We start from the raw sequence: 72,089 nt of genomic DNA, 5'->3' as shown, positions 1-72,089 counted from the left end.
TGTGACAGCTCGATTGGAAGTGGGAATAACCTTGTCAATAATGCCATTTGGATTCAGGATGGAACACAAATGCTAATACTAAATTGACACTGTTCACCCATGCCAAGGCCCTGATCCCCAAGCATATGACACATACTGTAAAGGAGTACCTAAATATTTATTTAACAGTAAAAAAACAGATACTAAAACTAGGGGAAACACCTTAACTAACCTAACCTATCCTAACTACACGTTACCCACAACTAGTCCTAACTACCCTAATCTAAACTTACTTATCACATTTAACTAAACACTCTAAATATCAACCCCGCCCCCTTATATGACGGGACACATGTAGGACAACATATACTAAGCTAAACATATTGGTGGTCATTATAACATTGGCGGTAAAAGGCGCTTACCGCCGTGCAGAAGACCGCCAATACACCGCTGCGACCGCGGAATCCCGCCACAGCTATTATGACCCACATCTCAGAATCCGCCGAAATTCAGACAACCACACAAGTCCGCGACAACAAAGGTCAGTGTTAAACTGGCGAAAACAAAACCTCCACCTCCACGCCAACAGAAACACGCCCATGCTATTACGACCCACGAATCCACGCGGCGGTCTTTCAGCCGTGGTATTCCATTGGCGGTACACACCGCCGCGCTCAAAATACACACACATCTCCAAAACACCGCCACATTGGACAATTCCAAATACACACACCTGATACACATACAAACAACACTCCCACACACCCAACACAATATAAAACACACACCCATATCACCCACAAACCCCTACGACCAAAAAATATAGACGAAGGCCAGAGAGAGAGCACAGAATAGACAACCCCACCACAGAGAGGCACACAACACCATCACCCACACAACATCCACGCACAAAACACCACACACCACTACACATCACCACACTCATCAACACATACACCACCCCACACATCACCTACACCACCCCATGTCACGCCAAAGACACCCCCGGTTTTCTGAGCAGGAGCTCAGGGTCATGGCGGAGGAAATCATTAGGCCACGAGGCCCTATCCTCCATCATGGGAGCATACCACCACTCCCAGGAGACGATGGCGACGGTCCTGGCCAAGTTTCAGGACACCCAGCACCTGCAGGAGGAAAAAATATTTGGGGTTCAGGGAGGAGCTCAGGACCATCAGCTCCGCCCTGGGCACCATCGTAGGGGTGCTGAAGGACATACAGCAGACCGTGAGGGACACCGTGGCACTCCAAGGGGCCCCTGACACTAGCATGGACGATGAACTGCACACCACCTCCGCTGGCTCTAGTGGACAGGATGCCCCACCACAGGACCACCACACCAGCACCCCACCCCCTGCAGACGGACAGCCATCACGCAAGCGGTCCCTGAGATCCAGGAACAGGACAGAGCAAAATGGCAAGACCCCCACCAGGAAATGAGACCACCCTGATTGTCCTCCCACTGTCCCACTTTGTTACCCTGTCCATACTTTAACTGCCCCAGCTCCACTTCCTTTGCCCATATGGCCAGTGCACCTGTGTGACCAATGGACTGGACTCTGCCATGGACATTCATCCACCGTCCCCCATCACCATAGTACAACCCCCCTCCATTTTTGAGCACTTCAATAAACACCCTTGAACCACAAAAAAATCTGGAGTCAGTCTGTGATTTGGTAAAATGTATTATCAATGACAGTGTCAAAATGCGTTTCTAGTTGTAAAGCCAACATACCTATGTCACACATCACAAGTCCTTGAAGGATGCAAGCACATAACACACGTTGGTAACCACACCTGTGAAACCGTAATGGAAAGGTACAACTCAGTTACCAAATAATGCTATAAAATTACACACAGGATAGAGGAAGACGTGTGACAGTGAATGTAATGGTAAAAATGAAAATGTTCTCACCTGTGTGTCACTGGAAATATTGCTGTATGACTGACTCCCTGTTGTCGTTGTCTTCTTCCTCAGCTTCCTCCTCATCACTGTCTACAGTCTCCACAGGCTCCACAGCTGCCACAACTCCGTCATCAGGACCATCATCCTGCAGAAAAGGCACCTGGCGTCGCAAAGCAAGATTATGAAGCATCGAGCAGGCGATGATGATCTGGCACACCTTCTTCGGTGAGTAGAATAGGGAACCACCTGTCATATGGAGGCACCTGAACCTGGCCTTCAGGAGGTTGAAGGTGCGTTTAATCACCCTCCTAGTCCGCCCATGCACCTCATTGTAGCGTTCCTCTGCCCTGGTCCTGGGATTCCTCACTGGGGTCAGTAGCCAGGACAGGTTGGGGTAACCAGAGTCCCCTAGTAGCCACACATGGTGCCTCTGGAGTTGACCCATCATATAAGGGATGCTGCTATTCCGCAGGATGTAGGCGTCATGCACTGAGCCAGGGAACATAGCATTTACCTGGGAGATGTACTGGTCTGCCAAACATACCATCTGTACATTCATGGAATGATAACTCTTCCGGTTCCTGTACACCTGTTCACTCCTGTGGGGGGGGACCAGAGCTACATGGGTCCCATTAATAGCACCTATGATGTTAGGGATATGTCCAAGGGCATAGAAGTCACCTTTCACTATAGCCAAATCCTCCACCTCAGGGAAAATGATGTATCTCCTTACGTGTTTCAGCAGGGCAGCTAACACTCTGCACAACACGTTGGAAAACATAGGCTGGGACATCCCTGATGCCATGGCCACTGTTGTCTGAAAAGACCCACTTGCAAGGAAATGGAGGACTGACAGCACCTGAACATCAGGGGGGATTCCAGTGGGATGGTGGATTGGTGACATCAGGTCTGGCTCCAACTGGGTACATAGTTCCTGGATAGTGGCACGGTCAAACCTGTAGGTGATGATTAAATGTTGCTCCTCCATTGTCAACAGGTCCACCAGCGGTCGGTACACCGGAGGATTCCGCCATCTTCTCAATTGTCCCAGCTGACGGTGCCTAGGAAGGACAACAGCGACCACAGAGTCAACAAATTTCCAGGTATGTACCCACAGATACACAGAACACAACACCAAACACAAAACCATTCCTGTATGTGTGTTGAGTGTAGGCCTAGCTATGTGTGAGGCAGAAGTAAATGAAGCCATGTGGGCCCCTGAAATGGCGGCTGCCTGACCTCTAAACTGGGACAATGGTATTGTGAGGTAACTGCGCTGGCGTTGCACACCATCGTGGTAGGCGGTGGTAGACCGCAGCGCAATGCAGCATTGGTTAACATTGGACCCTATGGGTCCCAGGAGCCAATGAACAAGTGCACCTGCGTTGATGATACGCACCGCTGCGGACGTCACCGCCGCGGACGTCACCGCCATTTTCTATGTATTCAATCATTCGATACCTGACCTTCGACAGGAAAGGACCTACACTGCAAGTGCTGCTGTGACCTCGGTCTGGAAGCGACGATGGCTGCTGCGTCTGGGGAAAGGGCCCCTGCCTTCACTGCTCAGGAGTTGGGGAAACTAGTAGACGGGGTCCTCCCCCAGTACACGCTACTCTACATTCCTCCAGACCAACAGGTAATTACACAGGGAGCACATTGTATGGGCTAGGCCTGGGTGGAGAGGGCTGGTTGTAAGAGGGAAGGGGGCAGAGTTCAGGGAACATAAATGCATGTGAATGCATGTGCCACATGGCAAGGGTAGGGAGGGGGGACACTTACATTGACGGTGCAGATGGTAATGACTTCTCTTCTTCCCTTGTGCATGTCATGTAGGTCAGCGCCCACCAGAAGAAGGACATTTGGCGTGCCATCGCCAAGGAAGTCCGGACCCTGTGGGCCCTCCAGAGACGGGGCACTCACTGCCGGAAAAGATGGGAGGACATTTGCCGATGTAGCAAGAAGACGGCGGAGACTCAGCTGGGGATGGCCTCCCAACGTGGGAGGGGTGCCCGTCGCACCATGACCCCCCTGATGTTCCGGATCCTGGCGGTGGCCTACCCAGAGTTGGATGGGCGCTTGAGGGCATCACAGCAGACACAAGGGGGTGATCACACTATCATTCTGGGGACTTTGCGCGCAGTTGAGGGGTTTAGATGTGGGAGGAGGACTGTTGGGTTTCCCTAGGCCATGGCGACTTCCATAGGCTAGGCCCCTCCGTAATGCAGGCCATGTGGCACTCCACCCCACCGCAGTAGAGTGCCAAGTACAGGTATACATGCCCCTGTGGCATCCATGTGTGCAGATGTCCACCATAGCCATGTAGTCCAGATCCCAGGAATTACATCTGTAGAGGCCAGGAGCACAGCGTAGTGCAGGAGGCTGCTGTGTCTGTATTGTCTGCCAACCGTAGCGGTATGCCATGCACTCAACCTGTCTTTCTTCTGTTGTCCCCCCCTTTTTGTGCTCTCCCTGTTCTTTTGTGCATCAGCATCATCAGGTGGAGGTACAGTGGCACTGGAGCACGAGGGAGCTGCATCCCACATGGCCATGGAGGGCCACACCACGGACTCAGAATGAACCAGTGGGACGGAGGGCAGGGGAGCTTCACGTCGGCCACCGGATCACCAACCAGCGACACGGACTCGTCCGCCGATGGGAGCTCCCTTCTCCCTACCATCTGTGCCCCCCACTTCTACAGGTACAGCTGCAACCTCCCCTACCAGCACCGCCCTCCCAGCAGCCCCTCAGCGTTCGCCCCGTGCCCGCTCACCCAGGAGGGTGGGCATCACCTTCGCCCCAGGCACCTCAGGCCCTGCCCCAGTCACCCCTGCTGCCCTCAGTGAGGAGGCCATTGACCTCCTCAGGTCACTCACTGTTGGGCAGTCTACCATTGTGAATGCCATCCAGGGTGTAGAAAGGGAGTTGCAACACGGTAATGCATTCCTGGAGGGCATTCATTCTGGTCAGGCTGCCCTTCAGCAAACCCTGCAATCTCTGGCCTTAGCACTGATGGCAGCCATTGTCCCTGTGTCTAGCCTCCCCCCTCCAACTTCCTCCACCCAGACCCAATCCCCTATACCCCAGCCCATCCCAAGCACACCATCAGACCAGCATGCACACACCTCAACACACAAAAGTAGCTCAGGCAAACATAGGCACCACGCATCCCACAGGCACTCACACAAGCATCACACACATACAGACACAGCAACATCCACTGCCTCCACTGTGTCCCCCTCCTCATCGTCTCCCTCCTCCCTCCCAGTGTCGTCTACACTCTCACCTGCATGCACTACATCTACAGGCACTAGGACTCGCACCAGAACACCCAGCACCACACCCTGCTCACCTGCACTCACCACCCCCACTCCCATTTACACGTCCCCTGTGTCCTCTTCTAGTGTGTCTGTGACGCCCCCTCCCTAAGTACACAAACGCGGGCACCCACACACCCAACATCCATCCACCTCACAACAGCCTCCAGTACCTGCACCTGCACCCAAAACACCTAAAGTGACACCTCCTACAACCACCTCCTCTTCCTCCACTCCCAGACCCCCTCCAGCTACCCATCCCAGTGTTCGTCAGAAACTGTCCCACTGCAAAGTTGACATTTTTGCCCCCACCCCCACCCCTCCAATTCATCAGTCCTGTCGTAGCGCCTCAGCCAAAAAGCCTCCAGTACCAGTGGTGCGTGTTCAAGGTGTGTGGAGTGCACCGGCCACCAGGGCAGGCAGTGTGACACGGAGCCAAGGCACTGCCAGTCCACCCCCTGTAAAGGCTCTGAAGTTGGAAAGTGGCCGACGGGACTGGCTGAACACTCCTGGAGGCAAAATAACTCACAGGGGTCCCAGGGGGATTGCAGAGTCAGCTATGACTCCTCCAAAGGTGGGGAAGGGCCAGAAGAAGTCTGCACAGCCTGGTGAGAGCATCACGGCGGAGAAGGGCGGCATCCTTCCTGGCGGCCGGGACGCCACCGCCAGCACCGTCGTCACTGGTCAGGAGACCACCGCCATAGGCATTGCCCAGGAGGGCCCAAGTATCATCACTGGTCAGGAGACCACCGCCATAGGCATTTCCCAGGAGGGCCCAAGTATCGTCACTGGTCATGAGACCACCGCCAGAGTCATTGCCCAGGAGGGCCCAAGTATCGTCATTGGTCATGAGACCACTGCCATAGGCATTGCCCAGGAGGGCATAAGTATTGTCACTGGTCAGGAGACCACCACCATAGGCATTGCCCAGGATGGTACAAGTATCGTCACTGGTCATGAGACCACCGCCAGAGTCATTGCCCAGGAGGGCATAAGTATCGTCACTGGTCATGAGACCACTGCCAGAGTCATTGCCCAGGAGGGCGCAAGTATCGTCACTGGTCATGAGACCACCGCCATAGGCATTGCCCAGGAGGGCCCCGGCAGCCTCAGCCCCGCTGGGCAATGAGGGACCGTCATGCCACACACCAATGCCCAGTCCAGAGCCCGCCATGGCAGAGCACCGCTGAACAGTCCAGAGACCGCTGAACAGGGCAAGCACCGCTGAACAGTCCAGAGCCCGCCATGGCAAAGCACCGCTGAACAGTCCAGAGACCGCCATGGCAAAGCACCACTGAACAGTCCAGAGTCCGCCATGGCAAAGCACCGCTGAACAGTCCAGAGACCGCTGAACAGGGCAAGCACAGCTGAACTGTTCAGAGCCCGCCATGGCAAAGCACCGCTGAACAGGGCATGCACCGCTGAACAGGGCAAGCACCGCTGAACAGTCCAGAGACCGCCATGGCGAATCACCGCTGAACAGGGCATGCACCACTGAACAGGGCAAGCACCGCTGAACAGTCCAGAGACCACCATGGCAAAGCACTGCTGAACAGTCCAGAGACCGCCATGGCAAAGCACTGCTGAACAGTCCAGAGTCCGCCATGGCAAAGCACCGCTGAACAGGGCATGCACCGCTGAACAGGGAAAGCACCTCTGAACAGGGCATGCACCGCAGAAGGAAAAGACCGCCACATCAAGCATCGTTATCCCATGTGCAGCTGTGACTGTGACGGGACATGAACTGTCACGAGGAGACTAATCAAGTCTGGGCACCATTCCCCCTCCAGAACCAGTGGAGAAATCCATCCACTACCTCTGTCCTTCACAGGATGAAACACTCTGGGCACCAGTCCCCCTCCAGAACCAGTGGAGAGATCCTTCCACTACCTCTGTCCTTCACAGGATGAAACACTCTGGGCACCAGTCCCCCTCCTGAACCAGTGGAGACATGCATCCACTACCTCAGTCCTTCACAGGATGAAGCACTCTGGGCACCAGTCCCCCTCCAGAACCAGTGGAGGCTGTTATGTACTTGTGAGACTGTGGCTTTGCACTCCCCAGGATGGAACAGTGGGCAAACGACCCACTGTAGAGACTTGTGAGACTGTGGCTTTGCACTCCCCAGGATGGGACAGTGGGCAAACCACACACTGTAGAGACTTGTGAGACTGTGGCTTTGCACTCCCCAGGATGGAACAGTGGGCATGGAGCCCCGTCGTGGATGTGGCGTGGTGCTGTAATCCGGCTGAGGTGCCCCCCCCCTTCCCTTCCCCCTGAGGTGCCTGTTGTTTTTTTCTCTGATGCCCCGGCAGTGTTCTCTCCGTTTGTGGACAGGTATCTTGTGTGGGCCTCGCCCATGCATTTTTGGCCTAGTGGTGCACGGACATTGAGATGTGCATATCTGCACTACTTCTTGTACTGTATATACCTTTGTATGAGTTTATATATATCTGTATATAATTGACACATGTATATTGATATATTACAATGTTTGAACTGATTTTGTTTTGTCTTTGCATTCTTCCGGGGGGGGGTTGGGGGTTGTTACTGTGATGTTTGTAAATGCATTGGTGTGTGTGTTGTAATATGCGAGGGTGGGGGTGGGAGTGGGGGTGTTGCATGTGTGTCCCCCTGACTTTTGCCTCCCCCCTCCCCTATGTCGTAGGTGCAGTACTCACCGTTGTCTTCGCCGCCGCCGGCGCTGGTCTTCGTAGATGAGTAGGAAGAGAAGGGCAGGTAGGATTTGTAATTCCAGCTCCATGGTGTCCTCCTTCCTCGTGGGATGTGTTAAGGTGAGCGTTTTCCCATTGCAGAAACTGTTTCTGCCGTGTTTTTATCCACTGTGAATCCGCCCCGGAAAAGGTGGCGGATTGGTGGGTTGTGATACTATGGGCGGTACATTGTCTTCCACCTGTCTGTTGGCGGTGACCACCGCGCTGCTTGTCTGTACCGCCGTGGCGGTCGGAGTGTTAAAGTGGCTGTCTTTGTTGGTGGTTTCCGCCACGGTCATAATTCTTTTTTTTTGTCCGCCGGCCTGTTTGCGGTATTACAGCACCTTTAACACCGTCGGCCAGGGTTGTAATGACCCCCATACTATCTTATCCTGAACAAATATATTTTTTTGGGGATTTTTTTTAAAATATTTTTTTTGCTTTTTGTATTTTTATACACAGAAACCCCAACATCATCCAACAAACAAAACACATGTAAAAATATAATCCCCTCCACCCCTCAACCCACTTATACTAACTAATCTAACAGCCTATTCTAACCTAACACTAAGCCCACTAAACCCACTAAATATAAGAACAAGGAAAGAGGAGGGAGCGGAGGGAATCATGTCTGAGGGTCCAGCAGTTACAAGTTTTCCCTCCGCAGGATCTTTTTTATCCCACGCAGTCTCCTTCTGTTTCGGGACAGGTGCAGGAGCTGATGTAAGTGGTCCCGGAGTGGATGATGTTGAGGGACTTGCAATGGTGGCTGTCATCCTTGGTGCCACTTGGGTCAGAGTGGTGGTGGTGGCGGCCGTTGTGGAAACGGATGGGCCCCCTTGGCCAAATGCCCTCCATACCCCTGTGGCTCTCTCATAGCGATAACGCCAGGCCATGTTGCGGAACCCAGTCTCCACATCCAGAATGAGGCATTAACGCATCGCCCTCCTCTGGAAATCTCGGATCTGATTAGCATCCATATTGGCAGCTGTGAAAAATAGGATAGCAAAACATTAGTTACATCTTTGTGTGATACATCTACTGATGATACTCAAACACTTCCTCAAAATTACCTTAAACAGCCCAAATCACAGTACAGATGATAGATTGTCCCTGAGGAAGTACATGTCAATGCAGCCTACACATCTCCTATCTAACAGCACAGCAATGCTCAAAAATGTGTATACCTACTTGAATGCTCTATGCATCATTATTATGCCATTAGTCACATAACAAATGCTGCAAGTAGTCCACATGTGGCAGGCCAACTAATGACTATCTTCTGGATGACAATCAAGGCCCACAAGATCTAGGATTTGGAAATGGAATTCCCAGGATGGTATGCAGTTGCTAATCATGAGGGTTTATCCCATGTCGGAACAAAGGAATGTTGGAATTACATGTCTGTCTTCTACACTGGGATCCTCACACATAGGTACACATATTTAAGAACACTAACACTGTGCCTCAAAGGGGATGGACATGCAACACATACCTTCAAACATCAAGGACAGCCAGGAAGTTGTGGACAGCTGTCCATGGGTTTAGTCAGTCCACCACAGGTAAGGAGGGCTTCCAACTAGGATAGACACAAACAAATTACAATCACATTCACATCTATGTTCCTAATTGCGGACATGTGTTCACACCATTTTCTACAAATAATAACCTTCCCATAAAAAAGCACATAGACGCAAGCACCCATCTGGCCTTGAGCTGCATGCACACCTATTATATTCTACTCAAGTGCCACATAAATGTAACACAACATGTGGAGCTAGATGCTGCTAGGAAGTCAAACATACAGTCCTACATGTTCATTAGTGAAAAGGGATGCTCAAGTCTGTGGGTACGACTTTGGCATCCTTGCTCTGTGTGAATCAGGGTATGACTTGCTGACTAAATAATGAAAATGGCTACCACCAAAATTTGCATTGGCATCAATGTAGCAACTAATATCACCCTGTTTACCTGCCCATGCCTACAGCGCAGCACTAGATTCCCAAAATAAGACTCTATGCCACTGATTGTCCAACTCAAATAAGGAAAAACAAGGCACATGCCAGTCAAGTCCCATATCAGATCATGTGCCAGCACATCATACCTTGCTATGTATCCAACACACAGGAGACAATCACACAACAGCTGCAAACACAACACATAACTAACATATCAACACTTACTGGATATGTCTGGGTCTGCAAATCAAGCCACTTCTCCAATTGTATAAGGGGCTGGTCCACCTGTAAAACATGGAAGGGTGAAATGTGCTTAATGTCTGCGCACTGTACAACACTTGGAACCAAAATTTACTGTGTGTGACATTATAGACCAACACCTCAGGCATGTAGACACCCTAACAAACATACCAGTGTAAACATGTATTGACCCTGTCACTCCAGTTAGTGATAGACACACATATGCACACATGCAGTGGCCCTAACAATCATGTGGTGACAAAGCTGATCACTCAATTGGTGGCAGATTCATTTATAGAGGGTACTCCATTTCTTCATTTGTTGTTCTGAGAGACTTGCGAAGCCACGTTCCTGGTGCACTGCAATACCAGTCACTCAGGTATTGCGGCTTGTGCATCAAGGGACAATCAGTTACTGTGTGATTCTCATGTGGGTTGAGTTTAGCTCATGAATTATTATGGTTTCTACGGTCCATTACATGTGGGCCTGTGTTGTCTGTAGGTTACATATGCCACATTGCCAGTGTACCCAGATCGGGATATGTCCCCTATGACACCATGATGGGAGGGATCCTGTGTGCTACTTGATGACAATCTTACACTAAACATGGATTGCCCATTTTTCAAAATCTAAACAACAAAGATATATATGCTGACAGTGTCTATTTTGATCATCCATGACAGAATGCATGGGCACAGGTGAAGTATTTGCAGCTGAAATGTGTCACTCATTGCCCTGTGTACCTATACCGGGTATTTTAAATCACAGTTATCCACATTCATCATCTTACATTTGCCAAGTTGGGTGATCTGCAGGTATACAACAAACTTACACTGTCCATGGTTAGCAAATGTTCGACTGTGGCACTCTTGATGAGGTAGGTCTCAATTTGTATGCACCTTGGGAATGGCAGCAGTTATAGGAATGCTGGTCTGCTGATCTTAGCATACGTCCATGTCTGTGATAGCCTTCATACTGGGAAGTTAGCTATTGTACATATGCTGCACTAGATCAGCAGGGGTGTACCTAATGTAAACTAGCAAACTATTTTTCAATTTATATGTATGATGGAAGCGGTCAGGGGTCCCTTGCCGAACATCATGCAAGTAATGATTCAGGTATCCCATGATGATCATTATCTTATGAGAATTGCATCGCTATAAAGTGACACAGATGGCAAATGCATCAGCTCTGTTCCAGCAATTGTGCCCAAGGCAAATTAAAATACACATTTCTTCAATTTGTAGCATTTGCTTCATGTTTTACGCTACAGCTACGGAAAGTAGCACCAAACATTACGATATTATTCAGTGTTCATTACTTAGGCATCCATTTCTAATTTAAATGCTGCACAAACCAAGTCAAAGTATCAGCCAAAGATATGACCAGAAGTTAGGATGAACATATGGCCATGAATACAGTTCAGACATGTATTCCAAATAATTGGGGACTACATTCATTCCTTGCTTTAGCATGTGAAATACATCTCATTCCTGGTACACTCACAGACCATGAATAAAACATAAGTTTGAGCAGCATTACCATCATCTATTGACATCAAAGCAGCACTAATTGACAAAATCAAGTTGTGTTCTGTAAGTTGGTGCAGCTTTTGCGTCAACAAATGACGGTAATGTGTAGCAAATATTGTATAATTCAGGGCCACTGTATATTTAATTTGCATTCCACATGTCCACAAACAGTGCATGCAGCATCTCAACAAATCTGCTACTGTCACTACAGAGCATTTAAATGTGCACATTAGTCTGAATTGTACTCACCAACAGGGCCACCAATCACCACACCCAGGTGGTCCAGCAGGTCTTGCTCTCAGGCAACAAGGTCAGCCAAGCGATGCTTGGTGGTCGTTGCGCTGTGTGTTGTATATTCGCTTCAGATGATACAGAACCTTGGACCAACTGAGCCTCCTCTCCTCCGTGTGATACCCCTGTATCACCCTGCCACCAGCCACTAGCATCAGGGGTAGGAAGTGGCACACCAGCCAAATGAATGCCCCCAGCTCCTCCTCACCCGTTCTCCCCAGACGTGGACTACCCAACATGACTGAAATGATAGGGATAGGAAAGGGTAAAGAGGAAAGAGGAAAATACAGGGAAAGGAGGGAGGAACATGAAATTTAAATAACCCACAAACAGCCCAGCAATACCCCAACTAACAATACCCACTACACACTCCCAACAGTGCAAAGACAAATTTATAACCCCAAAAAAGACAAAAACACACTTACGCTGAATAACTGAGACAATTACAAAAACAACAGATGACAAATAGAAAGGCACACAGGAGACAAAAGCACAATTTGAACAGACAAAGCTCTCAGCACAGCCACATAGTCTAGAAGAATCACAGACTGCAAAGTGAAAGTGAAAGTACACCCACTGTACCATTTCTGTAAACAGGATATCCTATTACATCACTTCCTGTCTGAAATGCGGTGCGTTTTTATTATGATAAGTGAACATTTTATGATGCTTACGAGCTTTGGGTAAAAAAAAATTGACGCAAATGCTTAAAAATTCTCCTGCATTCAAAGTTCAATATATTTTTAATTCATAACCAATTTTATGGGATGCAGTGTAGGAATTACCGCTAGGGACCAATGGATGTGTAATGGCTGTGAGCAAAATTTGACGCATATGCATGTATTTTTTACGAGTATGCATAAAAATATCTGTCTTTAACTGTGTTTGTGTCATTTTTCACATTTTGAACATACATGAAAGCTGTAACTATACAGAGATAGGCTGTTTGGGCCTGCATTGTGTGTTTCAGTGTTTGGGTACATGTGGCAGACCACACTACTGCGGACCATAGTACTCATGTTGTTGTGCCGGATTAGCACTCTTAACTGATGCAACAGCAACCTAAACATTTGGAATATAAATTGGTGTTCCCTAGTTTGAGCAGCTGGTGCGTCAACAGAGAATAGCAAGACTACGCAACTTACTACATTCACTCATTGCCTGTGTGTTTATGGCTGTGAATTGGCTATTTCAATTGTTGTTGTGCCTCTGTGTGAATCTCACAAGACGTCTTTTGAATAATGTGCTTGTATGCATTTGTTGTAAATGTGGATAACCATCAGATACCATTCAGTGTGGTACATCAGTCAGGATATGTGTTTGTCATACAAGTAGCATCTAATGCTGTGTGAATTTCCCTGATTTTTGGGACAAAACATCTCCCATGACAAACTATGCACAGGATAGATAGATAACGCTTGATAATGGCAATTTTACAAGAGTAAGCCATCACATGTACTGGAATGCTGGATACCACTTCCTGGTCACTTGTTTGTACACTACCCATGAATCAGGCATTTGAAAATGCTAGGTAGGTACAGTGTTTGTGACACAGAGTCCCAAAACCAATCTAAAAATGTAATGTCACTCCACAGTTTGAGTCATATAAATGACCTATGTTTCTCTTGTGGCAGTGGAGGACCAGCAGATCAAGCTGCATGTGTTCACATATTTCCAGTGGTTAATTGCACAAATGTGTCCAGTTCAAGTGTGTGGCCATGTGTACCCTGTATCAGTATTGGCTTCCATTTTGTCACAGTTACGTGCAGGTCTAGTCATGAGTCTGTGGAGTCATTCCCTGCATTAACAGAGTATCCTTCAAAGCAGAATTGACCGAAAGCCATGGAGGAATTCACAACACACATGGGGATAGTCCAGCTATGGGACTGCAGACGTTTTATGAGGCTGACAACAGGGCAACCTTGGTGTGCTCACAAACTTAATGGATCAATAATTAGAAACCGGCAGGTTTCATCACAACATTTGTACACAGGGTGGCCTCTAAATTCCCACTGCAACAGGAAACATCACTGCCTCTGTGCTGATAAATCTCACAGCTAGTCACCACGCAAGCACCATCATTGGGTTGCGGCCAATGTGAATCTGAGTGTGAACCATCAGGGCACAAACATGTTTTGCCCTTTCATGCAGATTAGCAAAAGCTGTTTGTTGTGCTGGAGACACTATATCAAATCCATGCATACAGCCATAGTACACTGTCACTGTTTGTCACTCATGCATACATGAAACCCAGACAAGGGATGGGGCCGGGATTAGGCTATTGGAATACATGTCCCAGACCATGATACGATAAGTAAACTGATTACACTGTACAATCTATTTGAGGATTCATCGTAGACCTACCAGACACAATACCCCAGGAGGAAAGAGATGGCATGGAAAGCAACTATGACAAAAATGTAGCCACAGGGAACCTCTATGGTAACACAAAGACAGAAACCAGTTAGGCTAACAGGATGCAGGCTCTGTCCGGAACAAACATGAACAAGGCAAATGCACAGTGAGCAGACTCTGACTGTGAAAAGCTGGAACAACACTGTGGAAAATAAAAACTGTATTTGTGCTGTGGGCTGCAGTATTACACAATAATCCAAGGCCTGTGTTACACAAGTGATTTATAAAGCAATGCACAACAAGGATATACATAGAATGGCAGCTTCTAAGCCATTCCAGGTAGCAGCAGTGGCAGTGCAGGTTCAAATGGCTGGTCTGCATCTAAGTGCTCACAGGTGTGTGCAGCTTCAGTCTCTCACAAGTCATGTAGGTGAGAATCAAGTTCAAAGGGCCAGCAGTACCTTTCAGAGAAAAGAAGTCAGGGCACTCATGAATCCATGGTATTGTGTATAATCTTCATTTGAACAATGCCAGTTGTTACATATGAAAAACAAGTCCGTTCAATAGTCCTTCTTGTATTTACAGTTTATATGGCAATCAAAGCCTATATACTTGAAGCAGCAAATCTTGAAAATATTGAAAATACATAATATGTAGAAGTACAGCAACTGTTCATGCAGCAAACACAGCCAACACGTGTTTCATCCTGCGAGAAAATTTGTTCTCATAAGGACTTCGTCAGGGCTCTTTACTTCTTCCCTCACTGCTGCACCCTGATGTTGTCTAGCAGCCTCATTTTCATCCCCGTCCCTAGGCTCTCTGCTATGAGTTTTCGTACCACCATAGAGCCAATCATCCTCCTCATCTCCGTCACCTCCATGGGTCGCAGGTGCTGCAGCTTGAGCGGTCTCAGTTGGAGCAGGATCGGGGGTCTTTCACATGGGAAGCAATGGACAGGTGATTACAGGTCCTACAGACTACCAGGCAGTGCATTATCGGACCTGAAGTCCATGCAGACAGATGAACTATGACTATGGCATGCCATACTGAAGAGGGAAGCACACATGAGTCAGAACGGGAGTCTGGGTGTGGGCAGAAGAAGGTTATCAGGGTACAAATAGTCCACTTACATGGCCCCCTAGAGAAGGGTGGGGAGAGACTGAAAACATGCCTGTGGCAGGACTTATAACCTGGGATGGACTGCGCAGGGCATGTCTTGTGAGCAATGATTGGAATACCTGGGGAACTCATGCTATCCTTTTCCAGCTTAGATGGACTTCTTCTCACACATGCTCCTTGCACAGATAGCTGATGTCACACTTTCTGCTGTCAAGGGTCTTGTCATACATTCCAGTTACCAATGCAATAGCACATCCACTGCTTCATGTATGAGGCCTTTTTTTTTAACTTAGGATTGATGGTGTCTTAGTTGTATGCTGCAATGAACCATGTTGGCAACATGGATGTGTGCCTTTGCTGTGGTACTTTGATATTGCCATTCAAATGTGAAATAAACAGGATATATGTCATCAACACTGTGTGTGTGAAGTTGGGTGTACATTCATAGCCATCAAATGTGATGTGGCTTTTTCAGTATTCTAATCTGTATTTCTGTAATGCTACATGAGGCTAAACTCTGATTATGATTCCTAGGGATCATGTGATGCATAACTAATTGCCCAGACCATGATTGAGTGATGAAGTGAGGTGTTAAATGACATATGGTAAGAAAGTGGTGATGGTGACTAGAGTTAAAAGAAGTTTTGTACAGTGTGTTGTCTCCCACGCAATCCTGCTTCAGTATTTGGATGGTCCCCCTCATGCTGATGGACAGCAACCTCCTCTACCTCCTCTTCAGGCATTTGTGGGTCTGGTTCATAGAGGGGAATGTTCCTCCTTACACATATGTTGTGCAGGATGGCACAGGTCAAAATGATCTTGCAGACCATTTCAAGTGAATATAAGAGGCTGCCTCCGGTGATGTCGAGGCACCTGAATCGTGACTTCAGGATGCCAAAAGTCCGCTCTACTATGGTGCGTGTCCTTCGATGTACCTCATTATAGGCACGCTCTGATGCTGTGCTTGGTTTGGCAAATGGGGTCATGATCCATGGCTGGATCCCATACCCCTGATCAGCTGAAAGAGAAAATGAGTGTTAAAATATTGATGTTGCTTGCACCATGATTACCACTTTGCATGGCAGTTGTTATCTTGTGTCGTCTGTGACTCATCTGTGTTTGTGTTATTGTGTGGAATCCTAGGCTTCTGGGATGTTCTATCAGCATTGGGTTGTTTATTTATCTAAACTGCTGTTTGGCTGATTGACCGGTTATCAGCGGTATTTTTGAAAACTTGCAGTACATTGTTTATCTCCCATGCATTATGTCATGTGAAAGAAGTGTCCATGTGTCTACACTGGAGGTGACATGATACTTGCACACACAGAATCGATTCCACAGTGGTGGTAACACGGTTGCACTATGTGGCCTGAACATCCCATCCAATTCAACATATGTAATAGCATGTGAAAAACAACAGTGAGGCCCTTTAATTTGGCTACATGACAATGTACAACACATCTCCATAAGTTTGCAGCACTGAAGTGTTGACAATTGACAATGCACAAATATCCCATGTGTGACAAGTTCTATGCAAACCTATTTTTGTGCCCTCACCGAGTTGGCTCATGTGCAAACATGTACCTACACTACTGAACCTGGTCCAGGTAAGGTGGCTAACTTGGTTATGGGGGTGAAGGTTTAATTGTCAGAAGGTCCATATGCCTGTACATCTGTTGTGTATATGTGTAATTGCCTCAATCCATATGTGTAGCAATGTGCACTTTGCAATATTGTCACATCAATATTTGTTTTTACCACAGTCCACTTCCTTATTGGTAGCGGCCAATGTCAGCCCAGGAGTGATGTGAGATGTTGGTACAGCCTCAATGATTCCATGTCCCATTCATTAGAGTTATCATCATCATCATATGTGTCTCATGGTGTTTGACCTGCAGCGAAACACATTGTACACCCCTTATACAGTACGACGTATTGCTTGGAAGGGTGTGTGATTGAGTGTTATTGATGTGATGTTGGAAGGTTTATCTTCCAAGTTGTACTGCCAGTCAAGGCCATGTCATTGTCATTGTGTGGTTTTAAATTGGTCTCTTGTGTCTCTGGAGTAGCATCTGTTGTTATTTGCATCTGTCATTGTTCATAGGTGTGTATCCCATTGGGTCAGGATATCAAACATGACTAGCAGTGTCACAACCTCAGTGTCTTCCTGGCCACGTGTCAATGTAGTGGTGTATGTGTTCTGTGTCCTACAGGGTTGCTGTGCCTTGTGTATATAACTAGGTTTCTGTGCTTACCAACAACTAGGCCATTTCCATATCGTCCATCCTGGAAGTGTTGATTGATGATGCAGTGGCGGAAGATGAATGAATCATGTACACTCCCAGGATACTTTGCCACGATGTTGGTGATCAATCCCCAGTGATCCACAATGGCCTGCACATTGATGGAGTGTGTGTGCTTCCTGTTGCGGTATAGATGCTCGGTTGCAGCAGGTGGCACAATCCGTACATGTGTGCAGTCAACAGCACCAAGCACGTGTGGGAAGCCGTTGATTTGGCAACAGCCCTGTTTGGTCTCCTGCTGCTTCAGCTGTGTGTTGGGGAGGCTGATGTGCCAGGGTGTGAGGGAGATGATGGCATCCAGTACCTTGGATAGGAAGGCAGAGAACTTGCCAACATGTGGAGGACAGCTAGCAGCTTGGTCTCTGGTGGAATGATGTGAGGTGTCTGCAAGATGGGTGCCAACCGTGGCTCAATGTTGCGCAGCAGCTGATGTATGGCTTGCCAGTTTAGTCTGTACTTCTGGAAGATGTCATGTTCCCTGAGGCCCAGAAGTGTTGCCCCAGTCCGGAATATCCTCTCCTGCCTTCTGCGCTGCCTTAGGGTCCCTGTTGGTGTGGTGGAAGCTGCTGCTGTTGGTCCTGTGCTCTGTGTCCTTGTGCATGCTGGATGACTAGCACCTCCATGTTTTCCTTTTGGAGCTCTGATGTTCCTTCTGTGTGTTTTCCTTAAATACTGGTGTGTTTTCCCTATTTTAATGCCTGGCTTGACCCAGGAGTTAATTTTTGATGCAAATCAGGCGGTGCGCCATTTTCTGGATGCGTGAAATCGCCTTGCGTTAATGACATGCAAGGTAGGCATTCCCATCCCAAAAATTTTTTAAACACCGGTGCTTCATATTTATCCAACCACGCAGAAATCCTGCACGGCTGGAAGGCGGAGTCAGAAAATGGTGCACAGCCCGATTTGCATCAAAAATTAACTCCTGGGTCAGGGCAGGAATTAAAATTGGGCAAACACACCAGTACTTGGGGTGCATGTTGGGCTGGACTCTACCTCGAGACCATAGACTTTCTCTCTTCCATATGGTCACTTTATCTAATAGGATCTTGGCTTCTTAGAGACTGTGGCCCTCATTACAACCCTGGCGGTCGGTGTTAAAGCGGCGGTAATTCCGCAAACAGGCCGGCAGAAAAATAAATGGGATTACGACTGTGGCGGAAACTGGCAACATAGACAGCCACTTTAACACTCTGACCGCCACAGCGGTAGAAACAAACAGCGCGGCGGTCATTGCCAACAGACAGGCGGGAGACAATGTACCGCCCACCCTATTACAAGAGGCCTATCCGCCACCTTTTCCGGGGCGGAACCAAAGCTATCCAAAGCACGGCGGAAACAGTATACAGAAGGGAAAACACTAACCTCTCGACACCCAACGAGGAACCAGGACGCCATGGAGCCCGAACTACACGTACTGCCCATGTTGGTTTGCCTCCTCTTCTACCAGGAGTACGAACGGCGCCGGCAGCGACCACGGTGAGTACTGCACCTACAACACAGGGGAGGGGGAGAAGAGAGAGTGACACAGAAACACCCTCACCCTCACACACAACAACTTACACACAAATACATGCAGCAACATTACATATCCAGCCCCCACCCCTGGAAGAACAGAAGGACTAAAAGAAATGGTTGTAACCATTGTAATCATGAAAAATCCATTAGTCAAAAGTCAAAATTCAGTATATACAAATATGTACACCAACTAAACAAGTCCGGATAGTGTTCAAAGCATTGTCCGTGGACCACTGGGCCCAAAATGCATGGGCGAGGCCCACACATGATACCTGACTGGAAACGGAGAGAACACTGCAGGGGCATCAGATCGAAAATATACAGGCGCCTCAGGGGGAGGGGGGGAACCTCAGCCTGATGAATGCACAACTCCACTGCTGCACGAGGGGGCTCCATGCCCATTGATATATCCTGGGGAGTGCAAAGCCACAGTTTCTCAAGTCTATCCAGTGGGTGGTTTGCCCACTGCTTTATCCTGGGGAGTGCAAAGCCACAGTCTCTCAAGTCTCTCCAGTGGGTGGTTTGCCCACAGCTTTATCCTGGGGAGTGCAAAGCCACAGTCTCTCAAGTGTATAACAGTCTCCACTGGTTCTGGAGGGGGCATGTTGCCCAGAGTGCTTCATCCTGCAGAGGACTGGGGTAGTGGATGCTTTTCTCCACTGGTTCTGGAGGGGGCTTGGTCCCCAGAGTGCTTCATCCTGCCAAGGACTGAGGTAGTGGATGCTTTTCTCCACTGGTTCTGGATGGGGCTTGGTGCGCAGAGTGCTCCATCCTGCCAAGGACTAAGGTAGTGGATGTATCTCTCCACTGGTTCTGGAGGGGGCATGGTGCCCAGAGTGCTCCACGTGCAGTGTGAGCAGTACAATTCCCTCACCTGGGTGTGGTGCCACGAGATTTGCGAGGTTCAGGTAGCATGATACGCCATGGAGGCAGCGACATACCCCACACTGCTGTGGCTGCGCCTTCCACCTGCAGGAGTAAACAATGATGCCTCATGGAAGCTGCCCAGGGTCCAAGAACTCTCCTCCAGCCTAAGACGACTGGCCACTGGGGATGGTAGCCATGTCAGCGGTGGTGCCAGTATCCGAGGACGCCACGGGGCGTGTGGCGGTGCTTGCGGCAGAGTCTGTTGCGGCGGTGCTGGCGGCGGTGCATGGGTCAGCACCTGCAGAGGGACACAGCAGGACGTTTGTTGCAGCCTCGGATGGCTGCCCACTGGGGAAGAGGCTGGGGACTGTCGCTGAGGCTGTAGACGTGCCGGGGGCGGTGCAGGTGGCGGTGCAGGTGGCAGTTTTGGTGGTGGGGCAGCTAGCAGTGTTCGCCACCGTAGAGGTTGGTGTGATCGTGGACAGAAAGTGTGACACTGGTCCCTCAGTAAGTGCCACCATGCCCTCTCCTGACCTGCTCTTCAGCTTTTGGCCCTTCCCCAGATTTTATGGTGCTGTAGTTGTCTGGCCACTATCCCGTTTGGTTTTTACTGAGCCCTTGGTGGCAGGTACTTTCAGCTTCTCCCTCCGGGATGTGGGCACCTTTTTCACCTTGGCAGGTGGCGGATTGTCCTTGCCCTCACTATGTGGCGCACTCGATGACCCCGCAGTTGCTGGCACCACTGTTGCTGGGGATTTGGTGGTTGAGGTGTTGGGCTGGGACCTGGAAACCCTGGCCGTAGGGGAAGGTAGGGGGGGAGGTGTAGGGAAGAGGTCAATGTTAGCCAGGAAGAGCTTTTTAGACACACTGGGACGGGAAGATGGAGGTAGAGATAGTGGTTGTAGGAGGTGTACCTCTGCTGAATTTGGGTGAAGGTGCATGGGCTGGAGGCTGTTGTGAGGTGGATGGCTGCTGGATGGGTGTGTGCCTGTGTTTGTGTACTTTGGGAGGAGGGCTCACTGACACACTGGGAGAGGACACTGTGGATATGTGAATGGTAGTGGGGGTGGTGAGTGCACGTGAGCAGTGTGTGGTGATGGGCATGCTGGTGTTGGAGGTAGTGGCTGAGGATGTATTGCATGCAGGTGTGAGTGGAGACGAGACAGGGAGGGAGGGGGAGGACGTGGAGGAGGGGGGACACAGTGGAGGCAGTGGATGTTGCTGTTTCTGCATGGGGATGGTGCCTTTGTGAGTGCCTGTGGGATGTGTGGTGCTTATGTTTGCCTTAGCCACCCTTGTGTGTTGATGAGTGTGCATGCTGGTCTGATGGTGTGCTTGTGATAGGCTGGGGTACAGGGAATTGGGTCTGGGTGGAGGAAGTTGGAGGGGGGAGGCTGGACGCAGAGACAATGGCTGCCATCAGTGCTGAGGCCAGAGCCTGCAATGCTCTCTGTTGGGCTGCCTGCCCAGAATGAATGCCCTCCAGGTATGTATTTGTTTGTTGCAATGCCTCTCAATACCTTGGATGGCATTCACAATGGTAGATTGCCCAACAGTGACGGATCTCAGGAGGTCAATAGCCTCCTCACTGGGGGCAGCAGGGCTGACTGGGGCAGGGCATGAGGTGCCTGGGGCGAAGGAGATGCCCACCCTCCTGGGTGAGCGGGCACGGGCACACGCTGAGGGGCTTCTGGGAGGGCGGTGCTGGTGGGGGGGGGGTGGTGGCTGTACCTGTTGATGCGGTGGGCACAGAGGTGCCCGCCACCGCAAGGGAGCTCCCATTAGAGGAGTCACTGTTACTGTTGTCTGCTCCTGTCCCCGCCATGGAGCTCCCCTCGCCCTCTGTCCCACTTGTGGATTCAGACCATCCAGGGCCAAGTGGGTTGCTGCCCCCTCCTGCTCTGGTGCCAATGCTCCTCCGGCTGATGATGCTATTGCACACAAGAACAGGGAGACCAGAAAAAGGGGGAGGGAGACAGAAGAAAGACATGTTCAGTGCATGCAATACCACTACCATTGGCGGACAGAGTACACAGGGAGCCGCCCTCGCCACTACGCCATGCACTACCAGTTCCTAGAAATTTCAGCTGACCATGGGGTCTGCTGCACACCTAGAAGTCACAGGAGCCTGACTAGGTGTAGAGGGCTTGTACCACCGGTGGGTTTTGGGTGCCACATGGCCTGCCTCACAAGGGACTAGGTGAACCCACTGCCCACCTCCCCCAACCAGACACCTCATTATGCGCGCAGAGTCAGCTGAATGAGAGTGTACTCACCCCCTTGTGGCTGCTGTGATGCCCTCAAGCACCCATTCAACTCCGGATAGGCCACTGCCAGAATCTGAAATATCAGGGGGGTCCTGGTGCGACGGTCACCCCTCCCACGTTGGGAGGCCATCCCCAGCTGGGCCTCCGCCATCTTCTTGCTACCGTGGCGCAGGTCCTCCCATCTTTTACGGCAGTGGGTGCTCCGTCTGGACGTCCTTGGCGATGGCACGCCAAATACCCTTCTTCTGGTGGGCGCTGACCTAGAGGAATGGTACAGGGGGAAAGGAAATTACTTACCCGTCCGGACCTTCATACTCATTGCCCCCCAGTTCCCACCCTTGCCCTGACGCACCTACATTCACCATCCGCACATGCAGGCCTCTGCCCCCGCCATGTATCTTCCATCCACACCACTCAAAACAGGCGTTGCTCATGAAGCATGCTCACAGTGTACTCACCTGTTTGTCTGGAGGCCCGTACAGTTGCGTGTACTGGGGGAGTACCCCATCCACTAGTTTCTCCAACTCCTCCAAAGTGAAGGCAGGGGCCCTTTCCCTAGACACATGAGCCATCGTCACTTCCAGACTGAGGTCACAGCAGCATTTGCAGTGTAGGTCCTCTCCTGTTGAAGGTCAGGTATCAAGTGAGTGAACAGACAGAAAATGGCGGTCAGGTCCGCTGCAGTGCGTACCATCACCGCCGGCGTACATCGTCATTGGCTCCTGGCACCCATAGGGCCCAATGTTAACCAATGCAGAATTACTCCGCGGTCTTCGAACGCCCACCGCAATGGTGTACAATGCCAGCGCAGTTACCTCATATCCTCTTGTCCCACCTTACATGTCAGACAGCCGCCATTTCAGGAGGCCACATGGGATGGATGTTAACTGCATCACGCCTATCTAGGCCGGGAATATAGACAGTTACCAGCACAGTGCGGATCAATAATGTTTCTGAAAATAAGACATTGTGATACCTCAGTGTTGGATGACTCTCTGCTCGCTGTTCTCCTCCATAGAGCACGTCCGCTGCGGCAGATGATGTGATGGTGGCATCCTCCGGTGTACAGACCCCTGGTGGACCTGTCGACAGTGGAAGAGAGACACATCCTAGTCACATACAGACTTGATCTTACAACAATCCAGGAACTGTGTGCCCAGTTGGAGCCGGACCTGATGTCAGCTATCCGTCATCCCACAGGAATCCCCCCTCTAGTGCAGGTCCTGTCTGTACTCCATTTCCTGACCAGTGGGTCTTTTCAAACAACAGTGGCCATGGCATCAGGGATGTCCCAGGCAATTTTCTCTAACGTGTTGTCCAGAGTGTTGTCTGCCCTGCTGAAACACATGCACAGCTACATCGTTTTCCCTCAGGTGGAGGATTTGCCCACAGGGAAAGGTGACTTCTATGCCCTGGGACATATCCCCAACATCATTGGTGCCATTGATGGTGCACATGTGGCATTTGTGCCCCCCGCAGAAATTAACAGGTGTACAAAACCCGGAAGAGCTACCATTCTATGAATGTGCAGATGGTTTGTTTGGCAGACCAGTACATCTCCCATGTGAATGCTAAGTATCCTGGCTCTGTGCATGACGCTTACATTTTGAGGAAAAGCAGCATCCCTTATGTAATGGGTCAACTCTAGAGGCACCGTGTGTGGCTAGTAGGTGAGGCCAAGGTCCCAATACAGTTGACATAGGTGTCTGGGTATGGGGCTGTCCCTAAGGGTTAGTGTGTGTCTAACAGTTGTCCCTCCACATTTGCAGGTGACTCTGGTTACCCCAACCATCATGGCTACTGACCCCAGTGAGGAATCCCAGGAAAAGGGCAGAGGAACGCTACAATGAGGCACATGGACGAACTAGGAGGGTGATCGAATGCACCTTCGACCTCCTGAAGGCCATATTCCGGTGCCTCCATCTGACAGGTGGTTCCCTATACTACTCACCGAAGAAGGTGTGCCAGATAATCGTGGCCTGCTGTATGCTGCACAACCTACCTTTGCGAGGCCAGGTGCCTTTTCTGGAGGAGGATGGGCCAGATGGTGGTCTTGTGGCCACTGTGGAGCCTGTGGACAGTGAAGAAGAGGAGGCAGAAGAAGAGGATATCGACAACCGAAACAACATCATCATGCAATTCTTCCAGTGAGACACAGGTAAGAAGATGCCACTGCTTCCCACATCTCATTCCATTGTTGGAACTAGCATAAGTGTGTCATTTTCATTTAGTGTATGGACCCTGACTTGTCACTTTGAATTTCCATTTCACAGATTTGGGTCCCACTTTGTGCCCTGCTACATTTACTGCTGGCCTACAGCTGTGTTACATTGGTATGTGAACAAGTAAATTGGCATTGCTATATTCTATAGTTATTGCAATTACACATTTGTGAAAGCACAGACTGACTCCAGATTGTTTTGTGATTGAAGTGTGTTTATTCCTGTGCTAATAAGTGGAGGGGGTTGTAAAATGGGCTGGGGTGATGGTGGTGGAATGTCCATAGCAGAGTCCAGTCTATTTGATTCACAAGTGCATTGTCCAAAGGGGCATAGGAAGTGGAGCAATGGCAGTTTAAGGATGGACAGGGCGACATAGTGGGACAGAAGGGTGACATTCAGGGGGGTCTCATTTCCTGGCCGGGGTCTTGGCATTGTTCTCTGTCTTGTTCCTGGATCTCAGGGACTGTTTGCGGGGTGGTTCTCCATCTGCAGGGGGTGGGGTGCTGGTGTCCTGTTGTTCCTGTGGCGGTGCCTCCTGTCCATTAGCGCCGGCGGAGGTGACGGGCTGTTCATTGTCCAGGCTAGTGTCAGGGGCCCCTTGTTGTGCCACTGTGTCCCTCCTGGTGTTGAGAAGGTCTGCCAGCACCCCTGCAATGGTGACCAGGGTGGTGTTAATGGACTTTAAGCCCTCCCTGATCCCAAGGTAGTGTTCCTCCTGTAGCCGCTGGGTCTCCTGAAACTTGGCCAGTACCGTTGCCATCGTCTCCTGGGAATGATGGTAAGCTCCCATGATGTTTGAGAGTGCCTCATGAAGAGTGGGTTCCCTGGGCCTGTCCTCTCCCTGTCGCACAGCAGTCCTCTCAGTTTCCCTGTTATCCTGTGCCTCTGTCCCCTGAACTGTGTGCCCACTGCCACTGCCCCCAGTTCCCTGATTTTCTTGGGTTGGTGGGTTTGCCTGGGTTCCCTGTAGTGGTGGGCACACTGCTGATCGACGTGTCCTGGGGACAGAGGGATGGGCCCGCTGGGTGGGTGCTGTGCTGGTGTTTCCTGAGTGGGGACGCTCTGTGGTGGCTTGTGACAGTGGCAGGGGAACAGACTGTCCCGAGGTCCCAGATGGGCCGGGCTTGTCATCTTGATCCAGTTGTGCAGAGCTGGTGTCATCAATGTGGGCCTCTTCTGTGGGGGGACTGGATATGTCTAGCACCTCCTGTCCGATGACGTTGGGTAGGGGTCCTGTTGGGGTGTAAATTCATAATTATTGTATCTGTGTGTGCCATTGTGTGCAATGGGTGGTTGACCCTCTACTCCAGTGCTTGCATTATTGGCCTGGTCATTGTGTGATTGGTGATTTTGGGGCATGAGTGAGTCTCTCTAGTGGACATGCTTTGGTGATGGGTTTCCATGCATTGGTGTTACATGCATGGCTTGGTTTTGGGATATGTGGGTTGTGTTAGAAGGTTATCTGTGGGTTGTTGGGGTGATGGCTCTGAGGGTAAGGGTGGGAGTATGTGATGGCATGCAGGTGGGGGGGATAAGGTAGTAAATATTTGCCTTACCAGAGTCCAGTCCTCCTGCTACTCCTGCGAGGCCCTCAGGATGCAGTGTTGCCAAGACTTGCTCCTCCCATGTCGTTAGTTGTGGGGGAGGAGGTGGGGTCCACCGACATTCCTCTGTACAGCAATGTGGTGTCTTGAGACCACGGAACTCACCTTCCCCCGTAGGTCGTTCCACCTCTTCCTGATGTCATCCCTAGTTCTTGGATGCTGTCCCACTGCGTTGACCCTGTCGACAATTCTGCGTCATAGCTCCATCTTCCTTGCAATGGAGGTCTGCTACACCTGTGATCCAAATAGCTGTGGCTCTACCTGGACGATTTCCTCCACCATGACCCTGAGCTCCTCCTCAGAAAAGCTGGGGTGTCGTTGAGGTGCCATGATGTGGTGTGGGTGATGTGTGAGGAGGTGTCTGTTGTGATGTGTGAGGGTGTGTGTTGGTGTGTGTTGTTTGAGGTGCGTAGATGTTGTGTGAGTGATGGTGTTGTGTGTCTGTGGATAAGGGTGTTGTTTTAGGTGGTGTCTCTCTCTGGCGTGCTTTCAAAATTCTGGTAGTAAGGGTTTGTGGGTGATGTGGGTATGTTCTTTATATTGGATTGGGTGTGTGCGTGTGGTGTGTGTATGTGTATCAGGTGTGTGTATTTCAAATTGTCCAATGTGGTTGTGTTTTGTAAGTGTGTGTGTATTTTGAGCACAGCGATGTGTCCCGCCAATGGATTACCACAGTTGAAAGACCACCACGTTGATTTGTGGGTCGTGATACTGTGGGCGTATTCCTGTTGGCGTGACGGTGTCGGTTTTGTTATTGCCAGTTTATCACTGACCTTTGGTGTGGCAGACTTGTGTGGGTGCCTGTTTTGTGGCGGATTCCGGCCTGTGGGTCATCATACCTGTAGCAGAATTCCGTGGCAGCAGCTTTATGTTGGCGGTCTTCTGCACGGCGGTGAGTGGGATTTACTGCCAGGGTTGCAATGAGGGCCCGTATGCCGGTATGTCATCACGCTCAGTTATACAGGGTGTGAGAACATGTCAGAGCTGTAAGTGGTCCAGATTGTATTCTCTCTGTAAGCCTGAAAAGGATTTCATCATATTGCCTAAAATGTTACTGCCCAACTTTGAGAAGCCAATTGTGTCCCATTGTTTAAAGCCTTTAGATTTCACACCTGCAGCAGTAGGGTCCAGCACCACAGTGTGTTTTTTTTTGTTACACATACGCTCCATACAAGTGCCTTATTTGTGTTACTCCAAATTTGGCTTGTGGCAGAAGCTTCAGGGCGTGCTCCCCTTTACAATAAATGCACTAGAGAAATGCCATGAATCACCCACTTTTTGGTCTCAAAGGCCGGGTCTGCATCCGTGTCAAACCATCACTCATTTAAGATGTTGAGGGTTTGATGCTCTGCAATATGAAATCATGTCTGGTGTTGCAATGCCCCCTTCATATGGAGATTTATTGAACTTAGAAAGAGCTATCCTTGGAGTATGGTCTCTCCCAAAAGTCTTGCAGATGCAAATCAAGCATCTTGGTTAAGGTGTGTGGTAGAGGAAAGGAGTAATTCTGTAATTGATAAAGCAGCCGGGGGGGGCATTTTGTAGATGGCAGAGTGCTCCATTACTGATAGAGGTAGTATTGTGTAAGATCCCATATTCTGATGCAAGAAATACAATTAAGGTTCAATATTAAGTGCCCAGGAGTGGTGGGGGTCCTTTCTAACATACAACCCTAAATATTGGAAACCATCTAGCAGGACCTGTATGTCAGCCACCCAGTGAACAGAAGTGGGAGGGTAGGCAAGGGAGTATAGCAAAGATTCACCTTTATTGATAGTGAGTGACACCCTTCCAAAGATGCTGAGAATTGGAGGACTCAGGACAGGATTCCATCACAGGCAAAGAAGGGCATCCCATCTGAGATGCCAGGGACCCATTCTAGGCCCTTGACCAAGGCGTTCATGCTCAACCACCCTGCTACAGGTTCAATCAAAATAGCCAATAGTGAGGGTGATAGTGGACATCCTTGTCTCATTCTCCTATATACTGGGAACAACTCTGACACCAAACTTACCACTCTCACTCTAGCCCTCAGGTCTGTATCTCACATTCAGACCCAGGAAAGATATAAGGGCTCAAAGTTCACTTTGTGTAGTACTTATAACAAGTAGTGCCATCAGACTGAGTAAAAGGCCTCATGAACATATGTCCAGAGAAGCACGTGCTCCTGGTATTCGAACCACCAATGACAAAGCATTGTAGAAGCTTGGAATATTGTGTCTCATGACCCAGAGGGGCAGAAAGCCATACTGATCTGGGTGGACCAGAGAAGCAAGCATTGGCATCAGTCTGTTGGCTAAGGCTTTAGCCCAGATTTTAATCTCTATTTTTAAGAGGGATAGGGGTGGTAAGTGGTCATGTCAGAGACCAGGTTTGTGTATGACTACAATTTCTGCTAAGTGTGGGAACATTCACAAAGGGGATGTCCACAGTCTGTGGTATGCTGCCACTGCCCCTTCAACATGCTTGCCCTCATTGTAGCTTTCTAGAGCATTAGGGATAATTTCTATGTCAAAAAGAACGACCTCATTTTGTTAATTTCTATAATTTCTAAAAGGAAATGCTTTAGGTCTTATAGCTTTCATTCCATTAAGATGGCTTCATGTTGCTCTAGGTATTTAGTACAGCCCTGTGGGAAGGTGCAATTGCAAACTGAAGAGTTAACTGACAGGTTGTTTCTGATGTTGAAAGAACATGTTTGAGCCTGCATGTCAGAATTATTTACTAAGTAAGATGAGAAATACCCTTGAGTAATTATAGAAAATGTGTCCTCATCTTAGATTGCTAGAGCACTAACCATAATTTCTATGACAAAACAGGCCCCCTTTTTGGTTAATTTCTAAAGCCAATGCTTTTAGCTTTACAGCTTTTAATCCATTGAGATTTGAGTGGTACGCTATTCTGTCATAAATATAAAATGTTAGCGCTTTAGTTGTTCATTGGAAAATGGTGGAAGCTGCAATAAAACACAGGGGAATTAACTGATAGACTGTTGCTGTTGTTGAACGTACATTTTGTTGTGCATGTCACACTGACATGAATGATAAATACATTTGAGGTGCCATACAAAACATGTCCTCATTTTAGCTTTCTAGAGCATCAATCATGGTTTCTATGATAAATCAAACCCCTTAATTGTGTTAATTTTCCACAAGAAATGCTCTGAGTTTTACAGCTTCCAATCCATCAAGATGGTTTCAGGTGTCCCACACTTTTATCATCAATATAGAATGTTAGTGCCCTAGCTGGTAGTTAGAACAGCAGTGGTTTCTTCACGAGGGCAGGGGAGCATTGCCTCCATGCCCGCTGTGAGCTGCAGATGCAAAAATAAAATGGCAATGAAAAGCTTTCTTTCCCATTTCATTTGTATGGCTCAATGCACACCTGTGTCATGCTGGGCGTGTCCTCTGCTGTCGATTGGCAGCGGAGGACTGAAGCACTGACTTGACCGGATGCTCCAAAGTATGCATTGTCACTTTAGCTGGATGGTTTGTGCTGGCCAAAATGACAAGCGCAATTCGAAGCTCTCCGTCCAGCTGTCTTAAGACCTGCTGTCCATCCAATCCAGGCACTGCTCTCATGCTGGTTAACAGCATGAGAACAGCATCTGGATTGGTTAGGGCAGCTCTTCCGGCATCAGCGAAGGAGAAGGGCACTGAGGAGGATGCACTGCCTGTGGGTAAGTGCCGTTTTTTATTTTAAATGTGTAGCGTGTATTTAATGCATATATTTGTTTAGTGCCTGTATTTGTGTTATGTATGTGAGCCTAGTGGTTTTATTTATTTTGTACTTTGAGGAAGGGGGTGTTTTATTTTTTTGGGGAAGTGGTGAAACACTTTACTTGCCCCACCACTTTCAAAGTGTACCAGACACTTCTGAATTAGAACAATGTGGGAGCTGCAGTAGAACTCTAGGGCATTAATTGTAAATATTCCTAGTTATTGGGAAGGAAGGTTTCAATTCTATTAAGGACAGGGGTGAGTATTATGCATTTCCTTCCTCACATTGTTGACCGTAGCCATGATTCTAAAATCCATAAACCTAATAAACACAAATTAAACTTCACAGAAACTTATGGGAAAGTAGCCAAACAGATAGCAGATCTATCTATATCTTCCCATGATGTTTCATGTTGCTTTTCTTCAAATGAGGATGTGAGACCCATGTTCCTTTCATTGGTAATTCTGTTTGCTAACTCTGCGGATCAAGTTATATGGGTCATCTAATTCTTTAATTGATATTCCTAGTCATTCTAAATGTTCTTTAATAGCAACTTCCATAGTACAATACATTTTCTGCATTCCTGTACTAAATGGAAATTTTGTTGTGACCAGCAGATAGTAAAATCATCGAAGTCAGTTTATGTCAAAGTGTCTTATGAATGTAATATTGATGCAAACGAGATCACATTTCTGTACATAGAAAACTTCTTTACTTACTTAATCCTTGGTCTTCTCGGGTCAGGTAACAAATCTTCTCCGTTCAAAAGTCTAGGGTGACATAGACCTCACCTCCATGTCCTTAACAGAATTTAAACTTTCCTTCTCAATAGCTAGGAAATATTACGTTCTATGTAAGGACTGGAGACAAGAATTGTGCATTCCCAAAGGTTACTTACCTCCAATGCTGCTTGTAAAGAAATGGGCCATTAGTTGTGTGGCCTGCACAAGTTATGGGCCCACATTTACCCTGCACTGGGAATAAAGCACCCCATTTTAGAGCTTGACTCTCTCAGGGTAGTGGAGCAGAGCAGTCCAAGGCCTACTCAAGGGAGGTGGTGTGAGCTCCTAATCACTGTCCACTGGCACGTAATAATAACACACAGTAACTATTGTCCAGCCAGTACTTTTTCTTTAGAAAAAGAAGTATATTTATTACACACGCACATGCACTACTAAATACTACACAGTTCTTTTACAAATATACATATTGGTAGATGGAGACTACCACTGATGACATTACATAATCACCTGTGACTCCCTAAAGGGGTCACACAACCATATGAAGTAGGTCTACTGACTTTGTCCAAGGTTCAAGAGCAGCAATACATCATTCTGTGTGTAAATGCAGTCATCAATAATCATGAACATGTGTAAATGCACTTATTACTGTAAATAAAATATATTTACTTTGATCAATATACACTGTCAGTATTATTATGTCAACACAGAAAAATGTGTGTCTGTGTATTTTTTTAAGATGTTCAAACCATGAGGCAGCTCACCCCTTGCTGCCCCGCCAGCTCTTGCATGGTCCATACCTCTGTGTGAAGCTGTGTGAACCTGCAGATTTGCTTCCCCTGTCTGCTTCTGCAAGCATGGTTTTCTTTTCTTGCAGTGGCCGCACACTCCCCCATACAAAGGCAGAGAGACTGGGGCAGGCTCACAGCTACTAGGAGGGCATGACTGAACTCCCCCTTCACTCCAATGGGTATTTGGGGTTAAGGAATGGGGACCCAGACCCCTTTTTAACAAATATGGCTCAGTGGATGGGGTCCCTGAGCCAAGCAAAAGTCTGTGAGAGGTCCCCATACACACTCCCTACCTGGAAACCATGTGCTGAGCCCCGGGTCCTAACCCTCCCCGAGGGCAAGGCAAGAGACGGTGGTCAATGGTCGTCAAACATTAAAATGTCATAAATCAGGCACAAGTGGGCCAATTGTGATGATCTTGGGCTCATTTTACTCCTGGTAGTGAACTGTAGCCACCAAAAGCAATTGCAGTAGACCTCCTCACCTCCAAAGCAGTGTAATCCTCAGGGGGATGTTTCTCCTGACTCCCTGCACCAGCCTTCCTCCTGGTCTCTGTCTCTGGGCACAGAAGTCCGGGGCTCTCCCCCATCTAGACCTCCAGGTGGTGTAAGGGATGACAGCCTCACTGACCCTTGGGGAGACCCACTGGTGCTAGAGTCAACTTAGTTGTTTCAGGACATCAAGGGGTTCCTTCTTCCAGCTTTATGTAGTGGTCCCAGGGTCCAGCATCAAAGTGCAAAGAAATTGCCGGGCAAGATAGAGCTGTCCCCTATGCGCAAGACCTTTCAAGTGGAGCTATACGGTTCCAGAAGCGAGACACCTTTGGCCTATCAAGGAATGCCGCATACCTCTCTGCCTCTGCCCCTGCCTTATTCCACATGCATAGCCTGCTGGGACATTTCAAAATGACACCACCCAGGAGTCACTGGTCACATCTCCTCTGGGGGGCCCAGCTCCACCTCTCACTGACATCACTGCCATGACCTTTCCCACTAAATCTTCAATAGAGTCCATCCGGTGTTGGCTCTAGATGTCTCGGCTCTCTCCCTTGTTCAGTGAGCTTTGGCTGGCCCATCCCTGGTACAGTGTGACAGATGATTGATTGATGCAGATGCTTTCTCCTCGGCCCTTTCCTCCTCAGTCCTAAGCAGCTGAGTGAAGCATTATTAATTGCTCCCTTTCTATGGGAAGGTTTTTCTTCGTGCTGTTGGAGAGAAATATAGTCATTTTGGAACAGCAGGGTGGCAAAGGGCCTGGGTTCTTATTTTGAGCTGAACCATGGAAATATGACAATCCTGGACAACCCATAAGCTGTGCAGATACCGTATTGGAACTCTTATATATGTGACAAACAGATTCCACCTTAGTTCAATACGTCATTGGTCTCTGTAGGCCAAAGGGAAGTGAAGCTGCACACTGAGGCAGTCTTTCCTCTAGGTGTATTATGGACTGTCACTGCAGACAAGAGAGTAAACAGAACTTACTTAACCTATGAGTGCACACTAACATTATGAGGCCTACCCAAGGTCAATATCCAATCCTGCAGAAGTTTTCCTGTGTCAGAATGTCTGTGCTCAGTTGTCAGACTGCACAAAACAGGAGTCTCCCAAGCACAGATCTCATTGTTTACACATCTGTGTCCACAAATGTTCATGTGTAACCAGCCAAGTGTCCCTTACCCCTTGCTACATCACAGCTGCAATATCTTAAAAGACATACACTGGCGATAAACGTGAGCAGTCTGTTTACCGTCAGTTTATCATAGGTGGGTCACCGGATATGAGGCTTACCTACAGTAAAAGACCAGATGATCAAAAAGCAAAAAATCAGGGTGGATTTGATGGGCAGAACCTATCTCCTTATGCTGGTGAATCAGAAATCGGTTTCAAATAGAATTTCTCGATGGTCAATTCACATGACGGAACACAGCATTCCTAATATCCTACAGTCTGCCCCTGAGTGCAATTGCCTTACATGCTATTGCCCAACTCATTAAATAGACTCCAATCTTTGTGACATCTATTGCAGCTTCCAACATGATTGATTTCACCCACCTGTCAATAGATAGTGAGGATGCCTCCTTGAAGGATTTTCTAACCAAAATGAATAGTTGTCTTTCACCTGCTGGTCTTTCCTCTGCCATCATGTTTTCATAGGCCTTAATGCTTCTGAATACAAGTAGTTTAGGTTTATAATTGAACGCTAGATATAATACAAACCTGGTATTTGTTCTTGTCCTCCAAGACATTGGGAAAATCATGCCCGGTGTTGTGATCATATGCCCTGAGATATCCAAATGCTGATGTTAGTTACTATTTACATGAGATCAAAAACAGCACCATTGCCAGTTTGGCCAATATTTCCTTTCTGTTGAGATATTTGTTATCCTGTCAGATCATAAGTAGCCTAAAAAGCCAGATTGATGTCCTACAGTGTGGAGTATCTGGGTTCTTGAGGCTTCATCAGTCACATGCCTTTCATTTGTTGTGGACGCAAGGGTGTTCCTCCACTGCTGTCTCATTAACAGCATTGTGACCTGCAGAAAGTGTTAGTCACTGTTCATTAGGCAAGTCACGCTTGAGCTTTCTTTGTCAGAAAAGACGTGGACAGCTCCGGCAATCATAGTATCAGGATGTCCATCCTGATATTAACCAGACTATTGTCTCTATGGAGCAATATCTTTTGATGGTGTCTGTAGTCCATATTTGTTTAATGAAATTTGCAGCAACCTCTGAAAGTTGTTTGTTGTCCCAATGTAGTCTGAAATCCCCCAGGCCATGAGATTGAGATGTCCCTCCAGAACCAGAGGATGCAGATGCCCTTGACAATCCTGTAAGATGTCTGGAAATGTTGGTAATAGAATCATGAGATCCTTTGATAATACCATCAGTGCCGGGAACCAGGCTTGTGGACTCCACACAGGCAGTGCCAGAACAACAGACACTTACTAACATCTGACTTGAGCAGATATTCTGCTTATCTTGGCAAAGGGGGGGAAGGCAAATTTCTGCCTGCTCAATCAATCTTAAATGAAGGTGTCCGTCTTGCTTGCTCCGGAATCCAGTCTCCAAATTACATATATTGGTAGTTGATTGTTGTAGGAATGTATGATCTTTCTTGGCATGTTACCCCCATTTTTACCTGCATGTCAGTATGTTATTGCCTGTCTCACTGGGATCCTGCTGGTCAGGACCCCAGTGCTCATAGTTTGTGGCCTAATGTGTGTTTTGTCAGTAGTGCTCAACTGTGTCACTGTGGCTCTGCTAACCAGAACATCAGGGCTTATGCTCTCTCTGCTTTTATAATTGTCACTATAGGCTAGTGACTTCACTTACCAATTTCAATTGGCACACTGGACCCCCCTTATAAGTCCCTAGTACATGGTACCTAGGTACACAGGGCATTGGGGTTCCAGGAGATCCTTATGGGCTGCAGCATTTCTTTTGCCACCCATAAGGAGCTCAGACAAACCCTTCCACAGGCATGCCATTGCAGCCTGTGTGAACTAGTGCACACACTATTTCACAGACATTTTCACTGCACTTAAGTAACTTATAAGTCACCTATATGTCCAAACTTCACTTGCTGAAGGTTAGGTGCAAAGTTACTGAGTGTGAGGGCACACTTACACTAGCAGAGGTGCCCCCACATAGTTCACGGCCAATTCCCGGGACTTTGTGAGTGCAGGGACGCCATTACACATGTGCACTACATATAGTAGTCAATACCTTTATGTAGCTTCACAATGGTAACTCCGAATATGGCCATGTAACATGTCTAAGATCATCGTATTTTCCCCCATTCCAAACCTGGTATTGTGGAGCCAATTCCATTCATCCTGGGGGCTCCACCATGGACCCCCCAGTACTGCCAAACCAGCTCTCTGAGGCCTGCAATGCAGCTACAGCTGCTGCCACCTCACAGATAGGGTTCTGATCTCCTGGGGTCTGAGCAGCTCTGTCACAGGAAGGCAGAACAAAGCATTTCCTTTGGGAGGGGGGTGTTACACCCTCTCCCTTTGGAAATAGGTGTAACAGGCTGGGGAGGGGTAGCCTCCACCACCCTCTGGAAATGATTTGAAGGGCACAGATGGTGTCCTCCTTGCATAAGCCAGTCTACACTGGTTCAGGGACCCATAGTCCCTGCTCTGGCACTAAACAGGACAAAGGAAAGGGCAGTGACGATTCCCCTGTCCATCACCACCCTAGGGGTGGTGCCCAGAGCTCCTCCAGGGTGTCCCAGACTTCAGCCATCTTGCTTTGCAAGGTGTGGGGGCGCTCTGGAGGCCTCTGAGAAGCCAGTGCCAGTAGGTGACATCAGAGATCCCTCCTGGTAAGTCCATACATGATAAGGTAGCTAATCCCCCTTTCAGAGCTATTTAGGGTCTCTCCTGTGGGTTCTCTTCAGATTCTACTTGCAAGTTTCCAGCTGGAATCCTCTGCAACTACTACTTCATTGTCTGACCTCGGATCAACCACAGCCTGCTCCAGGAACCGCTGTAACAAAAACAAAGTATCCAGAAGGAATACTTTTCCTCTGCAACTTTAGCATTAGCCAGCAACAGTTTCCACGGTGTGCATGCTCTGAGGACTCCCTGTCTTCGCCCTTCACCAGAAGGACCGAAAAAATCTCCTGTGGGGTAAGGGAGTCACTCCCCTGCTGAGGCAGGCACCTTCTAAGTCGACGACCGGTTCTCTTGGACTGCTCTCCTGGCGATGAGCGTGCCCCTACAAACACAGAGGGGGTACCCCATCGACAAAGATGGTCCTGAGGTCCTGCTGTCCCAATTTGGAGGAGGTAAGACCTTGCCTTCCCCCAGAACAAAAGTACCCCTGTGCACTGCATCTTCTTCAGCTCCTGAGGCCTCTGTGCACTATTTGCAAAATTCCTTAGTGCACAGCCTGGCCCAGGTCCCCAGCACTCTATCTTGTGACTCTCAACTTGCTGAGTTGTTCTCCGGTGGTGTGGAACCTTCCTTTGTAGTGCTGCACCAACTGCATTTTGCACCTCCTTTTTCCCCATGTCCTGGGACTCCCGTGGGTGCTATCTGGTGCTCTGAAGGCTCTCTGAAATGCTGAGAGCCCCCTCTTCCCCCTCAGACAGAGTTGTGGCCCCCAGGTCCCTCCTGGGTCAGATAGCGCCTACTTGATGCAAAACACGACTTTGCCGGAACTAAGGCTTGTTAGAGGAATCCAGCACAAAAACTTGCCTGCAACCAACTTCACGACGTGGGACATCCTTTGCATCATGCAGGAACCCGGTGACATCTTCCTTGGGTGCATTTCTGCAGTCTTTGTTCAACCGGGGACTCTTCTTAGGCACCCTCTTCTGGCAGGGGCTACTTTCCTTCCTGGAACTTCTTTAGACTTCTGGACTTGGTCTCCTTCCTTTGCAGGCCTTTAGGCCCAGGAATCCAACATTTGTTGTTTGCAGTCTTGGTTGGTTCTTGCAATAACTCTAATCATGACTTGTAGTGTGTCCTAAGGAAACTTGCAGTACTTTACTCCTGCTTTTCTGGGGTGGGGTAATTTATTTACCTTTACTCTCCCAGTGATTCTGCACACACTACACTTGTCTAGGGGGAATTTGTGATTCACATTCCACTTTCTTAGTATATGGTTTTTGTTGCCCCATACCTATTTTCTCCCATTGCATTCTATGGCATTTCATATTGTTTGCACTATACTATGTTGAATTACTTACCTTATTTTGGTGCCTAGTGTATATATTATGTATAATGCTTAACTCCAGAAGGAGTATTGCCTCTAAGATATATTTGGTACTGTGTCACCCAAATAAACTATCTTTATTTTTGGTAACACTGAGTATTGTCTTTACTTGTGTATAAGTACTGTGTAACTATAAGTGGTATTGAAGGAGCTTTGCATGTCTCCTAGTTCAGCCTAAGCTGCTCTACTATAGCTACCTCTATCAGGCTAAGCTGCTAGAACACTACTACATTTCACTGATAAGGGATAACTAGACCTGGTATAAGGTGTAATGTACGTACCGAAGGTACCCACTACAAACCAGGCTAGCCTCCTACAATTGTTCAATCTGATGTTGAAAGGATCAGTGTTGCCTGGCCCCCATTTGGCCTGCAGAGCTTCGAAGATTATGTTTTCTGACCACAATTAACTATGTCTGAGCTATATCTGGAGTTTCAGTTTTATCATTTTCTATGTTCACAGAAAGTACTCTACTGTTACCAAAATCTGTTACTCCAGGCAAAAGTGCCAGAAGCCTTTAATAAGTCCCAACATTGTTCATCTTCAGGAGGACCCAGAAATATATATTTTGTCATCGATGAAGGACCTGATGACAAAAGAGCCTGCTAGAAGTTTCAGGATATTTATGTAGTGTTGGTTCCCCCTCTGACCATCTTTGAAAAATCGAGATGTTCCCAAATCTGGCACACCAGCCCCATTGGCTGGTGTCAAAAACTATGATCAACTCTCTTGAAACTGCTAAGATCTCTCTTCCATTCCAGGCAATCACCACTGGATCTCTATCCTGGCTTTCCATAGGAGTGGAACCAGTAGGTCATTCCCTTCCTGAGGTAAGAAGCTTTTAGCCTTTGTGGCCCCCTGTAATGGAGGGTGCCCTGTATCAATGATGACAGTAGATCCACTATCCTGCCCAATTGTCTCAGAATAATCCTGCCTCGACTCATGACCTTCCAGAGTTCCCTTTTGATTCTCACTATCAAGATATTCTCAATATCTTCTTCTCCCAAAGCCTCAAAGTGGCCTGTGTCAAATCAATTACAAAACCCAGAAATTATATCTTTTTTTTGTATCAGGTCTGATTTCTCTTCATTAATTCCAAACCTCAGAACCTGTAGTAACGGAATTGTTGTGTTTGATTTTGATCACAAACGCTAAGAGCATAGGTCCATCAGGAGAATGTTGGCCAGTTATATTATTAGTCTGATGCCTCTTGTTCATTGAGTTTCAACCACTAGACCTAACAGTTCGATGACACACCAAAGGTCTGGAGATGTGCCGAACTGGAAGTCTTGAAACTCGTAAATCTGGTTCCTCCACAGAAACTGGAAAAATCTCCTGTGTGGGGCATAAATGGGAATGGTTAGATAGGTGTCCTTCAAACCTTACCATCCAATCCCTAGCAATGAGAATGTCACTTAGAAGGTGAATCCTTTCAATTGTGAAATGGCATTATACTACGCACTCATTCCATTCTCTTAAATATACGACTGGTCTGAAGCCTTTGTCTTTTTTCTCCACTAAAAAGAGGTTGCTCAAAAAGCCTTTTGGATTAAGTACTGACCTGATAATTGCTCCTTTTTACAGGAGTTCATTGAATTCATTGTCTATGAGAGTTATCCCCTCATGTTAAAATGTTCAGTGGTCTGGTCTGGTTTGGTTGATCTGTATTGGAGAACTGCAAAAATGTATGTGGAAACCTTAAACCTTTTCCAGAGGCCAAGCATAATTCTAAATCACCCTCCATTTGTCTGTAAACCGTCTACGTTTCCCCATTAATTCTAGAGGAGACAAATTGATAATTCTCACCAGATTATCCCCTTGGGGTATTTTCTCCATATCTGCTGCCTCTGCTACCTCTGCCACTGCAAAATCTCATAGAGGGGAAGGAAGTTCCTGTCTGGCACCCATCGTGCCAGACATTATTTTTCCCTCCCAGTTCTCTACAGGAGCCTTGTTGATATGAGCAGACAAAGGAGTGGCTGCTATTTCTACCGATTGAGAGAAATCCTTTCTTCTAAAGATCTTCCTGGCTGAAGTTTGTGCTTTATCCAGTGCAGAGAATGTGGGGAAGAATTTACATAATTCTTTCACAAATGGGTCTCCAAAGAGGTTTCCTTGGGTGATGGCTCTTACTTCTGATGTTGCCAGGTCTCCCAGTTTAGGGTTTAGCTTAATTAATAGAGATCTATATCTTATGCTGAAGTCTCACGCTTTGCATTGCCTACTAGGCATATCATCCTTTGTGCCAATCCTGAGACTATCTCAACCTCGACAAGAGAGTATCTGATGACTTGGCCTCTTCAGTCAATTCCATGATTTTGATGAGAGGGACCATTGCATCAAAGAGTTTATCCTGACTGGCTCTCCACAACCAATTATTCTCTTTTTTGAGATTCTTCATACATTTTCTGAAAAAAATGCACATCTTAGGGTTGATCTCTGGGGTTGCTGTCACTTTTCCTTCAAGGGATGGTCTGGGGAATTCCACTCAGAAACAGGTCTATACATCTTTTTCAAACAGATATATTATGCTGTTGTCTATGCATTATGCCACCTTGTAATCAGGAATCCATTCTGAGTATCTGGGAGATATAGCTAGTCTGGTTTAAAAATGTTGTACACCGGGCCTAATCCTCAGGTCTACCTGCCACATTTGGACCCTGGTCGTCATGGTCTACTGCAGCCTGGATTTCCTTCCTAGGATCCTCCTTCTTCATCTGTGTCACCTTTCCCTCGTGCAGCAAAATACTGTGTTAGGATCTGTGTTTGTGGCAACGTCGTTGCTGAGGTTTCCTGGAGTAAACCTCTTCCTGGTACGGTGAGTATTTCAGCATTTGATTAAAAGTCATACAGAAATCAAATATTATTGCCAAGTTCAATGTATCAATAATGAGAGTTCAACACTTGGTCAAAATAAAGAGTTAATCAAAGAACTCAGTAAAGTGGAGGTCCACAAAGTACAAGGGTATGAGATGAGAGAGCAATCTGGCGTCACCTCTTATGGACAGTGAAAAGGGGCACCCAATACACCAAAAAAGAGTGCACTTATCTAGGATTCTGAACAAGGAATTTCACACATTCTGTAGAATTGAACATGTTTCACACAGTTTAAGCCAATCAACATTAAGCAGAGTGGAACAATTACGACAGAAAACCACTAGAAAATCCCTTATAATTCTACAACATGGACTTCTCACAAATGGTACCTGTACTAGAGAAATTTTGCTACTTTTTATATGACTCTTCTGAGACAGTTTGAGATTAATACAAATCTACTGAGAACAACTTGTGAAGGTCGTTTTTGCTAATGAAATAGGTTTGAACATTACTGCACTGGAATAGAAAAATACAAGTTTGACCCATGTGGTACAAAACGTTGGCAGCAAGTCAAAACGGAGCACAAGGCCTAAAATCAGTATTTAGTACTAATATTACGGGGTGTTTGAAAAAAACAAAACGTTGGACTGGAGCTATATTGGTGACCATACCGCTTTAAGACATGTTGCCTAAAGATGGTGAATGTTAGGAATCTTTTTTTAAATAACCCAGCCCTGATGAAGTTTTCATAGAATAAAGGGGCATATTTATACTCTGTTTGCACCGAATTAGTGTCATTTTTTTTTTAACTCTAATTCGGTGCAAAACTAACTCCATATTTATACTTTGGTGCTAGACCCATCTAGCACCAAGGCCCTGATTTAAACTTATTTTGCACCACATTAACGTCATTTTATGACACAAAAGTGGTGCAAACTTACAAAATATTGGCCCTTATTTATACTTTTTGCTGCAAAACTGCACTAACTCAGTTTTGCACCAAAAAGTTTAGGACCGGCTTGCACCATTTCTGTGCACTAGCCGGGCACCATATTTATGGAATGGTGCAAGCCGGTGCAAAGGGTAGGCTAGAGTTTAAAAAAATGACTTTAGTCGGGTGGGGCTGGCAGTATAGAAGAAGAGGGTTTAGCACCAAAAAATGGCTTTAGGCAGGTTAGAGTGAAAAAAAATGACTCTAACCAGATTAGTGTCATTTTATGGTGCTAAACCTACCATGCCACATGACTCCTGCCTTAGAAAAGGCACGAGTCATGCCCACCACCCCAGTGGCCAGCACAGAGGATACGGGTCCCCTGGGCATGGCCATTGCACCCGGCGCCATGTATGGGGGCCCATTTCAGGGCCCCCTATGGCACTTTCAAAAATAAAATGCACTTACCTGTACTTACCTGGGATGGGGTCCCCCATCCTCACAGTCCCTCTAGTGTGGGTGGGGGTGCCCCTAGGGCCTAGGGAGGGCACCTCTGGGCTTATTCCATGGTGTTCCACCATGGAAATAGGGCCACAGGTCCCCTAACACCTGCCCTGACCCAGGTCTTAAAAAATGGGGCAAAGCAAGCTTTGCCCCATTTTTTGACCCCTCCTCCCTCCCTTGCACCATTTTTACATGGGAGTATAAATATGGTGTTAAGGCCATAGAGTAATTTTTTTGCACGGGAACGCCTACCTTGCATCTCATTAAGGCAAGGTAGGTTTCCACTTCCAAGAAATGACTTTAACTCCATAAATTTGGTGCTAGACGGGTCTAGCACCAAAGTATAAATATGGAGTTAGTTTTGCACTGAATTAGAGTAAAAAAAAGATGACACTAATTCAGTGCAAACAGAGTATAAATATGCCCCTTAGCGTCAAAAAATGATGCTAATCTGGTCAGAATCATTTATTTTGACTCAAAACTGTCTAACGTCATTTTTTTTTAAGCTAGCCTACCCTTTGCACCGGCTTGCACCATTCCATAAATATGGTGCCCAGCTGGTTTTAAAAAATGGTGCAAGCCGGTGCAAAACTTTTTGGGGCAAAACTGCCTTAGTGCAGTTTTGCACCAAAAAGTATAAATAAGGCCCAAAATGCGTTGGTTACAAAAATAATGTTAAAAAAACAGCCACAAGAATCATTCTTGGAAATTCTAAATGAAGACAACATATTTTGAAAATTATGGTCTGATGGAACTTCTTTAAGGTCAAAGATTCTATTGTGATTTGTTCCCTGTTTATAATCATTATAAGTGTTAGTGTTGTGAGTGCTAGATCAACTTATAGGCAGTTCACAAACCTCCTACCTCCCAGCATTCCTATATTCTCCTAAGTACCCCACTTATGTGTGTGTTATTAATTCCACAGACCGGATAAAGCGTTCACCAATTTCGGTGAGAGGGCAACATTTTGGAGTACCACTGGATAATGGAAGATGTAACTATTTACCTATTTTCATTATAAAGTAATGAACATACGTCTTGGAGAGCCACCACTTCGAAATAGCTTGAAGAAACAGATAAAACAAATAAGGTATTTGAGTCCTTAAGACAAACTTTACCATAAGTACAGTATATGCATAAAAGTTAAATCTGTTGAAAAACTGCAGGCTAATAAGCACACATCATTGCTTTATCTTTAGATGAATGGCAATACATGGTAGGGGAGGATACATAATGGTTAATATATTTACACATCCATAAATTAGGCCTGGTTGAAATTTTGATCACGACGCTATTTAATTACTGGCATTTTGTGTTATGCTTTTCATGTGAAATGCCCCCGATTATGCTATTACATCAGGTCTCATATCTGAGATTTCAGTTGCAGGCACAATGAGAGCAATACAAACCAATAGAACACAAGCAACTGTTTTATATTGTATTTTTTTTTTTTTTTTGCGAAAAGCGTGCTTAAATACTAAAGGGAAATAATATTATACTAGAAAATTTGCAAAATGCCAGATGTTCTTTTTCCATAAAGTTGCCTACATTTTCTGGAATTTCGTTTAATTTCTGCAATGAAATTACACGGTTTTTGTGTAGGCCTAACATATATATATGATTTGTTGAAAACATTTAATAAAGTTGTAGCAACAGATATGCTCCATTTAATTAAACAATGTGTATTAATAGCTGTATCGTTTCACAGTTTAAAATATTTATACTAGTGGAACAAATGACTTTATATTGTATTTTATCTCTTTTCCAAACACATGCGTTTCCAGCTGTTAGTGTTTAAATACCTTTCTTTCGAAATGCCAGAGGATGGCTCCCCTGCTTGCTCCTGGCTATGAGTTAATCCTTCAATTGATATTGCAGAACAATCCTATGTGCTGTACTACGTTTCTGAAAGAATAATTTGGATGTAATGTTTAATTCATTATTTAATTCCTGGTCTCTTCTCTGCAGTCTCACTGTGCAAAAACTTGCTGAATGTCAGCATTCAAGTGTAGCGTTAGGGCTCGTAGATAAGTCTAACAACTCAATTCTATGCAATGCTGTGAAGTGTTCTTCGTTTCAGAGAGCAATGCAAGAGAGAGGTAATTTTTCTGATGATGAACCAAGAGAAATGTTAGCAAAATGGTGCATTTATCAGTAACATTTCACATAAAGTATGCCAAAAGTGGTACAGGCAGTTAAGAAAAATCAATTTCACATAGCCTACCATTTCTCATTCCATTTTTCCTATATCTATATCACACTTTCTTTAATTTGACAATGTTCCCCCTTTCAAATACGTCCTCTGTTATATTTTTTTAACAAATATCACCACAAAGATGGCACGCTGAAAAAACACAGTCGACAAAACTCACGTTCTTATGCATGAGAACAGAGGTAGACGAACTGTGCAGGCCTGCACAACATCCCATCACTCAGATTATGGCGAAATTACGTGTTAAGACCTCAGACAAGTTAAACTCATCTTTAGGTTGGTTTCAAACATTTAGGGGCATTAATACTCCGTCTGCGCCGAATGTGCATCAAGAATGTTGACGCACATTCAGCGCAAACCTTGCCCCGTATTTAAACTTTGACGCCCGAGCCCACGGACGTAAAAATTCCACTGTGTGCGTCATTTTTTAGATGTGGCAACCCACCTTGCGTTAATTATATGCAAGGTAAGCGTTCCCGTCCAAAAAATGACTTAAACGGCAGTGCATCGTATTTACGCTTTCAGACAAAAATTACGCACGGCCGGAAGGCGGAGCCGGAAAATGATGCACAGCCCGATTTGAGTCAAAATTTAACGCCTGGGTCAGGGCAGGCGTTAAAATGGGGCAAACACACCTGTATTTAATCAGAACACACAGAAGCAACAGCAGAGCAGCAAAGCAGCAAAAGGGAGACATGGAGGTGATTCTCATCCAGCGTACACGCAAACGTAGAGCCCAGCAGCAACAACAGCAACTACCACAACACCAGCAGGGACCCCAAAGGCACCGCAGAAGGCAGGAGAGAATATTCCGCCCCAGAACAACCCTTCAGGGCCTCAGGGAACATGACATCATCCAGAGGTACAGGTTGAACTGGCAGGCCATTCAGCAGCTGCTGCGCAACATTGAGCCGCAGTTGGCACCCACTTTGCTGACACCCCGCACCATCCCAACAGAAACCAAGCTGATTGCCGTACTTCACATACTGGCAAGTGGCTCTTTTCAAACAACTGGTGCCCTGCTTGCCGGAATATCACAGCCATCATTCTCTGCCTTTTTGCCCAAAGTACTGGATGCCATCATTGGACTCACACCCCGCCACATCTGCTTCCCAAAAACACTGCAGAAGCAGCAGGAAACAAAACAGGGGTTCTACCTCATTAGTGGCTTCCCACACGTCCTTGGTGCAATCGACTGCACACATGTACGCCTTGTGCCACCTGCTGCAACAGAACACCTCTACCGCAACAGGAAGCACACACATTCAATCAATGTGCATGTCATTGTCGATCACCAAGGATTGATCACCAACATCGTGGCAAAATATCCTGGGAGTGTCCATGACTCATTCATCTTCCGTCACAGCACCATCAATGAACACTTCCAGGAGGGACGGTATGGCAATAGACTACTTGCTGGTAAGTACAAAAACCTACTTATACACACACTGCACAGCAACCCTCTAGGACACACAACACATACACCACAACAGCAACATGTTGACAGGAACACACTGAGGTTGTGACATCGCTAGCCATGTTTCTTAGGTCACTATTGAACCTGTCACACATCTGAAATTACTGTACAGCCTAATGTTAAGACGTCAATGATCACAACGTTTGGAGTGGGTTGCCTAAATGTCCCCTTGCAAATTGTAAGCGTCTCAATTATGTTTACATTAATCCATTGCAGAAGTCTAAAGGTATGTGATGTCCAGGGTACATTGATATGAACATGTTAACAACACTGTCAATTTTAACCTGTGTATGGAACTATCATCTCACCCCCAGTGAAGACACAGGGACACCTGTATCACAAGTCACAATGCTAGGGAGGGCACACTGTACTGCAAATCCCAAAACATACTGCTGACAACTGGTTAGCAGCCAAACACTCGTTCAGCCGAGGAAACAACACAATGTAGATGGTACACCCTACTAGCCTAGGATGCGACATAATAACACAAAAGAGTCACAGACAACACAAGACAACTACTGCCATGAAAGGTGATTTCAATGGGGCTAGCTACATCAACAAGATCCCATTCATTTTTTCTTGCAGCTGATCAGGGGTATGGCATCCAGCCATGGATAATGACACCTATTGGAAACCCGAGTACTGCAGCAGAGCGTGCCTACAATGACGCACATAGGAGCACACACACTATAGTCAAGAGCACCTTCAGCATCCTCAAGTCAAGGTTCCGGTGCCTCAACATCACTGGTGGTAGCCTCCTATATTCCCTGGAAATGATCTGTAAGATCATCCTAACATGTGCTATTCTGCACAACATTTGCATAAAAAGGAACATTCCCCTCCTGGAAGCCGAGCCACACATGCCTGAAGAGGAGGAAGAGGATGATGGTGGCCTGCAACATGAGGGGGAACAACAAAACACGGCTGCTGGTTTACGTAGGCGGAAACATGTAGTGAACAATTTCTTTTAAATATAATCACCATCACCACTTTATGAACTAATTTAAATAAACACCTATTTAATCACCATATCATTGTTTGGCTATTCATTTTCGCACACCTTCATCTCTAACTATCAGATTAAGAGTGGTGCCTCATGGAGCATTGCTGATATGCCGATTAGGACACTGAAAATCCCAGAGCAAATGTGATGCGTGCCATACAATGGTCACATACACACACACAGTAAATGACATATATCCTGTACATTTCACCGTTGAAGGGCAATAGCAGAGGACCACACCTATTTCACACATACACGTTGAAAACATGGTTCATCGCAGCATATGGCTCACAACTAAGACACCATCACTCAATAAGGGGAAAACAAGCCTCATACATGAGGCAGTGGATATGCTTTTGCATCAGTAACAGGAATGTCTGACCAGACCCTTGACAGCAGTAAGTCCAACTGCATCCAATCTTTGCAAGGACTATCTGTGACCAGAGTTCCATAGAAGCAGAACATAGACAGCACAGGTGCCACACATATGAGCAGCATTGCGCACATGACATTCCATGTACATGTCAGCCCATTTCCTAACTCCTGACACACCCATGCACCTGGTCACAACCCACCGGTCTGAAGAGGTCCCTGGAATAGTAAGATGTGTACCCTGATATTCCCTCCTCTACACACACAGCTTGTCAATAGCAATCCAGTGTGCTACACCCTTTCCTATGGTATACCATTGTCATAGAACATCTGACTACATGGACGTCAGGTCAATTAATACACTGGCTTCTAGTTTCCAAGCCCTGTTGGCACCTGTAGATTGCTTCCCATGTAAAAAATGTCTGTTGGCCATTAGAATGCAAATCCCACCTACAGAACTTGTGAGAAACAGAAGCAGCACACACCTGTGATGACCTCCATGCACACGACCCATTTCAACAAGCACTGCCCCTGCTGATGCCTGGAACAGCATAGGAGTTGCCATTTTGTCAAATACACCGTTAAGCATTGCGACTAATTAAGCCGTGTAACACAGCCCTTGGGTTCATTTGTCACCTTCAAAAACACAGGACATACACAGTTTTACATGTCAACTGTCTAGTTCGTCCTCCAAACAGTCTTACTCAGACCACTGATTATGTAACTTGTTAAATTGCTGGATCCTGATTCACCCTGCATCCTGTCAGCCTGACTGGCATCTGTCTGTGCATCACACTAAACTTTCCCTGTGGCTACATATGTACCACACTTGCGTTAGCAAACCTCTCATTCCTCAGAGGGTATTTGGGCATGTGCTTCATCAATGCATACCAAATACATTGTACAGCATCATCTGCCTTTTAACTGTACCATATGAGTTAAATCCACTGTGGAAACCAAAATTCATGGCCCATCCCTTGTCTGGGTCTCATTTATGCATGAACGACAAAGTGTGACAGTGTCCCAGGGCCGTATGCAGGGATTGGGTACGGGGCCTTCAGCAGAACCAGCAACCTCTGATAATGTCCATGAAAAATCGACACATGTCAGGACCCTGACAGTTCACACACAAAATTACATTGCTCACAACATTTTGATGGGCCGTGTGTGGTGAATAGCTGCGAGAATAATCAGCACAGAGGCTATGATGTTCCCAGATGCAGTGGGAATTGCAGAGGCTAACCTGTGTACAAATGTTGTAATGACACCTGCCGGAACATGACACCTGAGACATTATCTCACTCAGCACACCAAGGTTGCCCTGTTGACTGTCTCATTACGTGTCTTCAGTGACAGGGTGGGACCATCCCCATGTAGGTTCTGATGTCCACATCCACTTTACGCACATTGATCAACAAAGGATACTCAGAAGATACAGGAATAGCTGCCACTGACTCATGATGAGACCTGGACCTAACTGTGACAAATTACACCCCCAAAAATATACAGGCTCAACATTGGACCACACACATGAACAAGACATCTATGTGCAATTGATCACTAGAAATATGTGGACACGTGCTGCCTCATCTGCTGGTCCACCACAGCCACTGGAGAGTTATGGCTCAGTTACATGACCTCAACTGTGGCGTCATCAAACATTTGTGGTTCACCTTTGGCTGTCTGGGCCAACTACATGGTACCCACTTCATCAATGCATGTGTCTGACTCACTGTGGGATTCACCAACAAGTGCCTAGTAAGCTGTTACCTAAAATCTAGGACATAGGATGGTGAAAATGTGAACCATTGACATGAACAAGCGTCTGCCATCTATCTGGTGCATGCTTTGTCATATGTGGTGTCTACGTTACCCTAAATCTTAGAAGTGCACATAACGGATGTTGCTACATGTATGACTAACACATGTCCTCTCTCAGTTCCACAATGACTTGCATCCAAGGTTTGGACACATTGACTTCACATTCATACAAGCATATGTAAAATAATGCATCATGTGATGCACACACACTTGGTCAACAAATACATTAGTTTCCACAGCACACACATTGAGCCATAGGCATTGAGGTATTGTACATATGTGCGTCACATTGCTATCCTCTCCTGATTGCAAACATGCCCAATTTGTGCAATACATATATGTAGGCCACACATATGGCCATCTAGTGCATCAGCCAACCGTCAAAATACTGTGAAGGAAGTAGCGGGTCATGGTCCGCTGCAGTATGATATCTCACACGTGAACATACACCATCAACACCATAGTGGGTGCCATCAGCCTATCTCTGATGTGTCCCAAATGTAACATAACATAAAAACAGAAAAAATGCCCAAAACCAGTTCATGCACTGAAATTTTGACGTTGCTAGCGTTATGCGTCATTTTTTTCTCCACAAATACTGTTTGTGCGTCATATTTTTTGACGCACAGGATTGCAAATTAGGCCGCATCCAAATAATTGTACAGACTATTTACTATTATTTGGATGCAGGCTAATTTTCACTCCTGAAAGTCAATAATTATGACGCACAAACTGTATGCGTGAACAAATATGACGCATAACGCAAAAAACGGCGGATATTTTATTCAGGAAGTGATGTAATAGGATACCGTTTACAGATCATGTACAGTGGATGTACTTTCACTTTCACTTTGAGGTCTGTGAATCTTCCAGACTTTGTGGCTGTGTTGAGAGTGGTGTCCAGTGATTTTGTGCTTTTGTGTCCTGTGTGCTGTCTCAATTGCCAATTTGTGAAATAAATATTTTGGGTGTATAGTGTCCTACTGTGTTTTGTTTACATTTGTCCAGTTTTCTAGTGTTTTTGTTGTTTGTGGGAGTCTGTTGTGGGTAGTGCTAGTTTGGGGATAGTTGGGCTCTTTTAGTGGTTAAGTTTACTTTTCTTCTGTGTTTGTACCCCTACTTTCCCCCTTTTCCCCTTTCTATTTCTTTAACCCCTATTCCCCTTCTCATATGCACAATGTCTGGTAGGCCACCTCTTGGCAGATTGGGTGAAGAGGAGTTGGGGGGCTTCATATGGCTTGTGTGCCGCTTCTTGCCACTGATGATCGAGGCAGGGGGATACCGGGGTATCACACTGAGGCGCGCAGAATCCGGTGGGGAAAGGTGCTGCATCACCTGCAGCGTGTGTATGCCAACCAGAGGAGTGACCACCAGCTGAAGCACCGGTGGGCTGACTTCATCACCAGGGAGCAGGATCTCTTGGACCACCTGGGAATCGTGATTGGTGGCACTGTTGGTGAGTTCTAATCATGTAAATGTGCACGATTAATGCTCTGTAGTGACATCAGATGATTTGTACAATATCTGCCAGCTAACTTGCTGACTGTGTGTAATGCTGGGGAAACATACAGGGTAATTGATACAGTATGGGAAGGACCACAATTGCTAGCTCTCAGGGAGCACGTGCTCTGCAAACTTACAGGATACTTTTCCGTTAAGTAAATTGGTGCTGCCTTTGTGTCAGACAACCAAACAAAATAGGAGCCAATCATCTCTATATAGGCCACATTTGCCAGAGAAATAAAGATGTACTAAAATATTGGCTAACTTTGTTGACGCAATAGCTAGACTGACATTAGAATCACTACATGATGCAGAAAAGGAGTGCTGGCTTCACGTCAATTGATGATAGCAAAGTGGCCCAGACATATGTCTCATGTGAGTCTGGTGAATGTGGAAGGAAAGCATTCACGGAAGTTCTATGAATGTTAGGGATTATTGTGGTCCTTCATCTTTTTGGATACATGTCAGATCTGGATTTGAAAACATTGTGAAAAGGTGTAAGGTGCCCTCAGCTAACATCTTAGACTGGTGTTTGGAGTGAGTTGTGCCACATTCCAAATAGGGATGGCAGTCCAAAGGTATGCACATGGTTTCACATCTCCATGGTTGGTGCAAATCACCATTGCAGGGCCACATCAAATGAAGAAACTGTAACAACAGGAGGGCTTACAAAAGTCACTGCCCCTCTGTACATTGTACCTATGTGTTTGAACTGTGTGATGGCCACATAGGCTTTTTGACTGGTAATGCAGTCCTCAAGTAACCAGGCTTTGGATGTCTCTCTTGGATGCACATGATGAGACGATTATACTCCATACATTTTCTGATCACTAATGACGGGCATGTTTGCCACCACATGATAGTTAGGGCCACTACATGTGTGCAAATATGTGTGTAACTGTCACAGGAGACCCATGCTATGTACATGTTGGCTGTGATATATCAGATGCAGTATCATCATGTCAGAATGGCTGTCATTTCCTTATTCAGCTTACACATTGTATATGTCTTTGAAATTGTTGGTCAGTGCACAGATTTTGAGCACATTTCTTCCTTCCATGCCTTACAGGTGGACCGGCACCCTACACTGTGGGAGAGGTGGCTACATTTGAGGACCCCGACAACTCCAGTAAGTGTTGATATGTCTGTTATGTGTTGTGTTTGCTGGTTATGTGTGATGGACTCCTGTGTGTTGAACGCATAGCAAGGTATGATGAATTGGCCAATCATTTGTCTTGTTCCATGAGTGGGATTTCAGTTTCTCACCATTTTTGAGTTGGCCAATGCTTATCCTATTGTATTATCTAGGGATTGTAGGTCATTCCTGTAGGCCCCACAATGAGTACTGGGGTGAGTCATGTGGATGACACTTGTATCAACAAGAGTCGCACTGGAAGTCAGCTCCGATTTAGTCAGCCTGTCAGACCCACATTCTCCCAGATTGGTACAGCAAATTGCTTTCCAACAGACTTCTGCTTCCCTATTTACCAAGGTACTTATTAAACTGTAGGTAGAACTTCCTAGCAGCATGTACTTCCACATGTTGTGCTACATGTATGTGGAATGCCAGTGCAATGGCCTAGGTGTGCATGCTAATCATGATCATGGGTGTTCTTGCAACTCTGTGTCTGGTGTAAGTCATGCCTTACAGGAAGTATATGTTGTGTACCAAGCTGTGCATTTCCTGACATGTGTGGCGCTATGATTGGTCAAGGGTTTTCAGACTCCTAATTGTTGATAGACCTTACCTGTGGTGTGTGTGTAGAGCCAAACATGTGTGGAGTTTTCTATACACTCCTCGGTGTCCATGTTGTTTGGAATTGTTCGTTGTTTCTCCACCCCACTCCTCAAACACAGGCATGGGTTTGTGAATAAGGTACCTAGGACTGATGCTACCAGTATGTTACACATACATGTGAATAGGTGACTGTTTGGTCAGAACCTAGTATACACACTCAGGTATGGCACATGGGTACTATACTGGCAAGTCCTGTTACAACTTGCAGACCATGTGGCTTTAGTTTTGCATTCCGTACACTGACATTTGTAGCCCAGGTATTGGCGGAGGATATGCAGCATGATTGTTAGCTGATAACTGGCAGAACTCAGATGGCAACTCAAAGCCAGTTGTTACCCATCTTGTAGGTTTTGGATGTGCTATGTGTGATGTGACTTTTGTAGGCTGGCCTGCCATGTACTTACTCAGGGACATTTAATGATCTGTATGGTGACATGAGCTGTTACAAGTACAGTAGATGTATTGTCTGATTGACTTCTTGTGCCATTTCACACAATGCAGTTCCTAGTGTAAATTATTTGCATTTTTCTTCACAGCTGCAAACATGACTCCCGAACAGGTCCGTCAGTTCCAGCGGGGGACCATGAGATACCAGCATATTCTGCTGGTAGAGTCGGGGTTCAGGAGGATGGCCCATTGATACCGCCATGAATGGGCCTCCGGGGCATGGAGGGCCTTCCCACAGGGTGGCCCTACTTTGCCCACCACAGCCACCACCAGCCCTACCACCACTTCAACCCAGGTGGCCCCACCCACAGCTGGGACTGTTGTCCCTATGTCTGCTGTACTTCCAGGCCCCAACATTGCAACAGCTGCAGGACAGTCCACTGGCCTTGGCTCCACACGCGCACAGACCTCCTCCGCTGGTACTGAGAGTGCCCCAGCTCCATCAGTTGACGCTGCAGCATTCCACGAAATGGAACGGAAGATGGACCGTGTTTTGAGGAAGATAAGCAATCTGAGCCGGGATGTTCGCCACATTAACAGGCGTACGAAGTCCATAAAGAGGACCCTCCAGAGGGCCAACCTCTAGACTGTTGTGACAATGGACATGATTCCCTCCCCTCCCTCCTCTTTCCTTGTTCTCATACTTAGTGGGCTTAGGGGGCTTAGTGTTAGGTTAGTATAGTCTGTTAGTTTAGTTAGTGTTAGTGGGTGGGGGGTCCTGATTCTTTCTATTGTTACTTATTAAGTGTGTGGGTGGCTATGTTGGGGTTCTTGTGTGTTTAATAAAAATATATATATATATATATATATTTGTTTAGGATAGTACAGTATGTGTTTAGGTTAGTATGTATCGTCCTCCATGTGTCCCGTCTCATAAGGGGGGTGGGGGGTTGATGTTTAGAACGTTTTGTTACTTGTGATAAGTAAGTTTAGGTTAGGTTAGTTAGGGACAGTTGTGGGTAATGAGTAGTCAGGGTAGGTTAGGGTAGGTAAGACTTTTCCCTCAGTTTCCTCTTCTGTGATTAGCATTTAATAAATATATAGTTAACCCTTTACAGTATTTGTTAAATGCTACTTGATCATGGCCTTGGAATTGTTGTACATGAATGTTGTTCTATTACATTTGTGTCCTATGCTACAAACAAATCCCAACTGAGCTGTAAGATTGGCAGCCACCCCAGAGCTACTTTGCAAAGTTTCCACCATTCGTTGCAACCGCAAATCACAGTTAATATGGATCCCAACGTGTTTCTGTCGATAAGTTTGTTTTCTAAGTCACAAACAGTGGGGGTATTGGGGGAACAGTTTTAGGTCTGACTGCAGCGTGATGTTCAAGGACACCCTTATAAGATGAGTTCTCGTGAGCACTCTTGTATTCTTGTCTTCATGACTCACATTGATCATTTGTGACACAGTTCAGCATGATTACCTATTTGGATGTAAACTCAGACAGCTTCATCCATGCAGTTTTTGTAGTGTTTGCTTAGATTTGTGTGCACTGTTATATCTGTTAGTATTGCATGGTGACAACATTTTGCTGCCACTATTTGATGACTTAGATATCCCTTGAGCAAGCATTATTCTGTCCAACACAGCATGATGGTGTATGTTTTCTCACTTCATCAGATATTACCCCCAGGAAAAGAAGAGTATGATGCAATCATGGCCACTGTGCAGATTTATCTGACTACATAATATCAGGACAGTTGTATTGACAAGCTACGTAATTTGACAGTAGTCACATTTCAGTTATCTACTGCACAGTTGATATATCACATTACCCAGAGACAGATTTGTTGTGTAAGTGATATTTATTGAAAAGTGCTGTAGTGCTATATGTACCTTGTCCATGATTGTGAGTCCATTATAGTGACATCTTACATTGTGATCCTACACAAGGGGTTAAGGAAATGATTTTGACATGCTGGGGTGATGTTTCAGACAGTGCAGAGGGACAGGATTTACCAATGAGTAAGAGAGAGACAATCACTAGGCAGGCTGTCAAGATATACAGTGGTAAGCAGAACAGTCATTAAGTAGAGTTGTTGTAAGACTGGCATGATACAAAGTGCAGGACCTTGGTAATAGTTGGCCATGTGGCAGGGACTAGTGCTTCCGGGTACTTTTCCGTGTGAATGTGATCTGTTCCATGCCTTCTTCTTCTCATGTGTGTGTTGCCTCCTCTGTCTTTGTTGGTGGTGGTTGTGAAGGGGCAACACACACCTCAGTGTTAGAAGACATGGAGTCAGACATCCCGGTCACTGCTACCTGTGAAGGTCTTAAGGGCAGTACTGCTGCAAGTAGGATCTGCTGATTCTTAAGAATAGCACCCACATCACAATGGTAGGCAGCCAGGTTGGCCCTGAGGGGTTCAATGTTGCATTCGTGCACGCGTTGACAGGATTGCTGTTGTAGGTGTTGGGTCAACTGTATTACAGCTGTGCTGATTTCCTTCAGGCTTTTTTGCTGTTCCTGCAAGATAGATGTTAGCGCTTGCATAGTTGCTGCCTGATCTGCAGATGACATCATGCACGAGCGCACCCCCTCAAGGCTGGCTGCCATAGTTTGCATCCCTACCCGCACCTCCTTGGCCAGCTCCCGCTGTACTCCGACTACAGTTCGCTCAAAGTTGGTGCCTGTGTCGTCTGAGTCCTCAGCTGTATTGGAGCTGGCGGGTCTTACAATTGGGGTGGTGGGTGGGTCCTCTGTGATTGCTGCTTGTTCTGTGCTCCTCCTTGTGACTGAAGGTGGGGTCTGGAGGGTTCCAAGGACCTCTTGGATGGTCTCCTGGGGAATGTTTGTCAGCTCATCATCCATGTCATCAGGGTATTCTGGGACAGGCATATCCGGAGGAGATCCATCTTCCTCTGCAATGAAATGGGGTACAATTAGTGTTTCTGTGTTGTGGCATTAGTGATGTGACATGCCTGCCTTGTGATGAATTCAGATTGTGATCTTGTTTTGTGTTTATTGCTCCAGTCTTTCAGATAGGCATTCTCCCAGGCCTATGGCCCACCTGCATGTCACATGTATAGTATTAAGTTATTGGACTTCTCAGCATCATCTCCTCTTGTTTTAGGCCAAATAGTGAATTGACACCTTCTTGTCCTACTTAACTCTCCCCCTACTTCCATTCTCATGGTGAGGCCTTTCACTGGCTGTGGGTGTTCTGATGGCACTGGCAGCACACCTAACAATCTGGACCTGCCGCAGTCTCTGATCTTTCACATCTATTTAAATGTAGTTGACATGTAGCATATCCTATGCATAGCAATGTAATGGCACGATATGGATGTTGGCATTGTTAATGTGTACAGCTGATGTTGGGAATGTGTGGTACATTGGATTGCCCTGATAATTGTATCAGTGTCCTATTTCCTCCTCTGACTGTGCAGGTATATTTCAGTGACCAGTTAGATGTGTCCTCCCCCTCAATGCTGTTATCTGAGCGGTATGCCATTTGGGATGTTACATTGTGACCCAGGCACAGGATGGACCCTGACATATGCAGCATGGGTATGTCCTTAGTGCTGTGTAGCTCCTATTGTTGTTGACATTGGCAGATGTTTGCGACAACTATGGGCATTGACATTTGACAGTACTGGGGCCTTTGTCTTTTTTCAGGGGATTACTGGATCTGCCATCCTGAACCCTCTAATTTAGGTTTGTATGATCCATGGGAGGTTACTGCCATTGGTTACTTGAGCTGCACACAGAGCGGAGGTGGTAGTGGCAACTGTTGTCGCACTTACATTCCAGTTGTCGGTATGGCTAGAGGTTGTTAATAGGGCCCTAGTTAATGTAGGGGGTATGGTGGCTGACGTGTGCCGGGATGTCAGTTTGATGTTGTGCCCTTCCCTCCTGGCGTGGCTTTCCCTTTGCTCCATCGTTGGCATGTAGAATGCCCCCATGGGACTGTTGTTGGTGTAGTGCAATGGTGTGCCCCAGCTTCTTTCTGTGCAGGCCATGCCCCCATGCCATCCCCCTTTACCCATGCCACTCCATGTATATGATGACTTCCATGCATTTTGTGGTCAGTATCCCCCCCTTTGTAGTTGACATTAGTGCATTTTAATTCCCCATGCGACTTACCGTGCATGTGCGTTGTCTCGTGGTAGTCTGCGCTGTCCTGTCCTTGAATCCCTGTGACGATCTCCTCAGGGATTACAACTGCAACCATCTCCTCCATGTGGTCCAGGGCCTCCTGGTGCGCTGGACTCCCACCTCCAGTCTGCAGTGCTGCCTTCCTGTTCCTGGTCATCTTTTCCTTGGTCCTGCGCTTGCAGTCATGCCAGCGTTTCTTGCACTCGATGACTGTTCTGCGTACTTCTGCCACACTGTTGATCTTGTCGACAATTTGTTGCCATATAGCTTCTCTCCTACTAATTGGCAATTTTGAGGTGACAAACAGTTGGTGCTGGTGTTCCTTCACCTCTTTAACCAGAATTTCCTGCTCCTCTGCACTGAAGCGACAATTTCTTTTCTTCTTAAAAGTGTCCTGGTTCTTGTGTGGGTCCTCCTGACTGGTTCCTGGTCTGTTGTCATCTTCCTGGGGTCTGTAGAGGCATCTGGGATCCATTTTGGCTCTCCTCTGCTAAAATGGCAGTGTTCGCAGGGTTTTTTGATGCTATTGCGTCAAAAAATGCTGCATATCCGGTTTGCGGGGTCGTAAATCGACCCACAGTAATTTCGCCACGTTAACGTCGTTTTGCTTTACGACTTGACGCTGCGGCGTGCGTAAAAAAAAATGACTCACACCTGTGGTTTGCGCCGCCGTGCGTCAAAGTATAAATTTGACGTCCGCACGGCGCACCAAAATGGTGCAGTTTTGCATCAAAAAGTATAAATATGGCCCTTAGAATGCAATTTACCGTTTTAAACCTCCATCTTTTCTATCAGAGCCAGTACTGTACCAAGAGTGGGCAACGACATTACATAGTATCTCGATATGGGGCAAGACGTGACATTATTCTTGGGTAAGTGTTTCATCAGCGGTTGATACCATCTTTGGGTTGATGCAACCGATTTGCAAATAGCTGTAAAAATCCAACCAGGGCTTCACAATATCATCTCATGGACACCTAAAATCTTTCAACATTTACCAACAATAAGCCAAAGCAAGATTTATGCTAGCAATGGACACTGGAAGTCTATGGATGCCCACAATCTGCAAAAATGAAACAACATTGTTATAGAGTTATTATAATAACAGGGACACCATGAATATGTGACATATGCCACAAATTACCATCATTGCACAAAAGGCAACATTATACCGATGTGTTTACAGCACATTTAGGGGCATATTTATACTCTGTTTGCGCCGGATTTGCATCATTTTTTTTAACGCAAATTCAGGGCAAACTTATTTATACTTTGGCGCTAGACCCGTCTAGGCCCAAATTTATGGAGTTAGAGTTTTTTACTGTGGAAACCTACCTTGCGTTAATGAGATGCAAGGAAGGCGTTCCCGGGCAAAAAATGAATCAAAGGCATTTGCTCTTTATTTATACTCCTGTGCAAAAATGAGGCACGGGAGGGGGAGGGCCTTAAAAAATGACTCTAAACCTGTTTAGAGTAATTTTTTAACACCTGGGTCAGGGCAGGCATTAAGGGACCTGTTGGCTCATTTTCATGGTCTCTGACCATGGAAGCAGTCCACAGGTACCCTTCGCTGCCCCCAGGGACACCCCCTGCCACCCTCACCCACCCCTGGAGGAAAGCCATGGATGGGGGACCCATCTACGGTAAGTAGAGGTAAGTATTTTTTTATTTATGTAGAAGTGGCATGGGGGGCCTAACTTGGGCCCCCCTACATGCCACTGTACCCAATGGACATGCCCAGGGGACAGCAGTCTCCGGGGCATGGCCATTGGGCAAGTGGGCATGACTCCTGTCTTTCCTAAGACAGGAGTAATTTCCGTAGGGGTTGTGCGTCAAAAAATGACGCTAGTCAGGTTAGAGTCAATATTTTTTACTCTAACCTGACTTGCACCATTTTTTGACGCACAACCCCCAGTCTTCCCTACGCCTCCGCTGCCCGGTTAGCATCATTTATTTTGACGCTAACCAGGCCGCAGCGCTGGCTACCGTCATTCCATACATATGACGCCTGGCTGGCACTTTGGAATGGCAGTAGCCGTCCTTATACATTTTGACACAAATCTGCGCCAGCGCAGATTTGCATTAAAGAGTATAAATATGGGCCTTACACCCTTAACATGGAACTTACACACTTGTACATACACAAAGGCCCACATACACACCCTTGCCCTTGTAGTCCTTTACCCAGCTACTAATTCAAAGTTGTACCACATGGTAAACTTTCTACACAAACAAATAGCATTATTGACCATATGTGCCAGTTACCAAATGACATAAAGCCATGGTGATATGCTCAGTTTCAGGACCTTTACTGTCTGTCAACAGTTAAGCATGTCACAGTAATAAGGTCTGTTCCTGGCTTTGGAGCATTGACCTACAGCACTCTGCTGGAGAGCTGTGGTCTGTGATCACAATCCCCACCTCCATGTCAGAGCACTAGGGCTTCATCTCTCCAATATGCTTGATTGCTTGAACTCTTAGGGGCACATTTACCAAAAAGTCATGCAGCACAGCAGTCTTCCTATGTGTGCAGAATACAAAATGCAAAATTGTTCCTTGTTACACCTCACTTGCAGAGATGTGGCAGTTTTGGTGCATTCCCAGGTCTTAAACATAAGGTAAATCTGGGAATGCCTCCCTGGGGCAGAGTAACAATATGCAGTGATTTACTCTGCGTTGCATTACTCTGGATTTATCAGTAGGACTGGAGTGGCCATACAGAGGATCCGTTTTTGTCCTGGGAGGCTAAAAGGAAGGGGGATGCTTTTGTTACTAAGGGACAGTTTTGTAGCAGTGCAGCAGTTTTACAAGCACTGCAGTGTTCCTTGTGTATCCAACAGTTTTCAGGCAGCAATAAAAGTGCCAACGAAACTCTGGTGATTAATGTACCTGCTGGAGAGAGTTCAGGGCTGTCTAGTGGCATCCTAGTGGCTGTTTTGACACATCTAAGGTAGTGCAGAAGTTTAATATGCCTGCTGCAAAGAACATGTACTATGCAGATCACAGAAGAGTATTTTAAATGCATAGCTCAGTGGGATACTACCTTTGTCACAGAAATCCATTTGTTCCTTGGCATTCTTAAGGTTCAATCATAATCTAGCACAGTGAGGTATGTACTGCCGTGAAAGAGGTGCATGAAATCTGCATGGTAGAGGTAAATAGTATTTTTTTGCCAGTTTTGTGATTATCCACATTTTGCGAAAAAGGTTTTTTTTGGGTAGAAAATAATTGTTTGTAAAGTCCACACTAACCACTGTGTTACATGCTGATTCCTTAGTTCATTCTTCCTCAGACCAAGCACTCTTAAAAAATGCCTACCAGTATGTTTGACACATGAAACCTACAACTTACAGTCCCATTAATCAATATTTTAAACACTGATTTACAACATGTATTACACATTGGCCCTCATCACGACCTTGGTGGTTGGTGATAAAGTGGCGGTAATACCACCAACAGGCTGGCAGTAACTACCTTCAAATTATGGCCATGGCGGAGATATCTCTGATAGACAGTCAATGTACCACACTGACCGCCAGAGCGGAAACAACAGGCACCACGGCGGTAGCCACCTACAGCCAGGCGGAAAACAAAGTACTGCCCACCATATTAAGATCCTGCAATCCGCCACCTTTTCCGGGGCGGTACAAACGCCATCAAAAGACTGGTGGAAACAGAGCACAAAAGTCAAAGGACTCACCATTCGAAACTCAGGGAAGAACCATGCTGCCATGGAACCCGAACTCCAAGTTTTGCTAATGATCTTCTACATTATGCTCCACCTGGAACACCAACACTGGCAAAGACGACGGCGGTGAGTACAGCCGCCTAGCACACAACTGAGGGGGGGGAGGAAAAAGAGAGTGACATACACATGCACAACACCCTCACGACACACACACACCATACACACAGCCATATGTATTACAAAAACAATTTGATCATGAAAATCTGCAAAATAAGAAGGTAACAGGAAGTTACAAAAATGATTGTAATCAGTCCAACATTAAAGTCAACAATCCGATTTACACATTAAACAGATCTGTACACATGTATAGAAAAGGGACACTGCCCAGCCCATAGTTCACAGGGCCCACATGGCCACAGGGCAAAGTCCAAGGCCCCACTTGAATCCTGCCCCAATACGCAGAGAACACTGCATGGGCATCAGTTGGCTAATAGGCAGGCACCTCAGTGGGAGGGTGGGTACAAGCCCACTGGTTCTGGAGGGGGCAACATGCCCTGTGCTTGGTCCTGGGGAGTGCAAGGCCACAGTCTCTGGAGTGGGTGACTTGCCGACTGGTTCTGGACGGGGCAACATGCCCATTGCTGTTTGTCTTGGGGAGTGCAAGGCCACAGTCTCTCGAGTGGATGACTTGCCCACGGGTTCTGGAGGGGGCAACATGCCCTGTGCTTGGTCCTGGGGAGTGGAAGGCCAGAGTCTCTTGAGTGGGTGACTTGCCCACTGGTTCTGGAACGGGCTACATGCCCATTGCTCTTTGTCCTGGGGAGTGCAAGGCCACAGTCTCTTGAGTGGGTGACTTGCCCACTGGTTCTGCAATGGGCAACATGCCCTGTGCTTGGTCCTGGGGAGTGCAAGGCCACAGTCACTTGAGTGAGTGAATGCCCCACTGGTTCTGGAGGGGGCAGGCCACACAGCAGCCCTTGGAGCCTGGACTATATGGCATCTGCCGGCGATGACGGCTGCACTGTGATGGTTGTTGTGGGAGGCTCCTGCTCAGCCCCTGCACCCTCTGATGGCTGCACAGTGGTGGTGGTTGTGGGAGGTTCTTGCTCAGCCCCTACTCCCTCCGATGGCTGCACTATGGTGGTTGTTGTAGGATGCTCCTGCTCAGCCCCTGCACCCTCTGATGGCTGCACTGTGGTGGCAGTTGTGGGAGGCTCCTGCTCAGCCCCTGTACTCTCTGATGGCTGCACAACCATGGCTGGCAGTGGGGGGCTCCATGAAAATCTGCTGGTGCATGCTCCTTCCCCTTCTTTGTGGCTGGTGCAGGCTTCTTCCCCTTCTTTGTGGCTGGTGCAGGCTCCTTCCCCTTCTTTGTGGCTGGTGCAGGCTCCTTCCCATTCTTTACGGCTGGTGCAGACTCCTTCCCCTTCTTTGTGGCTGGTGCAGGCTCCTTCCCCTTTAGTATTTGTGGCCTGGAATCCTTTCCACCACGAGTAGGTGCTACTACCACTGGGCCCGTGGACTGTTTGGCTGAGATGCTTGGGTTGGTCCTTGCTACCCTGCACTTATGTGCAGGACGGGGGGTGGAGGGGTAAGGAAGAGGTAAATCTGGGAAAGGAAAAGCTTTTTAGGGACATTGGGGTGGGAAGAGGGAGGATTAATTGGAGTGGAGGATGAGGGAGTGGTTCTTGGAGGTGTTTTCTATTGGGTGTCTGAGTGCTTATGTTTGTGAACTTTAGGAGGGGGCACAGACACGGTGGGAGAGGACACAGGGGACGTGTGCCTGGACGTTGTGGAGGTGTCTGCCAGTGAGGTGTGTATTCTGCTTGGTGTGGTGATGATGCTGGTAGTGGATAATGATGTGGTGCATGCAGGTGTGAGTGTGGACGTAACTGGGTGGGAGGTGGAGAAGGAGAAGGAGGGGAAGACAGTGGAAATAGTGGATGTTGTTGTGTCTGCAAATGAATGGTGTTTGTGTGAGTGCCTGTGGGTTGAAGTGTAGTGCTTGTGTTTGCCTGTGACACTATTGGGTATTGTCATGTGTGCATGCTCGACTGGCTGTGTGCTTGGGATGGGTTGGGGTTGAGGAGAATGGGACTGGGAAGTGGAAGTTGGAGGGGGGAAGGTTGAAACAAGGACAATGGCTGCCATCAGAGAGGAGTCCAGAGCCTGAATCGATCTCTGTTGGGTGGCCAATCCACCGTGAATGGCCTCTAGGAATGCATTAGATTGCTGCATCTAGGCTACCAGCCCCTGGATGGCATTCACAATGGTTGACTGCCCTACAGAGATGAATCTCAGGAGGTCAATAGACTTCTCACTCAGGGCAGCAGGGCTCACAGGGGCAGGGCATGCAGTGCCTGGGGCGAAGGAGATGCCCACCCTCCTCGGTGAGTGGGCACAGGCAACTCGCTGAGGAGCTACTGGAAGGGCAGTGCTGGTATGGGGGTGGTGGCTATACCTGCAGCTGGGGTGGTCACAGAGGTGTCCGTCACCACCAGGGAGCTCCCATCAGAGGAGGTATCAGAGTCTGTGTTGTCCCCTCCAGTCTCTGCTGTGGTGCTCACCTCGCCCTCCGTCCCACTGGTGCCCTCAGTGTTGGTGGACTCTGCCTCCAGGGTCCTGTAGGAAGCAGCTTCCTTTGTTGCTGGTGCCTCTGCTCCTCTGCCAGATGATGCTAATGCACATAAGGACAGGATGACAAAATAAGAAAGGGGGGGAGAGAGACAAAGGATACACTGGGTCAATGACTGCACCAACACCACCGTTGGTGTACACAGCACTCTCACACACAGGGAACAGTCCTACGCACTATGCATTGCACTACCAGTGAAATGGCTACTCAACAAGAAATGAGGAGGGGTACACACCGCAGCACACCTGTGACCCACGCAGCCGTGACCAGTAGTGAATACTATCAAGCTAGGTAAGCAGTATTTCCTCTTCAGACCCTTAGCCACTAGAGGACCTACACTGCTATGTTTGGCCTGGCCTAGGGGCACCCACTGACACACAACCACCACCCGGAGACCACCCTTCCACGCGTGAGCTTCAATGATGGCCACTGAACTCACCCCCTTGTGGCTGCTGTGATGCCCTCAAGCGCCCATCCAGCTCAGGATATTCCACCGCCAGTATGCAGGCCATCAGGGGGGTCAGGGTCTGACGGGCACACCTTTCTCATTGTGAGGCCATCCCCAGCTGGGCCTCCGTGCTCTTCCATGCCCAGCGTCTCAGGTCTTCACACCGTTTGTGACAGTGGGTGTTCTGCCTGCCATAGACCCCAGGGTCCTCACTTCCTTGGCGATGGCACGCCATATACCCTTCTTTTGATGGGCGCTGACCTGCAGAGGCACTACAGACAGGAGAACACCATATTAGCAAACAGTCCAGTCAGTAACACAAATGGCCCACCATACCCGATCACATCAACATTGGCACACACATAGCCCAGCACACAACGTGTACACCGCCAAGAGGACATCCACCCAACCCCCTTGCACAAGGCCTTCACACACACATCTCCATGCATTCATGCCACATGCATTGCCCCACAGCATACTCACCTGTTGGTCTGGAGGCCCGTACAGCAGTCTGTACTGGGGTAGGACCCCATCCACCAGTTGCTCCAACTTCTCAGAATTGAAGGTTGGGGCCCTTTTCCCGGTCACACGGCCCATGGTAGGTTCCAGACACATGTCACAGCAGCACATGCAGTGTAGGTCCTCTCCTACGGAAGGACAGGAAACAAGTGAGGAATATGATAGAAAATGGCAGTCACGGTCTGCGATGGTGCATACCGTCACCGCCAGTGTATATCACCATTGGCCACTGTACCTCATAGGGCCCAATTATAACCAATGAGGAATTGCACAGCAGTTCCCGACCGCCTACCGCCATGGCACACAACGTCAGCGGCATTACCTCACTTCAACCTGTCCCTCCACAAGGGACAGGTGGATGCCATTTCGGGGAGTGGGGGAACAGGCCTATGGATTAATGCTGCATCACAGGATGAACAGGCACAAACTTCACAAATTACACTGTCCCATAACATGTTTGTAGATTGCGGACTGCTGTTGTGGCTACATTGTTCAGTTTGTGACATCCTACTCACTCTTTTGTCCCTTAGATAGCTACCGCTGTGGATGAATAGAAGATGGAAACATACCCTGTCTACATTCCCGTGGTGGATTTGGCTACACTGGAGGACTGGCACATTATCCTCACCTATGGACTAGACAGGGCCACAATCACAGAGCTGTGTGCTCAAGTTTGAGCCAGATCTGATATCTGCTATCCGTCACCCCACTGGGATCCCCCCTCTTGTGCAAGTGCTATCAGTTCTCTATTTCCTGGCAATTGGTACTTTCCAAGTGACAGTGGGCTTGGCAGCAGGAATGTCACAGCCAATGTTCTCAATAGTGCTGACAAGAGTGTTGTCTGCCCTGATAGAATACATGTGCAGCTACATTGCATTCCCCTAGGTTGAGGATTTGGCCACTGTGAAGGCTGGATTCTGTGCAATGGGACATATCCCCAATATAATTGGTGTGATTGACGGAACACATATTGCAGTTGTCCCCCCGCCAGAATGAACAGGTGTTCAGGGACCGTAAGGGTTTCCACTCCATGAATGAGCAGATGGTGTGCTTGGTGGACCAGACCATCTCCCACGTTAATGCTAAGTATCCTGGGTCTGCACATGATGCCTTTGTCCTGAGGAATAGCAGCATCCCAAACAGGATGGGGCAAATACAGAGGTACAGGGTGTGGCTAATAGGTGAGCCACGGTTCCCACCCAGTATTTTTTTGGTGCATGGGTATGGTGTGGGCCATATGGGATAGTGTGTGGCTAAATGTTGCCCCAAGAAAATTTTCAGGTGACTTTGGTTACCCTAACCTATCATGGCTGCTGACCCCAGCGAGGAATGCAAGGAAGAACGTTACATTGAGGCACATGGGCGATCCAGAAGGATTATTGAAAGAACCTTTGGCCTCCTGAAGGCCAGGTTCCGGTGCCTCCATCTGACAGGTGGATCCCTGTGCTACTCACCCAAGAATGTCTGCCAAATAGTAGTGGCATGCTGCATGGTACACAACCTGGCCCTCAGACGGCATGTACCTTTTCTGCAGGAGGAGGAGACTGGAGATGCCCCTGTTGGCAGCAGTGAACCCTGTGGACAGTGAGGATGAGGAGGCAGAGGATGAGGATGTGGACAACAGAACATCTGTGATCCATCAGTACTTCCAATGACACACAGGTGAGACAGTGCAAATTTACATTTCAATGACTTTGGTTGTATTCTGTGTGGCATTGGAATCCTGGTATTTCCCACTTCTTTGCCCACTTACTGTTACCTCTGGATATTCATTTTGCAGATGTTGGTGATTTGACAAATACTACAGGACATTAATTCTATGCTCATTCTATGTACAGTTCATTTGCAATGGTTGTAGCTGTTTCAATCAATATATATTTGAAATACATGACATACTGAAAGTCGATTATTATCAAAGGATGTTTATTGTAGTGCTAATATATAGAGGGGAAAGTGAAATGGGATGGGGTGATGATGGAGGAAAGTCCAGGGTATTGTTCCAGTCTGTTCGTAGCACGGGTGCATTGTCAAAGGGACATAGGAAGGGGAGCAATGGCAGTTCAAGGTGGACAAGGTGACTGAGTGGGACACAAGGGGGACAATCAGGAGAGTCTCATTTCCTGGCAGTGGTCTTGGCAAGTGTCTCTGGCTTCTGTCAGGGAACGTTTGTGGGGTGGTTCACCTCCTGCAGGGGGAAGGGTGCTGGTGGCCTGTTGGTCCTGTGGCGGGGCTTCCTGGCCACTAGCAGCAGCAGAAGTGGAATGCTGTTCAGATGACTGGCTAGTGGCAGGGGCCCGCTGGTGTGAGACTGCCTCCTTCATTATGTTGGCCATGTCTGTCAGCACCCCTTCAATGGAGATCAGGGTGTTGTTGATGGCCTACAATTCCTCCCTGATCCCCTGATACTGTCCCTCCTGCAGCCACCTGTTCTCCTGCACGTTGTCTAGGATCTGGCCCATTGTGTCCTTGGAATGTTGATAAGCTTCCAGGATCTCGGAGATAGCCTCCTGGAGAGTCGGTTCCCTGCTCCTGTCCTCCCCTGGTGCACAGCAGTCCTCCCAGTGTCACTGGTGGCCTGTGCCTCTGTCCCCTGAACAGTGTGCCCACTGCCACTGACCCCAGGTCCCTGATTGTCTTGTGTGTGAGGTGTAGCCTGGGGTCCCTGTACAGGCGGGCCCACTGCTAATTGACGTGTCCTGGGGACAGAGGTTTGGGGATGCTACGTGGGTGCTGTGATATTGGTTCCTGATGTGGGAGACTCTGTGGTGGTCTGTGACTGGGCTTGAGGGACTGGCTGTCCAGTGGTCCCTGATGGGCCAGGTAGATCGTCCAGATCCTAAATACCAGAGTTACTGTCATCACTGTAGGCCTCTTCTGATGGGGGGCTGGATACTGATGGCACCTCCTCTCCACTGACATTGGCAGGGGTACCTGTGGGGATGTAAATGATGTATTATGCTTCATTTGTATGACATACTGCACATCCCTGGCTTCCCCCTTTTGGTTGGTGTTTCCCTGCCAGGTTTTACTTGTGTATGTTGGTGTATGGTGGGATTGTTAGTTTCCATATGCTGTGCATTCTTCATTGATGAGTGTCCATGCAGGGCTGTGAGGGGTGTCTATGCAATGGTACAGCACGCAGAGCTTGGCATTGGGATTAGTGCGATGTGATGGTGGAGTGTGTGAGATGGAGTGAAGTAATGGGAGTGAGGGTGAGTGTATGTGATGGCATACAGGTATGGGGGTGATAATTGTTGAAAGTTGACTTACCAGAGTCCATCCCTTCTCCAACTCCGGCCAGGCCCTCAGGATGCAGTATTGCAAAGACTTGCTCCTCCCATGCTGTGAGTTGTGGAGGAGGCGCCAGACCACTGTATAGCGAGCTGGTGTCTTGTTGCTATGGAACGCAACTTCCCCTGTAGAACGATCCACCTCTTCCTGACGTCGTCTCTTGTTCTGGAGTGCTGTCCCATAGCGTTGAACCTGTCCACAATTCTCTGTCATAGCTCCATCTTCCTAGCTATTGATATTTGCTGCACCTGTGCTCCAAATAGCTGTGGCTCTACCCTGAAGATTTCCTCCACCTTGACCCTTAACTCCTCCTCAGTGAAACGGGGGTGCCTTTGTGGTGCCATGGGTGTTGTGTGATGTGTGTTGTTTGTTGGGTAATGTGAATGAGGTGTGTGATGTGGAGTGAGTGAGGGATGTATGGGTGTGAGTGGTGTGTGGCTCTGGTTGTCGCAGTGGTCTTGGTGTCAGTCTCATGCCAATGATTTGTATTCAGAAGGGGTTGTGGGTAATATGGGTGTATGTTTTATAGTGGTGTGGGTATGTGGGTGTGGTGTGTGTATGGGTTTCAGGTGTGTGTTGTTTGAATTGTCCAATGTGGTGTTGTTTTGTATGTGGGTATCCATTGTGAGCATGTAGGTATGTACTGCCAATGGTTTACCGCTGTTGAATGTCCGTTGTGGTGATTCATGGGTCATAATGTGATGGGCGTTGTTCTGTTGGCGTAATGGTGTCGGTTTTGGGACTGCCAGTTTAGCACTGACCTTTGGTCTGGCGGATTTGTGTATGTGGCTGTATTCTGTCGGATTGGTGTGTGTGTATCATAGTATGGTGAACGGATATCCACCACCGCGGCAGTAAGTTGGTGCCCGTCAGCATGGCGGTATGCAGGATTCACCGCCAGTGTCATAATGAGGGCCATTGTCTCTGTGTGTGATGTAAGGTGCTCCGACACTCTATGCTGGTAAGAGAGGCACTATAAAACAAATGTAATACATGTGAGGGAGGGGTTATGGAAAGATGGGAGGCACTGTTTGGGGTGATGGTGAGAGAATCTTTGAAGAATCCCAATAAAGAGTTCTGGATCATGGTGCACTGTAGGCCATCATTACTATGCTTCACAGCTAATACAATTAAACATATAATGAAACATGTGTTGTAGAATTCATTGTGTTAGACCTGACAGCCTTAGGGTGGTCACTACTATCTTTTTGCCTGCCTACCTCCGCACTTTGGTTACTGTTTTTGCTGGTTTTAAGACTCTGCGCTCCTTACCATAGCTAACCAGTGCTAAAGTGCATATGCTCTCTCTCTTTAAACATGATAACATTGGATCATACCCAATTGGATTATTTAATTTACTTATAAGTCCCTAGTAGAGTGCACTATAGGTACAGAGGGCCTGTAGTTTAAATGCTACTAGTGGGCCAGGAGGGCTGATTGTGCCATCCACTTAAGTAGCTCCCTAACCATGTCTCAGGCCTGCCATTGCAAGGCCTGCATGTACAGTTTCACTGCCAATTCGACTTGGCATTTAAAGGTACTCCCCTTTTTCTACATATAAGTCACTCCTAAGGGAGGCCCTAGGTAACCAATAGGGCAGGGTGCTATGTAGATCAAAGGCAGGATATATACCTGTGTAGTTATATGTCCTGGTAGTGTAAAACTCCCAAATTAGTTTTTTCACTGCTGTGAGGCCTGCTCCTTTCATAGGTTAACATTAGGGCTACCCTCGTATACAGTTTGAGTGGTAGCTGCTGATCTAAAAGGAGTAGGAAGGTCATATTGAGTATGGCAAGAATGGTAATACAAAATCCTGCTGACTGGTGAAGTTTGATTTACTATTACTATTTTAGAAATGCCACTTTTAGAATGTGAGCATTTCTCTGCACTTACATCTTTCTGTTGTGCCTTACAATCCAAGTCTGGCTGGGTTTAGATGTCAGCTCCCTTGTGCATTCACTCAGACACACCCAAACACAGTATACACAGCCTCACTTGCATACATCTGCATTTTGAATGGGTCTGCCTGGGCTGGGAGGGTGGAGGACCTGACACTTGCATGTCAAAGGACAGTAGCCTGCCCTCACACAAAGGATTTCCACACCGCCTACTGGGACCCTGGCAGAAAGGATTGAACTGAAAGGGGACCTTGTGCACTTCAAAGCCACTCTTTGATGTCTCCTCCACTTCAAAGGCACATTTGGGTATTTAAACATGGATGCTGCCTCTACCAACTCAGACACTTCTTGACAAGACACTCTCGTCACAGACATTTCCTGGAGAAGAGAACCTGAACAAGAACCTGCAACCTGCCATGAAAAACTACCTGGCTGCCCAAAGGACTCACCTGACTGCTTTATGTGAAGGACTGCTGCCTTGCTGTTGCCCTGCTGCCTTGCAGCTCTCTGGCTGTGCAGAGAAGTGCTCTCCAAGGGCTTGGATAGAGCTTGCCTCCTGTTCCCTGAAGTCTCAGGACCAAAAAGACTTCATCTCTGCAAGAAGGATTCCTTGTGCGGTAAAAATCGATGCACAGCCTGCCAGAAATGGCGCACAGCCTTCATCGTGGTGAAAAGTTCACTGCATGCCGAACCAAAACAACGCAGCCTGACTTCACAATGAGAAGATCGACGCATTTCCAGCATAGCGACCGCAAATTCGATGAACGGCCCACTGGATTGACGCACAGCCAAGGCGGAACGACACAGCCCGACTTCCTGAGAGGAATCAATGCAACACCTGCCGTGCGATAGAAATTTCGACACAGCGCCCACCCGATCGACGCAGCCTCTGTGACTTAATTCTGTCGGCACCGGAAATCCACGCATTATCCCCGGGGCATCTGAAAACCCCGCAACCCGAAGAGGATCCAAGACCAAGTGGCAGAAATCAACACAAAACCTGCCTGCGTGAAAACTAAACAACGCATTGCCGTGTGCGGCCGAGAAACCGACGCTCACTTCCCTGTTTTCCATGCATCTCCTCCTCCGCAGTTCTTTGCGGAGATTTTGAGTGCAAACCAGGTACTTTGTGCTTGCAAGAGACAATTATTGGTTTAAAAAGACTAAAGACACTTCATATCATTTTTACAGTGATATTTTCAACATATACTTATTACATTTTCATTGTTTTGACCTGCATCTATCCAGATAAATATTATATATTTTTCTAAACACTGTGTGGTGTATTTTTGTGGTGCTATACTGCGTTATTACATGAGTTATTGCACAAATACTTTACCCATTGTCTTCTAAGTTAAGCCTGACTGCTCAGTGCCAAGCTAACAAATGGTGGGCACAGGCTAATTTGTATTGTGTGTGACTTACCCTGACTAGAGTGACGGTCCGTGCTTGGACAGGGGATAACCTAACTGACAACCAAAGACCCCAGTTCTAACACATTGTTTTTGCCATTTTTTCCAATTTTTGTTGGGGAGGGGGAGAACCCCCCAAGTACCATTGTATTGATCAGGCTTATCTCTCTATGCACCATATAGGGGCTAGACTGACAAACTTTGTCAGGGCTGCTTTGGGCTCCCAATCCAGCCTTGTTTATCAAGCCACTCAGGGCCATGCAAGATGGCCTTGTGTACCTTGATTAATTGCATTTTGAGGGTTCTGTCACTTTTTCAACCCATTGCTTGGTGCAAAAGCAACACAACTCTTTTATAAATTTGCTCCTTAACCAATTTGATAAGACAAACTGTGCATATCTGATAACTCAAGCATGGACCATTGGTCCATCATAAATGTTTGTTCTTACACTAGCCACTGCACTACTTGAGTCAATGTGGTGTCACATCTGTGAAGAGGCACGGAATAAACCATTGAAGAGAAAGGGCAAAATTAAGGAGGGTCCTCTGTATTTCTTCATAGGTAAATAGCCCCTGTTTAGTTGTACCCGTCAAATTCAACAGCTATTATCTATCACCTAACTACTGGCAAAATTGGAAGATGCTTAAATAAACTCAAATAAAGTTAGTTATATAAAGTAGTGCTTATGGGAGAATGTTACTCAAGTAGGAACCTACTTTCCATGTCTCAATCAGGTTAACTAATCAACGTAATTGTTAAAGTCTTTTTTGTGTATAGTTAAACCCCTCATTGATAACCAGGAACAAACTCAAACTCAGAACTCAAACTATTAATGGTGTAATTTACAGTCTGTGCAGTATTCTAGGTAATGCAGAGCAGCAGAAACAATGTTAAACTGCAGGGAACTTATCACACAGATGTTAGAGAAAGTGTTCCCTCTTTAGAAGGAATGGGATATGTACATGGATATGCAATGGACTCTTAAGTTACTCTTCCAAAAGAATCCTAAGCAACCACATTCGTATACCTTCTTGAATTAATTTTACTTTTTGAATGGGACTATGAATCGACTGCATTTACCATGATGCTTTGGGGTTATACTTTGTTGCTGGAGTGCAGGCAGTGTGCTCACTCTCTTTGAAATTCAATTCATTGCTGTTAGACCTGACAGTCTTAGGGTGGTCACCCTCAACTTTTTACCTGCCTCCCTCCACTTTTTCACACTGTTTTTGCTGGTTTTAGGTCTATGCGCACTTTACCACTGCTAACCAGTGCTAAAGTGCATATTCTCTCTCCCTTAAAACATGGTGACATTGGCTCATACCCAATTGGCTCATTTAATTTACTTATAAGTCCCTAGTAAAAGTGCACAAGATGTGCCCAGGGTCTGTAGATTAAATGCTACTAGTGGGGCTCCAGCCCTAATTGCGCCACCCACATAAGTAGCCCCTCAACCATGTCTCTGGCCTGCCATTGAAGGCCTGTGTGTGAGGTTTCATCTGCCAATTCAACTTGGCATATAAAAGTACTTTCCAAGACTTAAAATCAAATTTTTCTACATATACGTCACTCCTAGGGTGTGCCCTAGCTAACCCACAGGGCAGGGTGCTATGTAGGGAAAAGGCAAGACATGTACCTCAGTAGTTTATATGTCCTGGTAGTGTAAAACTCCTAAATTTGTTTTACACTGATGTGAGGCCCGCTCCTTTCATAGGCTAACATTAGGGCTACCCTCATATACTGTTTAAGTGGTAGATTCTGATCTGAAAAGAGTAACAAGGACATATTTAGTATGGCTAGAATGGTAATACAAAGTCCTTCTGAATGGTGAACTTAGATTTACTATGACTATTTTAGAAATGCCACATTTAGAAAGTGAGCATTTCTCTGCACTTAAATCCTTCTGTGTCTTACAATCCACGTTTGGCTGGGTTATTTGACAGCTCCTTTGTGTATTTACACTCAGTCAACGGTAAACACAGGATGCTCAGTCACACCTGCACCCATCTCCATACTGAATA

Source organism: Pleurodeles waltl, chromosome 12, assembly GCF_031143425.1.
Source record: "Pleurodeles waltl isolate 20211129_DDA chromosome 12, aPleWal1.hap1.20221129, whole genome shotgun sequence".
NCBI classification, from domain to species: domain Eukaryota; kingdom Metazoa; phylum Chordata; class Amphibia; order Caudata; family Salamandridae; genus Pleurodeles; species Pleurodeles waltl.
The sequence above is the reverse complement of the archived record's forward strand: the minus strand, read 5'-3'. Positions refer to the sequence as shown.